Below are 72,089 nucleotides of genomic sequence, written 5' to 3'. Positions count from 1 at the left end.
CAGAAGTCTCACCAAATCTTATAAAACCATTAGACTCTTAACAAAAATATTTACATCTATAGTAACTTAAAAAAAAAAAAAACCTTTGGATATACATCCAAACCAAAGATTTAGTATGAATAGGTTCTTGGGAGATAATGAAAGACACTTAATGCATTACCATTAATTTTTACTAAAGTTTGATAGGTTACCAATTGTTCATAGTAAACACCAATAATAGAATCTAGAAAAAGTAATCAATTACTTATAGGATCCATTACTTTTAAATATTGAGATTTCAAGAAAGATTATTCAAACAGCTAACACTACAAGAGGACCTAAAGCACACAACATGATAGCCATGTATGTGCCTTTGGAATCTCCACCAAGGGGAAAGAAGACCCGGCATCTTTCCACCAGTCTTCTTGTGCTTCTGTGGGATTACTAGCTGTTGTTATAACTGTTACACCATTCTAGTCCCATATAACCCATCATGTTTGGTCATGTCCTGCAGGTATTAGTCTCTTGGCAGATGGTGTTGGATTACTGCTACTCTCTGAGTAATAAACAATGCTTTGTGTTGTGTGTGAGATTTTGAAGCTCTCAGAAGCTCTTATATTTGTTACCACTTCAGAGAAAAAGACAAAAGAAGGCTCGTTGTTTCCATTACAGGAAATCATAGTGTGTTGGAGAACATGGGGCTTAGCTTGAGGCAGGAAAAAATAAAAGTAAAAGTTCATTTGCGGTTCAATTATGTCTGAACTTATTAACAGTAAGTATAATTTGTGAACTCTTACTATTTCCTACCTCAGGCAGGTTTTATGATTTTCCACTATTATCTGAAACATATTTTATAAACTTTTGACAACAATAATAATATAAAGGTCTAGAATTTAGGTGGGTAAAGACAAGTTCTGTAGTAAAACAATTTGATGAGTTTCCTTGCCAACACAGAGAAGGAATTTACAACACAGCAACGGGGAATAAACAAAGTGATTTTAGACCCGGGGAGACTGCTTCATAGTTTCCCCTTAATTAGAAGTTGAATCCCTTTTTAAGTGGAGATTCATATTTCTATCATATCCTTTCCTTTTCCCCCAAGAGAGAATTTATATTATTTTTAACACACTATCAAATTTACTATAAAAAAATGTAGACACAAAATTTTTCTATCTACTGGCTGCAAATCTCAGATTATAAAATCAATGATAACAACTCAGAATTTGTAGCAATGCATTTAGTAAATGGCCCTCTTTGCTATCACTAGTTATGAAAATATGTGATTTTGGAAATTACTAAGAGTAAATGTGCCCCCTTAAATCTCCAATTTTGTCACAGGCTTTTATACAAAATTACTTTTATTGAATCAAAAAGCCTTATTAAATTGAACAATTCTATAATATTATTAGTTGGAAAGATAGTTATATTGCCTTAATTTTATTTTTCTTTTAAACTGTAAGTACCCCAAAATTTAGTAGCTTCAAACAGTGGTTTATTAGTCCCATGATTCTGTAGGTTGGCTGGGAAATTATTCTTCAGGGCTCCTCTGAGCTCACTCATTTAGCTGCATTCAGCTGCTGAGCCAGCTTGGGGCTGAGCTTAGCTATGACAGGACGGAGGGCCATTCTCTCTGTGTCTGACAGTCGCCTGGAGCTGTCAGCTGGGACACCTCAAATTCCCTTCACATGGCCTCTCACCCTCCAGTAGGTTGGACTGGGCTTCTTTATAGAATGGCAGAAGTGTTCCAAAAGGGCAAAGGCAGAAGCTGCAAGGCTTCTTGAAAGCTACACTCCTAAACTTGACAGCATCACTTCTACCACATTCTATTGGTCAAACCAAGTCAACAAGCCAGCCCATATTCAAGACGCGGAGATATAGACTCCATCCGTTGATTGGAGCAGCTGCAAAATATTCTGGCCATGTTTTCCAATCTACCACAGCCATACAATTGGAGATGCACAAGTTCAGTCCCCACTGCCAGCTATGCAGATTATGAAAAAAGTCACCTCAAGACACTTCACTACTATCTCGCAGAATATTGTAATAACTACACAGATCTATCAGAACTACTAACACGAATGTCTCCTGGAGCCATGCAAAGCACATAAACATAACTGAAAATGGTTTTCCTTTCCAATTTCATATTGATAGGTACTGTATGTAGTAAAAATAATGAGGGCTAGAATATCAGCAGACACATGGAGATGACAGTAAAATAAAAGGGAGTGAGAAGCCAGAAATCTTAGATTCAAGCATTGATTATGATGACAATAGATTGTAATGGTCAACAGCTCAGGCTGTAGTCAGACTGTCTGGAACAAAATCTTGGCTCCATTGTTCATGAGCTGTGCAATCTTAGACAAAGTACTTCTGTGTCTCAGTTTCCTCATCTGTAAAATATGGGTAATAATGATACCCCACGTGAATTTGTGGTAAGAATTAATTGATGTAAACCATTTAGAAAGTGGCTGGCATCTAGTAAGCACTGCACAAGTATTTGCCGTTTTCATCACCATCACTGTCATCATCATCATTGGTAAAAAGGGGAATCCATCTAATTGGGTATACTGTTGAAGAGTTGGGGGGAGATTTCCTTTAAAACCAAAATAATCATATTCCATCAGATCCCATCTTCATATCCAAGCTAAATATTTGGGACAGATAGAGGAAAATGAAAAAAGATGATTTTTGAACATTTCTGAGGTAGAAAGAATTTTAACCAGGCATTTATCTAGAAATCTTCCAAATTTGGAGAACTAGTTCATTTCATCAAACAGTTAAGAATGGCACAATGCTAACAAGGATAGAACTATAAGATAAAAGAGAAGAAATTGTCCAAAGACTTTTGTTTGGATATTTTATTAAAATATTTGACAAGAAGCCGCTGAGTAAACTCTTAGAAATTGAGGGATTCATAATGAATATCAGTGAGTTTCCATGGAAAATACTTTGAATACATATTTACATATTACATATTAGTAACCTTCCTGTTCTCCTCCCCTCAAAGTTCTGTCCCATGAGCACACGTGTATGCATGTGCGTGATGACACTTGGTGAGAGTCCAGGAATCCATGTTTTTAATAAACATCCCAGGGGATTCTTATGATTAATCATGATTGAGGTCCGCTGCTCCCACTGAAACATGGTCTGTGGGCCAGCAGCATTGGCATCACTTGGGAGCTTTATAAAATGCAGAATCTCAGGCCCCGCCCCAGACCTCCTAAATCGGAGTCTGCATTTCAAAAAGATCTTCATTTGATTCTTATGCACATTAAAGTTTGAAAATAACTAGATGACAACTTTCGGTCATAGTGGCACTCTTGTTCCATTATCCAAATCATTCTCAAACATTACAAAGCTTGGCATTTGAGTTACTAGCTGTGTGATTACTAATAGCGTACTCTAGTGTAAACTTCATCATTTCAACAAACTGTCCTCAAGACGATAAGCCAAAGGTTCATTTTTGTCATACCTGGTGTTTATGCCTCAGGGTTATTAAGTCCTATAACGAACGCTTTAAAATAACAATATAAATATAAAATATATATTTGTTATTTTAAAGCGTTCATTATATATAACATATAAAATTGTTCTCTCTATATATAACTGTTCTGCATGTGTACATATATAATTATCTCTCTATATATACCGAATTTTTATTACTAATTCAAAAGAGATAGTCACCACCACCACCACCACAACAGCTACTCTTTGCCAGTGTTTTTGTCCAACAACAGGCTCTACCCCGTGATCTGTGGTTTACAGAAATTATTTTATGTAATCCTCAAACTCCCTAAAATTAAACCATGACATCATTTTATCATTATATGTTAGCAATTTGGTGCTTTTGTTTAAGGTACAGGTAAAACCCTCTCTAGCTGTCCTTTTTCCTTCCTCTACCTTTTAAGGAACTTTACAAACTTCAGTACTTTAAAATTAATTCTCCTTTAATTATGTTGCTCAGTTGTATATTACTTCATTACTAAACAGAGTATTCTAGTGGGTAAGGAATACTGCAATCTCTTTTTATGACTTTTTCTGCATTCATTCATTCATCTAACAAATTATTATCAAGCTCAACAAGTTTCAGTTTTTATACTCATGCAAGAGATACAGAAGAGAACAAAATACAATCCACGTCTTGGAGAAACATCGATCCGAAAGAAAAGACAGACAAGAAAGTCAGCAGTCATAACTAGACTCAATAACCAGTTTAATAGCATTTTGACAGATACAGAGGAAAGGCTCGTTACTGGGGAGGGTTCAGGAAGTACTTAGAATGAAGTGACCCATGAGCTGAGTCCTGATGGATGAGTGGAGTTAGCCAGCCGACATGGTGAGAAAAGGTGCTACAGACAGAGAAGGCAAAGCAAGCAGAGGTGTGAAATAGCCTGATGCATTTGGGGGAGTGTTGCAGTTCAGTGTGGCTGGAGTAAAATATGTGCATGTGTTTGCTATTTATCCTCAGATTGGCCCTGAGCTAATGTCTGTTGCCAATCTTCTCTTTTTCTTCTTCTTCTTCTCCCCAAAGCCCCCCAGTACATAACTGTATGTTATAGTTGTAGGGCCTTCTAGTTCTGCTATGTGGGATGCCACCTCAGCATGGCCTCATGAGGGGTGCTAGGTGAAAGATGACCCTGGCAGATATGTGGAGGGTAGAAATGAGACCGTGGGAGCCGCCCTGAGCCAAAGCAGTGGGCAGAGAGAGGCGAATACAAATTAGAGGAAATGTAAAAGGCAAAATGAACATGGCTTGACGTCCAATTGAACATGAGAGACGCAGAAGGGTGCAGACTCCAGGATGACTCCTGGCTTTCTGGTGGAGGCGCTGGGGGGACGACGGTCAGTCACCTGAGTGGGGAACACCATGGAGGAGCAGGCTGGGGGGAAGAAAAGAAGACATGCAGTATGGAGCAGGTCGAGTTTGAGGAGCCCGTGCCTTAGCCACTGGAAGACTGCGGCGCACAGCTAGTCTAGAGCCTGGAGGGGAGGGACCCATTATTTACGGAGTGTCTGCCATGTGGGACTGACCATGAGTCACTATTAGTCTCATATGTAGCCATTTTACCTATCTAAATAGCTGGGCAGGGATCCCCCCACCCCACCGCATGCTCTTTTTCTTCTTTGAGCAATGCTCTGCAGTAGAAGTTCTCTTAGTTGACCTCTATTTAAACAATATACAAAATTAAGCAAAACTCCCCGTGCTCTCTTGTAAACCATAAACAGTGACCTCACTGAACACTCTCAGGTTGTAGGTTTCTCTCACATATGACCTCCCACATCCTCTCCCTCCAGTTGAGTTGAATACTTACCAAGAATCAGCAGTATTTGTTCCAAACCTATGTATCTCACTTACAGTTGCTATTATAATTATATAATTTAATTAAATATTCTATAAAGCAATGAAATATGTATGTAAGAATAAAGAAAGTTGTGGTTCCTATGAAAACAAAAGTTGACACTTTGAGAAGACAATAAAAATACATTCACTTAAAAAATTGCTGTCAAATCAGTGGTGAGATGAGTATGATTGATTAGGGGAAATACTCCTAGCCTGGAAGTACTCAAGTATTCAGACTGCTTTGCCTGCATATTAATTCTTCACTCCACTTTGAGGAGAGCAAGCTGCAAACTGTGCAGGAAGGATTGTGTGTAGAGTTAATGCAAGAAAGATAGTGAGGAATTCTAACCAGAGCACCCGTTTTCAAAGACAAGGCCTTGGCCCTCCATCCAAAGACTAAACCAGCGAGTTAATGTCCATTTATAATTTTACTTTAAAATAAAATGTTTAATAAGCTATGTATGAATCTTTTTAAAAATGTTTTCCCACTTTAACTGTCTTTTTTGATTAAGTGGCCAGTAGTGGCCCTTATCCCTCTGATGGGAGGGTTTCTAGTATATAGGAAACCCGTGTCAGGTGCGATCTATAACTTGAGCTCTTGAAGAAACAAAGTCACGACAAAGAACCTAACCTCAAGTGCCCACAAAGCGTAGGATTCTATGCCTTTCATTCTAAGGTTGGGCTCAAACAACTTTTTCCTACTCTCTCCCCCAGTTATTTCTCTTGAAAAATGGTCATTTTAAAGCACCTTAACTACATTAAAAAAAATAGTTTGATGTGCCAGAGGCAGTGAAAATTTTGCTTTAACAAAGCAAGGCAACAAATTTTATAATCTCTTGCCCCCACCAGACTGCAAGAGACGTCATCATTGTGTCATTTAGGTTTCTCTGCAGGCATACTGACGTTGGGAGCTAAGGACTACTTAGATCATGACTTTGCTGCCTTATTTGCTTTCACTTTAAAAAAATTTGTGCATACATATGTACATATACACACATACATATGTATGTATACATATATAAACAAATACATATACTATTTGTTCAAGTGAAAGCCATTAAGTGCAATTAAAGTCTGTCAGTCAATGTCTCCTGCCTTATACCACATTACACCTGCCTGAAATGAGGGACTAATGGGGCTTAAGTGACACTCCAATGGTTAATCCATTGGTTAAATTTGGAAACATGGGAAAATACTGCAGTTGAACCTATCTGAAAGTTAAGCATCTCTAGAAAGAATGCTCTCAATGATTACTAAGGAAATCAGCAAAGGAAGTATTTTCTTTTCCTTTTTTTTTTTTGAGGAAAATTAGCCCTGAGCTAAGTGCTGCCAATCCTCCTCATTTCTCTGAGGAAGGCTGGCCCTGAGCTAACATCCGTGCCTATCTTCCTCTACTTTATATGTGGGATGCCTACCACAGCATGGCGTGCCAAGCAGTGCCATGTCCGCACCCGGGATCCGAACCAGTGAACCCCCGGCCGCCGAAGCAGAAAGTGCACACTTAACCGCTGCACCACCGGGCCAGCCTCCCTTTTCCTTTTTTTTAAAAAAAACTTTTATATAATATATAGTAGCCCAAAAAGATTACAAACAAGTGGCTCATGGGTCAAGGATTTTACTCACATTACTCTGTAGGACTGAGTGTTTTTTAATTTTAAAAAGTCGGGAGAGTTCATACAAGAATCCAGAATTTGGGGCCTTTTTCATGAAATCAGAAGGACTGACAAGAACCAGCTAGAGCTGGGCAGAGTTTATGCTTTTCCCAGTCAGGCTCCCACACACTACCTGTTTGTTTGCTGTAGACGTTTAAGCTTTTAACTCTCCCTGATTTTAGAAAGTAACAATTTTAAATTAACATTGATACTAAATTCTGCCTCAAACTTATATTCTTCCACTTCTTTCAATCCACCTCTATCAATAATTGGTCTATGTTTAGCCGTCTATCAACTGCTATCATTTCTAATCTCTATCTTTGTATTAATTACTGTCTATGCTCACCTGTTTAACTGCTACATTGCTGTCTGCTTCTAATACGTCTTGAGGGTTTTTCCTCTTTATTTGTGTAATAGTTTTAGTCTCTAAATATGGTTTGGGAAGGTGGCATTCTATATCAGGGGCAGCAAACCTTTTCTGTAAAGGACCAGACAGTAGATATTTTTGGCTTTGCACATCATACAGTTTCTATCTAACACTCAATTCTGCTGTAGCCCAAAAGCAGCCATAGATGATGTCCGTTTGCTCTGGCTGCCATGGCAAAATATTGTGATGGCTGACTTAAACAACTGGCATTTATTTTCTCACAGTTCTGGAGGCTGGTCATCTGAGATCAGGGTGCCAGCATGGTCAGATTCTGGTGAGGACTCTCTTCCTGGCTTGCAGACAGCTACCTTCTCGCTGTGTCCTCACATGGCTGTTCTGCCATGAATGTTCCTGGAGAGAGAAATCTCTCTCTTCTGTTTCTTATAAGGGCACTAATCCTATCAGATTAGGACCCCACCCTGTGATCTCACTTAACCTTAATTACCTCCTAAAAGCCTTATTTCTAAATACAGTCACATTGGGGGTTTGGGCTTCAGCATATGAATTTGGGCGAGGGGTGGAGGGGAGGTGGACACAATTCTGTCCATAGCAGACAATATGTAAATGAATGATCATAGCAGTATTCCAATAAAACTTTATTTACAAAAACAGGCAGCAGGCTAGATTTGGTCTGTGTGCTGTATTTTGATAACCCCTGTTCTAGATCATTTCTTGCTTTATTTTGAAACTGTACTTTTAGATCGTATCTTTCCATCTCTTCTTGCTATTAAAATTGCTAAAATTTAGCAGGCTAAATGACACATGGGCTATGAAAAATGAAACGTGGTTTTCCAGTTGCAAAGAGAGCTTAATATGTGCAATGCGTATTGATAGCCTTAGGGAGGAGCGGAGAAGGCTAAGAAATGGGGTTGCTCATTAACCAAACTGGCTTAACTCCCTGTTCAGGTAAGTTGCATATTATATCTGAAATGCACCTGAAGGTTACATCAAAATCACTGACATCCAGATGCTTACACTACTGGCAGTCAGTTTAAAAGGGATTGTTCTTGCCCTGAAAGCTTGGTCTTTGAATCAATGACATTGGTACATTTGAAATGAAGACTGGCCAACAAATTAGCTGTACAATGTAACAAAACATATCTTGGCACAATGTTCCAAAATGGGGTCTTTGCCTATGGTGGGATCACTGGGCTGGGAGAAGGAATCATTTCATTTCCAAGAAACCCAGACTGCTTTGCAAATTTCAGGAGATGCCAGGAAGATGAGTTAAGAATATTTTTCAACACTGGGCAGTAGTGCTGCACCCCTGGCAGGGAGGGGAGGGAAGGGGGTGCGTTGAGGTCCACAGCTGAGTGGGTTTCCTTCTCCACAAAGGCCCCATGCCTGACACTATGAGGCGCTGCACAGAGCAGACAACCGCCCTCCCTCCTCTTCCCCTTGTTTACATTCTACCCACACAACCTTGGGCGATCAGCACAAACAGCGTCCCGGCAACATTCGCTGTTGTTTTCATGGAAAGGATGTGTTGACACCAGCTACCTAGCTGTGAATGTAAACACGATGCTGACAGCAGCGAGGGCAGACTGGTTAGCAGGTACTCCGTTTACCACGGGCAGATGTTTAACCTTGACATGAAGAGTAATTAAGCAGAACCTTGGAAACCGGTGCCTCCCCAGGAGCCAATTAATAATTTGGTGGGGGAGATGTTAAATGCAAATTTCCTCCACAAACCACTACAGAGTGACATTCCACCCTTCACCCAGCCGACTGGGCTGGGGAATCATTTCTAACAAAGGCCTGTGGTGCGGGTGTGAACAAATTGTAATTAGGCAAATTAAATGAGGGTTGCATGCACGGCAATTAATTTCTGGTCACAAGATATACAGCAATAGCTCCTACCTTGTTGTATATCAAAGGCTTCATCTTGGCAGCAGTGTTTACAGACTTCTCCCCTGCCTCTCCCTCCTACACTTACTGCCACGGAAGCCTTTGCCCCACTTGATTCTCCTGAAGTTACTTCATCCAAGGTTATTTGTTTCTTTTTAATAGCAATGTAGCAATACACATTCCAGGCAGTCTTCTGACTTTTAAAAGCAAAAAAATCCTTATCCTGCTTAACACGATGTTTATAAAAGGCATGTACCTAGCGTATATTGTATTTTCTGGGCACAACAGCAGTAACATCCATTTCCTCTCCCACTGAGGCAAAGAAAATAAAATAAGGCTTCTATGAAAGAATGGCAGGCACAAGTTGGGGAATGCCCCACAGAGTAAATTGTTTGGGGAAGGCACATGATTCAATGTAATTGTCCCAAGTCGGTTCCCCCTACTGTGAATTTCTGCAGGACTGACTCACCCCACCAAGAATAAAGCCTTCCAGGAAATGGAGTTAAATATTCGGGCCCTCAGGTCTTGCAGCATAGACAGATGGTGCAGCCTCAACCGTCTTCAACGCTATGGTCATTCGGCCCCTGCAGAGCTGTCTAAATTTGCACGTTAAAATTTTAAGGAAGAAAAACAAAATTTCTTTTACTATATAGGGCCCAACAGGAAAAGAATAAATAAAAGCAGAGTTTAGGCCTCTCCTGTAATTTAGCCCTAATGGTTCTTTCATCTTTGACGGAAGCTCCTGGGTGCTAACCATTCATTCATGTACCATTATTTCGTTTTCTGCAGGAACTATTATTCATTTAGTCTGATCAAACTGACCATTCAAGAGTTGAAGAGCAGAGGGTTGTATAGACCATGAGCAAAAGGAACAAGGGCATCCTGTTCAGCGCTCACGGCAGAACCAATGCTCCTCTCAAAATCGAAGCCCCACACTCAGCAAAATGCCCAGGTTCAACTTCGGGGCGCTTTTTATAGCTAACTGCTTTTTATTTCTATTTATTTCATAAATATAATCTAAATAGATTAGAGTGTATGGTTGGATGAGTATTTGTGTCGAAGTCCTTCTCCTGCACCCCATAATGCTTCCCTTCTGTGGGCTCACTTTGTTCTGTCATCCTGCATTAGCCCCTGTTGTCTACCTGTGACCCACAGGCTCTTCAAAAGCAGATGCCGAGCCTCCACTTGCTTCTGCCTCACCTCCCCGGGCCCCACAGCATCTAGGGCAGTGCTGATTGTAAAACAAGAGAAGGTAAAATGCTGGGGAATTTGAGAAGTCTGGAACTTGAGCTACATTCATGGAGGACTTGGGATAATGGCCTAGCTGTTGGGGGTGACCAGTGTGGCATCTGCCAGCATAGCCAGCTGCCTCCCCCTACTCTCTCTGCTCTAGTCACACGGAGATTTTTTCAGTTTTTCAAAACTAAAAAAACCATGCTCTTTCCTAATGCTAGGGCTTTTCTTTCCTGTTACCCTTTATCGTTGAAACACCAACTGATAAACAACTTCTAATTGTTTTTCGTGTCTCAGCTTCAAATTCACCCCCTCTAGAAGGCCTCGTTGCTTTCTTAGGGAGAGGTTTAAATCTTCTGTTTACTCCCTTAGGAGCCTGCTTTCCTCCTTGGTAATCTTCATCCCATATGTAATGTTCAGTAGCTTCCTTACTGAGGTCCTTTAGGTTTGATGAGAGAGAAGGGACCGTGGCTCTCATGTCCACCATTTCATTCCCAAATACCTAACATAGTAGTTGTATTTGTTGGATGCCTGGATACATGGATGGGTAGATGAATGGAAGGATGAGTGGATGAAAGGATGAATGGATGCCTAGGTGGTGGGCTGGATGAGTAGATGGATGGGTGGGGAGATGGGCGGAAGGATTTGTCTGTCTGAACCCCCTTTGGGAGCTGGAGACGCAGGGCTCTGCTGTGGGCTGGGCCCTCTGGAGCTGATCTGAGGAGGGACTTGGGCTGTGGAGGCCATCCACTGCAGGGGGTAAATCAAAGGGCAGAGATGTGGAGGCAAAATGAAAGCCCAGAAGACTGAAGAGAAGACCGAGGAGGAGAGCAAGGAGCGTTCTGAGGATGAGGGGCTACAGCCAGGCTCCCCGAGGAAGAAGGAAGAAGAGAGTCTGAAAACTGCCTTGAGCGGGGGCTATACTCAGTGTTAGGGCCTATTAAATAGAAGTTTCCTGGTGTCTTTTGATGAGGAGGAACTGTTGATCATGCTGAGCTGTTTTAGATAAAGTGAAACTTGGAGAAAGAGTCACCATTTAAAATATTTTCTCCTGGAAATTTACCACAGGGATATGCTCTGTTGTTCCACATTTCTGATTTCATCGTTAGTAGCCTCACGTTGGAATATATAAATCTCTAATTTATCACACCCTAACTCAGTGGTTCTCAAACGAGGCTGGAGATCGGAATCCCTGGAGAGCTTTCAATAAACGTCAATGCCCAGGTACCACCCACACAGATTCTAATAAATCACATTGTAAAATATCCCCAGTGCTTCTTACGTGAGGCCAGAATTGAGAGGCAGCTACTCTTGCTACTCAAGAATGCTACAGTCTTGCTACTCAGAATATGGTCTGTGGACCAGCAGATCAACACCAGCTAGGAACTTGTTAGAAATGCAGAGACTCAGGTCTCTCCTAGACCCACTCTATGAGAATGTGCATTTCAGCAAGATCCCCAGGGGACTCATATGCACATTAAAGTTTGCGGAACACAGCTCTAGTTTATCCAAGAGTTATAAGAATCCAGAGACTCTTCACCAAGGACTGGGCCAAGATACACCGGTGTCTCTACTAGTTTGCGAAGGCTGTTATAACAAAGTACCACAAACTGTGTGGCTTAAACAACAGAAAATGATTGTCTCGCAGTTCTGGAGGCTAGCAGTCCAAAATCAAGGTGTTGGTGGGCTAATTTCTTCTGAGAGCTATGAGTGTAAGATCTCTTCCAGGCCTCTCTCTTCAGCTTGTTGATGGCCATGTTCATGTTCACATGGTGTTCTCCCTGTCTGAATGTCTATGTCCAAATTTCCCTTTTCTCTAAGGATACCAGTCATATTAGATTAGGGGCCCATCCTACTCCAGTATGCCTCATTCTACCTAACCAATTCCGTCTGCAATAAACCTATTTCCTAATAAGGTCATATTCTGAGGTATTGGGGATTTCATATGAATTTTTGGAGGACACAATTCAACCCCTGAGAGTGCCCAAAGCAAGGCTAATAATTTGGCATCTCTTCAAATACTCTTTAAAATTTTTTTTTAGCAAACTAAAGTCTAATCTAAAGCAACTTTTCTAAGTCATGAAAAATAATAAGAAATAAAGGACAAAATAAGAATTTATGTTATCGCACAAGGGGCATGATCTGCTCACCACAAGACGCAAGCCAGTCATCAAGAGGCAAGATGGTGGCAGAGAAAGGGCATTTTATTACAGCTTGCTAGCAAGAGGGAAGATGGCCAACTAATGTCCAAAAGAACCATCTTAAGCGGGGCACAGAGTCCTGAAACAGTTATATAGGCCAGTGGGTTATAGGGGAGGGGGTTAGGAATGTTGACCCTCTGGTGTTACAGACTGGGAGTCACCAAAAAGATCTTTCAGTTTTCATTGATGGTGACTATCAGCATAGACTCTCTGTTTGGGGGGTCATCACATTCCTAAGGAACTCAAAAGAATGAAGTTTATTGTCTTATAGCAGCTGGGAGGTTATATGCATTAGCAGGGGTCATAAAATCTACCGAACAGGTGGATCTCCTGGAGGGTGCAAATCCAGCTGGGTTAGTTAGTCAGAGGTCATTCACAGTTACAATATGGTCTCTTTTCTATAATAGGCTTCCCTTATGTCCATCTTGTGTTGAGCTGGTATCATTTATAGTTCTCCTTCGGCAGGATAAAGTGCACCCCACCCTTTGTTTCCCCTTTCTCTTCCTGGTCTCTTTATTTGCTTCCATCCCCAGCACTAAACAATTGCAAAGTGCTATGCTTATCTCAGCAGAGACTTGAATAAAGCAGCAACAAAATCTAAATTCCTACCTTCTCCAGGTAAAACCCAGGGGCACTCCTGAAAAGGTGTGGCTGCCAGCTTTTGACCTCATTATTTAAAAAATTATCTCCCCAAAAGGCCCTTTAAAATACCCAGGCAGCGTTAGCCCACTAAAGGAACAGCAACCTTTTCAATGAGAAACAGCAAGCAATTTACCTGATGGGGTAAAAGAAATGGTTGTCAATAAATTCAAGTTTTGTAAAACAAATGGCTTTACAGAAAGTGCCTTTCTCTCTCCAGACTTTTCTACAAAAGTTTGAAGGGGATGGGGTGGTGGGACTCCAATGTGCCAAAGTAACACTAACCTCTCCTTTCTGATGGCTTTCTCAGGCAGACTTTAAGATTAAAATCATGGACGAGACCTTTAATCTGAGGGAAGGGTTTTGTATAGTTCCACCAGGGTTTCTCGACTTCAGACATTGACCCTGGGCCAGATCATTCTTTGCTGTGGGGGCTGTCCCGTGCATTGTATAGTGTTGAGCAACACCCCTGGCCTCCACTCACCAGATGCCAGTAGCGCCCCCATTCTCAGTCATAACAGTTCTGTGTCCAGATATTGCCATACGCCCCCTGGGAGCCTATGGGGCAAAATTGCTCCTGGTTGAGAAACACTGAGTTAAACAAACAAAAAAGGACTTATCGATGAGCTCTGACCTTGAAAACCTATTCTTATTCTCCTAATGCACTGTGTTCTTATTTTTTCATTCATGTAATAAATTTCGACTTTGGTTAAAATAAGATTTATGCTGGCAATAGGGTTAAATTTTTTCCTCCTTATATCAACCACAGCTGTTCTGAACTTTAGAGAGATAATAAGACACAAAGGGCAATATGATTGATAATTCCAAAACTGCTGGCAAAAAGATAAAACCATCTTAAATTTGCCACAATACGCCTTAGTCTGATAAAGCCTCTTCTTAAGACTCAGCCAAAAGATGTTCTTAAGCCCAAGTGAATCTCATAGAAAAAAAAAAAAGAGTCAACAGTTTAAGTTTATTAATTTAACATGTTCTAAACTTTATCTAAATATAACAGAGAGAAAGTGCATTTAAAAGCTGTATTAAAAGAAGCATAATTTCCAGATCCATATTTTGGACTCTTTCGTTTAAGTCAGGGTGAACCAGGAAGAATGGAATCAAATGAGTGAAAAAGGAGCAGCCCTTGTTAAGCATGGAAAGGATAAATATTATTAAAAATTCCTTTAAAAGAGCAGTTAATAAAAAGTTTATAGCTTTGCTCCTTTGGAGGTTTCTTAAAACAAAATTTCACACTAAGCCATCATCTCTTATCACAAATGATAGAGGGCATAATTTTTACAGTTCAATATATATACATATATTGTGTGTGTGTGTGTGCGCGTGTGCGCATGCGTGACCGCTCGCACGCACTTGTATATTAAGGAGATCTTTTCCTGATTCAATTTTGTGCTGCCTAAAATCCTGTGGAATGTGATACTATAAAAATAAGTGTGAAATTTTGTCTATATCTCTCAAGATAGACACTTTTCAATTGTATGTCTTCCACATTGCACTGCACATAGTTGGTGCTTAGTAAATGGCCTCAGGAGAATAAAAGGAGGTTGACTTTCTCAGCTGGTAGGACTGATGATTAGATTTAGAAATTAAGGCAACTTAGAGAAAATACAACATGCGATATTCTTGTCCATGTGAATCTATGGGTTGAGATTCATGCTGGCTACATATAGGTAGTCCATGCTGCGATGTGTAACAAACCCACAAAGTATTTGTCACTTTGGGAGCCTCTCACCCACGGATGGCACCACAGTACGGGGGTTGCAGAGATAAGCTGCTCCAGGAAGGACCAGTCCTAACAAGCATGATAGGCAGACATGAGCTGCTTTGTGTGGGCTACAGCATCATCAATGTCAAACCAGCAACACGGACCTGAATGAGCACCCATAAGGTTTGAGATTACAAGTCAGAGATGACTAAGACACAACTGCTGCTCTTGGGGAGCTCATAGTCTTAAAGAGGAGATGGATTTAAAAAGTAACTATTCAGTGGTTGCAAAAGAAATAATAAATCGTTGACAAGGACCAGAGGGAGGTCAAGGATGTCACAAGGGAGAACTTTTATATCAAACCTTGAAAAATGCATTTGTGTTCCCTGGGTGGAAGGAGCATGGGCAAAGGCAGAATGTCAGGCTGAGGAAACAATGTGTGCAAAGACAGAGGGACACAAAGTAGCAGTCAAGTTCAGGAAACAACGAGAAGCTCCGCCTTAGGTGGGGCTCAGGCAAGAGGCAAGAGTTAAGACTAAGGAAATAGCCAGATAAGGAAGGGCTTATAAACCACATGAAGAAGTGTGGATTTTATTCTGAAGGCAGTGGGAAGCCACTAAAGAAGAGAAGAAAAGTAGTAGCATACCAATGTTGATTTTAGAAGACGAGGCAGCAAAGAACCCATGGTCAAGTGCAGCTCTCAGAGACAGTGAGTATCTTCATTTCCATGAAAATTATGGTAACACCATAACAACAATTTCAGACCCCGACAAATAGCACTAAGTGTATCTTCAAATCAGTAAGGGCACAGGTCAGAAAGAAAAGAGGGAGGGGGAGCCCTCCAGGCTGGCGTCTCCCAGCTCTTGACCTTGGATCATTAGCTGCTTTGTGGGCAGTCCTGGGATCAGGGGAGACTGAAGACAAGAGTGGAGTGCAGGGTGGGGATGCTGTAGAGGACATCAGTGAGGTAAGTGCCCAGCTCCAGTGAGCAGCCCCACTCTGGGAAGCTCTGACACACAGGAGGGGGCCCTGTGGTCAGCCTGTGCTGTGTCCCTGGCCACAGCTGACTAACAGAGGAGTGGGCAACTGACCACAGCTGAACCTGGAATGTGGGCATCATCTGAGACACCTGGAAGCTGGAGTGGTTGGCACAAAATCTCATTCACGTCACGTCTCCAGGGAGCAAATCCACAAACTGCTCCCTGCAGCTGGGGGTCCCAGAATCCTGGGAAAGGACGCCCCCACCCCTGGGTTATTATTCCCCAGCTCTTCCATAGATACCACGAGCTTTCCTGATATTTTTTCAATAAACCTCCACCTGTCTAAGAGGAAGGGGAGGAGCAGTGTATTCATTTGCTAGGGCTGCCGTAACAAAGTACCACGGACGGGGTGGCTTAAACCACAGGAATGGACTGTTTGTAACAGCTCTAGAGGCTAGGAGTCCTGGCGTCAGCAGGTTGTTTCTTCAAAAGCTTCGCTCCTTGGCTTGTAAATGGTTGCCTTTTCCATCTTCAAATGTTCTTTCCTCTGTGTCCTAATCTCTTCTTATAAGGAGACCAGTTATACTGGATTCAGGCCCACCCATGTGACCTCACTTACCTTAGTTACCTCTTTAAAGGCCTTGTCTCCAAATAGAGTCACATTCGGAGGACCTGGGGGCTAGGACTTCAACATATGAATTGTGAGGGGGTGTAATTTGGCCCACAGCAAGCAAAGCTGGTTTCAGCTGCTTGCAGGGGGCTTGGGGGGGGAACCAAAAACCTTAACTAGTACAGAGGATCCACATGTTGCAAACTCCTTAATCCTTTTGTTTAAATTGTGGCCCCTTTAAATTGAGGGCCGTGTTTCCTAAGAGTCCTCTCCTGAAGGGAGGAGATCTGGACTTGTGTAGCAACAGCTCCTTCAGGGCCCCCCTGCACCTTGACAAGCCCCATCCAGTGTTTGGCGGACTAGGACCTCTAGGTAAGGGGTGGGGTACGGTCTTCTAGGCGCCCTCTTTTACTGTCATAGGGATCCCCAGTCCCAAGGAGAAAGCTGTGGTCACAGAGCTGCTGTGGATACAAGGCCCTGTTCAGCCAGGCAGATGGGAATCCAGCCGCCAGCACACGGCACGGCTCTCTGCTTGTCTTCTCCTTGTTCAGCTCTTTGCACTAAGATTTCACAGAAACCATCAAGTTGGTTTTCCTGACCAGTTTTTCCATAACTGATACTTGAGCAGCAAAAGAGAAAGACATGAACAGATCGAACTAGAAAAAGGAGAAAATCTGAGATGAATTCCTAACTACATGGGCTTTTCACGTTGACTTGTAGCCTTAATATCCACTATAAAATTTCATATCCGGAAAAGACTGGGAGGCTGGGGTTACCCCAGTCTCTCCATAATAATTTGTTTGAGTTGTGTGGAATTACATTCAAATTCTGAATTTCAGGGGCCAGCCCGGTGGTGCAGTGGTTAAGTTCTCATGTTCTGCTTCAGTGGCCCGGAATTCACCGGTTTGGATCCTGGGTGCGGACCTACTCACTGTTTGTCAAGCCATGCTATGGCAGGTGTCCCACATATAAAGTAGAGGAAGATGGGCACGGATGTTAGCTCAGGGCAAATCTTCCTCAGCAAAAAGAGGAGGATTGGTGGTGGATGTTAGCTCAGGGCTAATCTTTCTAAAAAAAAAAAATTCTGAAGTTTTGATGAATTCTTATTTAATATGTATTTCTATGATTTGTAGAACCTAATTAAAATTCTTAATGTTAGTTAAGGTATCTTAATATACATTTCTATAATGTGTAGGACTACTTAATTTAGTGTAATTATCAAGATGAACCACATGTAACATTACAAGAAAATTGCAACCTGTCATAAAATGAGGGCCATATTATAACAGAGTCCTCAGCCTCTGAGATACCCTGTTAGAAAAACCAAATAATGCAAATAAATCGTCACTCCCCAATTTGATGCTGCTTTGGTGATTTGATTAATTATTGTGAAGTGAAACAGCTAACAAAGAAGGATAAATAAAAATAACTTCTTGCATCCAAAAAAGGGTGTAAATTTTAACTCCAATGCATGACAGCAAATGTAAGCAAGAATTATAAACAATGGGCTGGCTGAATGAATTAATATGCATCAGCCTTTATTGCTAGAAATAGGCGCCTGTCTTGTCCTGGTACACTGTGGTTTCTCTCAAGTGCAAATTTGGCTTTTCTTTCCCACTTCTCCTGGGAATTCAGAAACTGTGTTCTTATTAACAACAATGAGGAAACACCAGGGCAAAGAGGAGTCTGGAAGTGTATCGCGCCTCCCTGGGTGCTCTGCCCTTTTCCTAGACCCTGCTATTTTTATAAGGCATTTCTGGCTTTCATTTTGTTTTTGTTTTCGTTTTTCTTAATTTCTTAACATGAACTAGCTGACTCTGCAGACATTAAAGTCCCACTACAAATTCCTGCCTCCCAATTTCCCCTAGACTCTCATCGGTCCACCTTCTGGTTCATTGTTCATTAAATGTCAAACCTCGACCCCAAAAGCTATTCTAAATATTTTACCTTTCTTTAATCTCTCAACCCAAGCTGACCTCTAAGCACCTATTTTATCAAGTTTAAGAGCAATGCCAAGCACAGACCCAGCACATATTAGGTACTACATAGATGTTTGTGGAATAACAGACCACTCCAATATATATCTATCTGCACATAGATTTCCCTCAATCTTTGGTTCCTGGGAGACCTTCCTCCCACATACTTGCATCTTCTATAGCCTCTCAACTGCTCTCTCTTTCCTTTCAGCCTCCAAACATATTGCCAAAAAAAAACTGATTTGCAAAACAATAACAACAACAAAATCCAACCAACCAACCTATTAAGTAAACCAAAAAGCATTGTAATCTTGCCTTTAGGGCTCTCAATCCCCTGAAAGCCAAGCAGACTCATTCCATCACCAAATCAGCCAGCCCTGCTGGTGGGCGAGTATGTGCACACCCAGGTCCAGATGGGGGTGTACACCTTCCTTTACTGAACCTTGCAGCCCAGAAGAGCCCACTTCCCATGGGTGTCCAAGAGGCCGTCTGTCTCCCTGAGTGTCTCCCCATTGTTCCTGTGTCGCCCATCTGGGTACAGCAAGCATTCCCTCTTTCATGCTTCTTGAGTCCATGCCAGGAATTCCTATTTGTCCTGGACTCTTACTCTTCAGCACAGAGCACCTTCAATACCAACAGCCCTCTCTATTGCTCCTGTGGATCGCCTCTCATCACATAGCGTGGATGTGTGATATTGCTAAAAGGCCTTCATCCCACAAAGATGGATGCCAAGGAAGGATAACCGAGGAGAGGAGGACACTCATCTGACCTGGCTGCTCCTTCCATCTGCCTTTCTATTTCTCTGTATTTCCTTACAAATTTCTCTAAATGGTCTACAGCTGCAGCTCCCATCCTTTGTTATCCAAGACTGGTTCTGGCCCAAACTACCATTTCCTCCTCCCTGTGTGGGGCCACTCTCTAGTGCCCTAGTGCCCTTCTGAGTGTGACTTTCCCTGGCTTCCCCTTTGTCTGACCCCAGGGCATCCCTTCAAATCCGCTCTTGGGCCCTTAGTCACTGCCTCTTCCTCACCCCATAAACACTTCCAGCGCCTGTGACTTTAAAATGTCCCCCGCCATCTCCCCATCGAAACTTCCATTCCCATTTCCTTGGCACAGTAATGGCTGGACTGCAAATTCTAACTATTCATATTTAATAGCTCTGCCTGGTCTGCTAGGTTCAGAGGGCTTATGGACTGTGACTTCACCCAGACTCAAACCAGCTTGTCATGGAATCATCAGATTCAGTCACCTCTCCAAACGAACAAGATGCCAACATTTTTCTTTGGCATTCTGTTTAGTGGGCATCTGGTCTTAGGATTGTTAAGTACCCAATTTCACCAAACCAGTCATGCGTTCCCGCATCATTCACTAAAGCCAGAAGTAGAGTAGGCACACGTGTGTGTACACACAAATACACACTCATACACTCACGGCTACTGTGGGACACTACCCTTCTCAGGTTGGAAGTCTCAGTACAATGTGGAGGAAATGCAGCAAGGTCACATTAAGGTTTCTGAAAACAAGTGCTATGTTTTCATTTTTCCTGCTATAACCACAAAGTGCAAAAGGCACAGCTTCTTTATTTAAATTTACTGACTATCCTGTGTCATTAAATTTCTATTAACATTTTATTCCTGGCACCGAACTTACTTCTGTTAGGGCACATTTAACCATCTCATGCTCAGGTGACAGCTACACCATGAGCCTTGTGCCAGTGAAGGCTTCTGTCATCCTGTGGGCACCATCTACATCACATACATTTGGGAGTGGGATGGCAGGACACTGTTGAGCAGCTTGAGTACCAGTGGGTCTGAGATGAGGCTCTTGCCCTCAAGCAGCTATAAATACATAAAATGATAAGCACACATATCAAATGATAACTAAAAGCTTAAAGTGTTATAGAAGTAAAATGGTAGATGGGATCAAAGCCATAGACCAACACATACGGATCAGAGCAGAGAGAAGGAGAGGCAGAAAGGACATCAGTGTTGCGTATAAAGGGATTAAACCTAGTGGGTTATTACCATATCTAAAGAAATAAGCTGTTGGTCAAAAAGGAGAAAAGTCCACAAAGAGGATATGGCCCATGGAGAGTCCAAAAGATAATGGCTGGCAGTGTCCACTGGAACACTGCCAAGGAGAGAAACCAGTGTGAGTAGCCCATCTCGTGTGAGGGTGAAAGAACAGGCTCGCAGAGCCAGACCCATTGTGCACTAAGAGGTCCTGATTCTTTGCTCACCAAGGAACCTTCTGATAATGTGACCCCACCCCCATCCTGTGCAGCTTATATACATGTCTGAAACAACATGTTTAAGACAAGCCATCTGTCCAGTCTCCTTGGAAGTGATATTTTTTATAGTTATTTTGGTTGCATTCTGATTTTATACACCAGGCTCTTTTGAGCTTTTCAGTGTGAGTCAGCCTCCCTGAGAGTGATCAGCTCCAGGACATTGAAAAGATCAGATCCCTCTGAGCTTTCACAGCTGATGGCCAAATTCTATACCTAGGCCAGAGATTGATATTTGTTTCCTACAGTCAATTCTCCCTTCTGTCAGGAACAAAATTCCTGATTTTTATTTTTTATTTTTTATTTTTGGTGAGGAAGATTGGCCTTGAGCTATCATCTGTTGCCAATCTTCCTTTTTTTTGCTTGAGGAAGATTGTTGCTGAGCTAACATCTGTGGCAATCTTCCTCTATTTTATGTGGGATACAGCCAAGGTGGGGCTTGATGAGCAGGGCTAGGTCTGCACCCAGGATCCAAACCCACAAATCCCAGGCTGGCAAAGCATAGTGCGTGAACTTAACCACTATACAACCCGGCCAGCCCCTGGAATTCCTGAATTTTAGCTGGATACATGGCCTTACAAAATAAAGGCCATATTTCCCAGCTTCCCTGTACCGTGTGGCCATATGACTAAGTTCTGGCAGAAGAAATATAAGTGGAAGTGATGTCTACAACTTCCAGATCATGTCCTTACAAGGGAAGAATGTACCTAGGTACCCCATCCCTGTCTTTTTTCTCCTTTCCACTTGCTGGAAGGTGGACAGGTAGACTCAGATGAGACGGAAATGGCCTAACGGATGGTAAATCCAGGAACCCAGGTACCCAACACCATGGAGTCAACAGTTCATCCCTGAACTTCTTACTCTCAATGATTACATGAGAAAGAATTAACTTCTATGCTGTTTAAGCTAATATTATTTAGTTGGACATTGTTACAGCAAGAGAAACTGTATCTTAACTAATAGTGTACCATAATCAGTTCCTCTCTTGGAGGACAGCCATTAAACCGTCTCCAGGCCATTTGATTCCATTCATCTCATTGGGGGCCTTTCCACTGGAAACGTCTAAGTCAGTCAGCTAATACTGTCATCAAACAAAGTAAAATGGTGAAGATGGAATACCAAAGTGCTAAGGGGACATCTGTATAGGGAAAAGTTAAAAGGGAATAAAATAGCAACCGCCATTATCGAACACTTCTTATCTGTCAAGCACATTAAAGGATTAGAATACTTAACCTTCACAACAACCCAACGTGGTAGCAAGTATTCTCTCTGTGTTTACATATAAGGAAACCAAGGTCCAAGGAGTTTAAAAATTTTCCTAAAGTAACAGCTAGAAAGTGACAAACCTAGGATTCACATCCAATTCTGTTTGAATCCAACACATTATACTGGGCAAGTCAAGCCCCCTAACTGAGCCAAAGTGATGAAACAGCACTGCTCACACCTTAGACGTCAGCATCCTGGGCAGAGGGGATCAGACTGGGAAGAAATCAAGATTATGTACTTCAGGAGGATTTTTAAATATACTTATCAATCCCCAAATACTTATGCAGAGGAAGAGGAGGAATGACTCAGGACAGCAAATATAAAAAATTCACTAGGTCATTAAACTTGCAACACAAATATCCGCTTACTTCAATGTAGAACTTCCTGTGGGATAACTCAGGCATCCCAGCAACCTGGGCTTGAAGTCTGTTGTCAATTGTGTCATTAAATCTCTTTGTGACCACCACATTGGTCAGCTCTAATCATTTTAACAAGTCCCCAGAAAGACTAAATGTTTTTAACCAAATCATTTTATCTAGTGATTATCCTGAAATAACTCCCATATTTAAAGTGCTTTGATTTTTTTAATAACTTTTTTTAAGATGCTAAATTAGAGTCCTCTTTGTTCACCTGTTGCTTCTTGGAACAAATATTAAAATTGAGCGCTCATCAGGCCAGGCATTCTGCTAGCCTTTGGGGTGACGGAGCTGAAAAGAGCATAGTCTTAACACTGGAGGGGCCCAATGAGGTGGAAACCCCTCATTCCTAGACATAAAGAATCACAGTAAGACGCAACAGGTAGACTCAGGGAGCTGAAGAGCAATCACAATATGGCAGTCTTCTTGGCCCTTTCTCAAAGGAGTGAGGTTTTCAGAGTGGCCCCATCTTTTCTCCCCTTATTATCGACTATTCTCTGTTCCATCCCATGAGTCCTTGGGAGAGAACACTTGGAGACGGAGTGACTGCAGTGGCAAGTTATAGTTCCTTATAAAATGTCATATTTGTGCCAAGAAATTTAAAGTTGAAGTACAGGCAAACTGGTCACTGTTGCTTTCTTCTGAACTATTGGCCCATCATTGTTGTAGGAGAGGTAAACTTAGTTTCCTAACAAAAATTTTTGAAGCTCAGTGACCTTGGTAGTTTTTAGAAAATATAATTTGCTTAATTAACTTTAGCATGAGCTTTTTGTATCATGCTGCTTACCTTCATTAACTATATCTATGTGATATTTTGTTAGTGATTTTTTTATGAAGGAAAGAAAAGGCAGCTCAGCAAAATCAACGTTAAATAAAACATTATCTTCAGAATTATTTTAAACTATTTAACTGTAGAAAATTTCCCAAAGCAGTTAGACATGTAGCTACCAAAAAGGATTGCAAATGGAGGAGTACTGTGTGGCCACACGCCCAGTAGTGGAAGCCATGCGGGATAGGGAGCAGGAGACCGAAGCAAAGACCAGGGGATGGTGTAGGAGATATATGGGTTTACTGGAACATATGAACAGGTGTCCAGGGGTGGCCGGCTAGACAGAATTGCATACCGCTACCACGGGCAGGGAGGGGCTTGCTTATATAGGCAGGGGGCACAAAGGCTATGTGCTTGCCAAGAGGGACTGTCCCTGGTACAGCCAGCATTCCCAGGAATAGTAGCTCATGTGGAAGGGCTCTGTGTTCCTTCATGACGTTCTTTGAGTGAGATAAGTTAAGATCAGGGTTGACCAGGCCCTGGATCATTACACATCCCAGCAGCTGGGCTTCCTGCCCAGACAGTTGGTGGCCTGCCCAGAAGGGGGCCAGAAGGACGCATGGTTGTTATAGGGCATGTAGGCCAGTGCTGGGCAAGCGTGACCCCACAAGTACTAAAGCTGGGGGATCCATATTTGGAGAGCCATGGCATCAGTAAAGATTTTTGACATTGTATTTATTTGTGGGCAATATAAATTACACTGATCTTTGACAAGCTCTGTCAAAATCATATTACAATCATGATCACAGATATCATATAGTGGGGAGGCAGAATGAACCATGTGGCTCAAAATGACCAATAACCGATAGAATAGCAAATATTTTAAAAGAAAACCTCTTATTTTCAAAATTTGTATTAAACTGTTGCTTTTACTTCCAGGGAAGGTAATAGCCTCGTTTGTATGGGTATATTTGAATATTGAACCAATTCTGGTTTGTAAGTAATGTGACATTTTATACTAAAAACAATATAATTTCAAGTGCTAATAATAAATAAGTTCCATATATGTTATTACTTTTTGAAAAATCACTGAGAAAATAACACCTCAGAGGCAAAGAATATCTGTTTTAAACCGATATATGAAAATAGCCATGAACCTAACAGGAAAATGGTTCAAGAAGCCATGGTACATTCAAAGAGTAAAATATTATCTAGCCATTAAAAATGTGATTTTCAACAGTTTGCACTTGTGAAATACTGCCAGTAGAATGGGAGTTGAATAGACAGGACACAAGGTTGACTATGCAGTGTGATCTGAACTCTGTAAACGGTGAAACAAAAGAAGTAAGCATAGAAAATGGCTGGAAGATAAAGAGAACAAACCATAAACAAAGGTTATTTTTCAGTGGGATTTTGAGTAATACCTATCTTATCTTTTGTATCTTTCTGTGTTTTCCCAGTCTCTATAATGAGCACATATTATTCCTTCCCTCCCTTCTCTTTCCTCCTCCGCCTCCCCTCCTTTCCCTTCTCCTTTCTCTTTCCTTCTCTCTTTTGATTAATTACCTACTAAATGCCAGGTAATATGCCAGATTCAGAGAATACTCAGATATAAATAATGAATCCTCCAGGGAAGTATTCACAGGAAACTTACAACCCAAAATGTAGCTATAGACAGGTTAAAAGGATACCTTTCCTAGCCTCAGGCTATCAAGAAAGCGGGCAGCGTGTTATTCTGAAACATATGATAGCGTGTTATTCTGAAACATATGATGATAATAATACCTCTTGGATTTTCAGGTGAAATGTAACCAGTGGTTACCCTATTGTAAATTGCAGACACCTTTGGACAAATACAGCCTATGATTCTTCAATAAGGAAATGCATTGAAATGGGTGTTAAGAAGCAAGATTTGTTTTGGGTTCTCCCCAGACGATCTTGGAGAAAAGTCTGCTGCTGTGAAGGCTCAGCAGGGGCGGGAGAATCCAAGAAGGAAGAACTTAGTGTTGGTGCTCCCGCCACATGGTCACACACCCTGTTACTGCCTCCTGCGTGGACTGCTGAGATTCAAGGCAGCCGGAACCTGCTTGGTTCTGTTGACCCTTTGCATCCTGGTGGGCTCTGATGACGGAAAACGCTGCCTGCCTGCCTCTTCTCCTGGACTGACTCCCTAACATCCTAATGTCTGAGGGACAAATCCTCGTGATCTCTCGCCAAGGGAGCCCTCAGCCAGGACCCTGAAGGCCCACTGGTTGGCAAAGACAAAGCGATACATACCTGGTGTCTGAACAGCGGTAGGAGAGAATAAGAGCCTTTCTCTTTCTCAGGACTTGCCATACAGCTTGCTTGCTTTCTTTTTTTTCTTACTGTTCTTTTTTTGTTTCTTTTTCTTTTTTTGGTCTTAGAAGCTGTTTTCAAAGACCAGCTGAATTGTAGCTCAGAAGAAAAAAAATGGAAAAGACAAGTAAGCATCCAGAAATCTGGAAAGAAGAAAGAAAATCTCATGAATGTAACTCTGACCTCAGCTGACTCAAATAAAGGTGTTCATTACCGAACGATTAGAACCACCTACACAGGACAAAGTGAATTTCTGATCAACAGGTAGTAATAGCAAACCCCCCTGAAAAGCTAAGAAGCATTAGAGTGGATTATCCATGAAGAGAGGATTAGAAAAAGAGAGACTTGGAATCCAGCAAACGAAACCCCAGCGGGCCAGCTGGCTAATGTTTGGGATAATAATTCCAAACGTATTAAAATAAATAGTAAAAAAGAAAAGGCCGAAGGCAATAAAAGCAAGCTTCACACGATACTGTATATTGTGGATAAAATCATGCACATTCGCAATAATCACTTCCCCAGAGGCAAGCAATACAGGCACCACCAGCAGAGCTGGGGAGAATTTAAAGACACAAAGCCCGCTGTATGCCAACAAGAGTTGCTGCAAGTGGGAGGACTTACAACAGAGTCTGCCTAATAGCCACCGTTCTGGTCCGTTTTTTCCCTGTGGCCTGAGCACTGTCTCATGCACGATGTTGAAATGGGAACACAGTAGCAGGATAGGCAACTTCAGTCCTTCACAGTCTTAAATGCGGTATTGCTCAAGGATCTTATTCCCCTAAGCAGGGAGAGAAATGCCTTTTCTTTTTTCTCACTTAGGGAGTTTCTCCAGCGACACAGATCAGCTCTTGTTGGTCTTGTTCACCTCAGCGACTAGAATTAAGAAGCTGACAGGAGCGTCGAGCCATCCATTTTTGTTTTTACCATATCCAGAGCCTGCCACCATTTTTTTATCTCGAGTATCTGCTATTTTCTTGCCCGTTTGAGGTGGCCTTGTTACTTCTAGGAAATCTGTAAATGCTATTTATTGAAATGCTCCCCATAATTTTTCCATTTTTAGTTTAGGCCAATGAAATATAACAACTGGCTTAAGCTAGGGGAAAATCGTAGGGCTAAATGTTTCTGTAATTATAGGCTCCTTCTTAAACGTTTTTTTGTGAAGTCTGAAATTCCTTTATCCTTAATTTTTGAGTAACTGATGGTGTCCTTACTGAGGACTTTCCTTCCTGCGTTGATTTGAGAGTGTGTGATGAGTCCTTGGTTCAAGTTAGTACCGTTCATCCATCCATCCATCCATTCCATCTAATTAAGTACCTAACCCACAGTGGGCACTGTTCAAGGTGAAATGAGTACCAGATGCATAAAACATGGTTCTAGTCTTCCAGCTTTTATGGTTTATCAGGGAAACAGACATGCGATGAGTAGTTAGAGCAATGGTTTAAGAAAAAGAATACAGGCTTTCAGAGAGTTCTACAGGAAATCCAAAGAGAAAGCTCCTGATTCTTTTTAACGAGGACTCAAAGAAATCTCTGGAGACGATTTGAACATGAATTAACCTCAAAGAAAGAGTAAGAAGCTAGAGGTCAAAGCTATGCGGGGAAAGGACATGCCAGGGAAAGAAGGAGAAGAAACGCATGCGCAAGAGCTGGGAGGTAAAAAAGAGCATGGCTTGTTTAGGGAGCTGCAAGAACTTTTGTGGCTGGATCACTACGGGGGGTGGGGGGGTGGGGGGGTGGGGTTGGAGTTTTTGAGACTGGGGGAGGGAGTGGAATGGGGGAAGTTGCAGCAGACGACAGAAGGGAGGGAGTCTGGGGCTAGGTCTTCCCCACTATTACGTCTCATGAGAGAATTTAGCCAAAGCAGTCTGCTGGGCACCGAATGTTGCGCCAATCATATTCTGCCTTGCAGCTAGTTACATCTTGCTAGATATTCCAGCATCCCCTTTTTTGGATAGCTATTCATCTGGTTGGTCTTGATTCACGTTGATATAAGAGAATGTCATGAGGGCTTTAAGAAACTTTCTTTTTGTAGATTTCTCAAGGAATCAGACCAAGGTTAAATCTGTTTTTCTATAACCTGGTGTGGCCTTGTACAATCTTCCAAGCGAAATGCTGCAAATCTGTCAAACAGGGTTTAAAATGGAAAACTGGGGCTCTGGATACACCAAATCAATTCAAAGCTGAATGGTCCTTCCGCAAGTTTACGAGCTTGTGCTGTCCATGTGAAACTACGCAAGAGACACGTGTACCTTTGTAAGAATTAGGAAAAGGTGAGGCAATAGGTGCAGCCTATTAACGTAATAGTTAAGAGTAAGAACTTTTGTTTTTTAATAAAAGCTGTTTATTTATGGAATAATGCTTGTTGAAAGAAGTGAGACAGAAAATACAGACATGCATGAAGGCAAAATTATAATTCAGATTAATCTACGCCAAACACAATAAAACAGAGAAGAGTGAGGCAGTCTGAGATAGTGGTGAATGGCCTGGGGGTATTGGTCAGACAGACCAGGTTTAAATCCTGGGAACACTGCTTACTAGCTGGATGACCTTGGACCACTCTCTAATTTTCTCAAAGCCTCAGTTTTCTCATCTGTAAAATGGAAATAATGGTACCCTCCCTAGAGAACTGTAGTGAGGATTAAATGAGGTAACGTGTCTTAGGCACGTGCCTTACACTGACCAGGTAATAAGCATGTGCTAGAAGGTGCTATTTCAAACCCAATGGGATAAGTAAGGTCTTAGCTCAGCTATCAGTTCCTCCAGGAAAAATTTTTGATGTGCCCCACCCACCATTTACCCCCCAAGACTGGGCTGGTGCCCCTCAGAAGAAATATATCTCCATAGCGTCTTTCTTATTCTACCATTACTTAGGAACACTCTCCACCATGTACTGCTACTTCCCATGAGTGATCTGAATGCCCCCTCCCCCAGCTGGTAAGCAATTTGGACTCAGGGACTGTGTCTTGTTTGCCATTGGCTCTCCACGCCCTGGCACAGTGTCTGGCACTGGGTCAACTCGAATACTCAAAGAACAACATATCTTAAAATAAGCTATTGTTTAAAAAGAAAGTTGAGGCGCATCACAATCAGAAATGCATCTTTTGAACTATGACCCAAACTGTTGTTATTATATCAGATAAACAATGTAAGGAGGTTACTTCATTTAGCGTGTTGTCTAGCTTGATGACGTGGCTGGAATGACAGCAGGCTTTAGCAGTGGAGAAACCTGGATTTTAAGTGAGGCTTTGCTAATTGGTGGCTGTGTGACCTTAGGAAAGTTACTTAATTTCTCTGAGACTCCAGTCTGTCACCTCTAAAATTGGAATAAAACAACAAATAAGAGAAAATATGTAAGGTGCCTGGCATATAATAGGCACCCATCAAATGGAAATTGCTGATTTTATTAATGTCATTTAAATTGTGTTAATACCTTTGCTGATGGTTTTGAGTGCTTGCAATAACTATTAGTATATGATTCTGTTGACCATTTAGACAATAGTTGCTAATATTTATTGAGGAATTTTCATCTGCCTGACACTATTCTAAATGCTCTATTAATTTATTTAATCATCATAACAACTCTATGAAATAATGTACCATTATCATCATCCCATTTTACAGATAAGAATACTTAGTAAAGAAAGATCAACAACTTGCTTAATGCATGGTTAGGCAAAGTACAGAGCCTACAGCCCAGTAGCAGAGTGATTAAGTTCAGTGCGCTCTGCTTAGGTGGTTGGGTTCATGGGTTTAGATCCTGGGCACGGACCTACACCACTCATCAAGCCATGCTGTGGTGGCGACCCATATACAAAATATAGGAAGGTGGGCACAGATGTTAGCTCAGGGCCACTCTTCTTCAAGCAAAAAAGAGGAAGATTGGCAAAAGGCATTAGCTCAAAAAACACCAAAAAAAAAAAAGGACAAAGTACAGAGCCTAGACTCGAACCTAGGCATCCAGATTATACTTTGACTATTCCCCTGGGCCAAGACAGGTCAAGAATACAACTTAAGAAAAATGCACTGTGGAAGGAAAACTGAGATGCTAACCTCTGCTTTGCTCCTTATGAGGCGAAGTGTCTCAAGCTCTGAGATGTCGTTTCCCTTCTGTAATACAGAAGAAATCACGTTTGTCCTCACAGAACTCCAAGGTCAAGTGCAGACCTACTACTTTTATTTCCACAACCGTCTCCTGGAAACCACATCGTAAAGTAAATCATTGCCAAGCGTTGCATATTTTCCCATAGGAATGATGTTCTAATTAGGGGTTGTATTCCTGAACAAGGCCTCAGAATCAAGTAAATCATTAATATGAGCCAAAACGTGTCAAAGAAGTAGACATAAAACAACCATAAACCTACAGCAGGCTTTGAAAAATAAAAGTATCTTCCAGGTTCTACAAAACAGGCACATGCACGCTGCACCGGAAAAGGCACCGCTGACAAATCGAACCCACGTGAGTGAGTTGAGTGTCCTTGCTACTAATAAACCCTAATCTGTAATAATATTGCTCTTGTTAGAATTTAGAATAATTCTGGAGGGAATCGTTTGATGGCTTGTGGCTTACAAATTTCTCTATGAGAAGCAGAGGCATTCAAAATCACTCCCATGGCCTCCACGTTCTTCTTAAAACCAGGGCTCGTCTTTTCCAATTCAGTCACTATAGCTTCTAAATATTCAAGGGACCGCTGAGGACTCGTGGTTCAGGAGTCTTTGAAACTGGTCTTTTAATTTATTTTCTGTTTTGTGATTCAGCCTCACCAACAGCTCACTTCCTCTCTTGTGTGTGAAGGACAGTCTGAAAGAGGGGGAAACCTAAGAGCGGGGAAATATCTGGCTTCTTGTTCCTTTGCCTTCTTATTAATAGAAGGTGTCTTAGCGCCGATGGAACAGATAAACCACCACAAGAGAGCCAAATCCCTGCATGGGTATGTCCTAAGACCCTGGCGTCCAAATGAAACTGAAATGAAATAGTGATTTCACTGACCTGCACCACGAGGATTACAATTTTCGGAACAATCGTGATTATATATAATATATAATATTTTAAAGATTTAAATTTTTTTTATTCTTCCTTTTTCTCCCCAAAGACCCCTGGTAAGAAGTTGGATATTTTTAGTTGTGGATCCTTCTAGTTGTGGCATGTGGGACACCACCTCATCATGGCTTGATGAGTGGTAACATGTCCGCACCCAGGAACAAGCGAAACCCTGGGCTGCCCAAGCAGAGCGCGTGGACTTAACTACTCGGCCACGGGGCTGGCCCCCTATATAATATTATATATTATGCATATATATGTATATATATATGCATAGTATATAATATGCATACATAAAATAAATATACATACATAAAAATATACATACACAAAATAATACATAAAATATTCAGAACAAGGATGATTATATATAATAATGATTACATCATTATTACTAAATGGAAGATAGAGTTTATAGGACGATAGATATAATACAGTTCCACAACTGTAAATAATAAAAGCATAAAGAACTCTAAAGGATGGCTACTTTTTAGCAGGAGAATTATGGTGATTGTATTCCCCTTTGGTCTTTCTAAATGTTCTTATCTTTCTACAATGTCTTTGCAATAATTTTTTTCAGTTTCAAAAGAGAAAGAAACTTGGACAGCCCAGATGTGCATCTGTTTCTGTTTGTTCCAGGATGAAATACTTGAGCAATATTTGTAGGCTGTTGTGTGGTTTTAGTGCACCCCCAGGAATCAGCCAAGTCTCTGCCCTATAAAAATATGTTTATTAATAAAACAGAGCAGTTAATAACAGTAACTGAGAATGGAGAGCTTTTTTTTTTTTTTTAAGCTGGTCTTAAAAGTAAGTGAAGCAGAAGACAAAATTTCTAGAGTGTCCTGTAATTCTGAGTTATTCCAGTAGATGGCACTATTGTATAAGAACAACCCATCCATTAGGGCTAAGGGACTAAAAGATTTTTCCTGTTTTTCTAGAAGAACCCTCCCTCCCACAGTGAACAAATCACAGGAGAGAGAGAGAGTATTTTCTTCTGTGGTACGATATGGATGACGCTAATAGGAAAGTCGTTTTATTTGAGCACGTATGCATTTGGTAGTTCCAGGGCCATATGCTTTTATCTGTGATACTAGTGGTGCTTGCAAGGTTAACTCTCTCTCTCCCTGTGACCCACCCCCAAGTTCAACAAACCTTTGGTTTAAAAAAACAAGGGCCAAGAAACTCGAGCTGTATTTTTATTATTTCTCTCCCCATGATTACCGCTCTGAGATACAGCTGTGGAGAGAAGGATTGAGCCCATTTTTTAATTGTTGTTAATATTTTCCTCAGCTTGTTTATGTCTAAAGACCCGGAGTTGTGTGGTAGAAAGATCATATGCTTTGTACTCAAGAGTTCACAGCCTGAGTTTTCCACTTGCTGGGCCCAGTGTTCCTTGTCTGGAAGACATGGGGTCAATAACTAGTTCTGACTGTGTGCCTCTAACGGATTCGAGGTCTCCATGTACAGTCTGGCCACATACCCTGCACAGAGCAGGTCCACAATGAATGATAGCTATTGATGTTAACACTGACATTGCCTTAGGATCTGAGTAATTGATTAATTGTTCAGTGATTAATTTCTGGTCTTATTCAATCTCCCAGTGTTGACTTAAGCTGAGATGAGAAAATGGCCAGCCTTTAGGTGGGATCTGGTTCATTTCTTAAAGAAATACGGACCCCAGCAACTCCTTCAGAGTAATGTACACTGGAGTGCTATCATCATCAGAAGCAAGATGCTGTTTGAGTAAATCTCAAGCACGTGTTGATGACAGAGGGTTCTGTTTGTCCAGCATGACACTTGGTGACTCATGATTTCATATCCAAATTGGATCTTATAAAATATATGGTGCAAACCATTCACTTTTCAGATATGGAACTTAGGTCCAACAAAAAGTTTTCTCCAAAAAAATGAGCCTTTTTTCTTTTGAAATAGTTTTGAACTTAGAGAAAATTTCCAAAATTGTGCAGGGAATTCCTGTATAGCCTTCACTCAGCCTCCCCTAATGAAACGTCGTACATAAGCGTAGTAGTTTATAGAAGGAAATTAAACATTGGTACAATGCTATTAACGGAATCTACTAACCTTATCTGAATTTCCACGAATGTCCTTTTCTGTTCCAGCACCCAGTCTAGGATGCCACACTGGGTTTAGTTGTTGTGTCTCTAAGTCTCCTCCAGGCTGTGACAGTTTCTCCGTCTTTCCTTTTCTTCTGTGACCTTGTCAATTTTGAAGAGTACTAATCAGTTATTTTGTAGAATTTGCCTCATTCTACAAATTTGGGTTTGTCTGATGTTTTCTCATGGATAAGATGAGGTTAAGGATTTTTAGCAGGAATACCGTGGAGGTGATGTTGTGCCCTCTCTGTGTGTCATGTCAGGGAGTACGCGAGGTGCACGTGTCTTACTACTGGAGATGTTAACCCTGATTACTGGTTAAAGTGGTATCTACTAGTTTCTCCACAGTAAAATTACTATTTTCCCATTTGTAATTAATAAATATCTTTAGGGAGAAATTTTAAGACTATGTAAAATCTTGTTTCTTCTTAAACTTTCACCCACTGATTTTAGCATCCATTGATGCCTACAATGATTGTTAGTACTGTGGAGGGTTTTTTTTCCCCCTATTTCCCCATTCCTTCTACACTTATTAATGGATTTCTTCTGTAAATAAGATTTGTCTCTTCTCCCTCATTTATTTATTTACTAAATTATTTATTTATATCGGCACAGACTGATTGCTTTTATTTTATTCTATAAGTTATAATCTGATGCTATCATTCTTTCTTTTCTTGCTTTATTTGAGCTTTGGCTATTGGGAGCTCTTTCAGGTGTGTTCCATGTTCTTTGGCATGGCCCTATTCTTTTGTGAGCATTTTTGTTTATTCTGGTACAATTGGACGTTCGAGGCTCATCTTGTGTTATACCTGCTCTGGTCCTGGAATCAGCCACTTCTCCGAGGAACTTAGTTCCTTTTATTTGAGAATAGTGTTTAGAAAACAGCCTCTGAGCATTCAATGTTCTCATTGCTACTAGGACATCATTTCTTCTAGGCTGTCCCAGCAGATGGGGAACGATGTGTATATATGCTAATCCATACATACACATACATCTATATTTATTTCTATGTCTATTTATCTACACACACACAAGTTTATACTGATACCTCTGACTTTAATCCAATACCACAGGGTTCGTTCTTGTTGAAGTTGTCTTCCCTCTTTCCTTATTTGTAACATCTTTCTCTGACAGTGTGAAATCTGACTCTTTATCAGTATTTACTTATTTGTTTACCTCTACTGCTACGTAAAATCGCTTCACGTAAAATCGCTAGCGCACATCCTGTTAGAAACAAATGTAGTAGCTATGGCATTTGTATACAGTGTCTTTAGCCTTTAGCCTTACAGTATCAGGTCAAAACCATGTTTTCCAAATGTAGTTAGGTTAGCTCCTTTTTCCCCCACCCCCTTCAGTGTGGTCATGTTATTCATTTGTTATATAGTTAGATTCGTTTGTTACTGTTTGTATTCCATTTTGGATTCCCTCCATGTTCTGATTGATTTTAATTAGGTTTTGAGGTATGTGAAATGTTACTGCGGTTCTAAGACTCAGAACTATTTAAAAATATATGCAGAGAAATGTCACTTTCTCCTCATTCCTGCTACCCTGTTCCCATTCTCCCATCCTTTCCAGCCCATTCCCACCCATTCTCCGCAGTAACCTACAAAGTTTAATTTCTGGTTTTATCATTCCTGTTTCTCTTTCATGAGTAAGGGGATACGTGCATATTTTCTTATATCCTTTTTTCTCGTGTGAAAAGTAACATGCTATAGATAGACTTTTGCACTTTGCATTTTACACTTAACAATATATTCTGGAAATTACTCCATATCAGTTTATAGAGGTCTTCCTCTTTTTTGTTTTTGTGGGGAAGATTGTTGCTGAGCTACCATCTGTGCCAATCTTCCTCTATTTTATGTGGAATGCCGCCACAGCGTGGCTTGACGAATGGTGCTAGGTCCACGCCTGGAATCCAAACCTGTGAACCCTGGGCCGCTGAAGCAGAGCACACAAACTTAACCACTACGCCACGGCACTGGCCCCTCCTCATTCTTTTTTGTAGCTGCATATTATTCCATTGGGTGGATTACTATAGTTTCTTCAACTGACTCTCCCACACATGGGCATTGAAACTATTTCTCATATTGTCAATTATAAACAATACTATAGCAATAACCTTGTGCGTATATATTTTTGTATTGTTGGATGTGTGTCTTCAAGGTAGACTCCTAAAAGTAGGATCAAAAGATAAGTATAGCTGTGGGAAATAGTTTGGCACTTCCTCAAAAAGTTGAACATACAATTACCATAGACCTAGCAATTCCTCTCTAAAAGAGTTGAAAACAGAACCCAAACAGATACTTATACACCTATTTTCATAGCAGCATTATTCACAACAGCCAAAAGGTGGAAGCAACCCAAATGTCCACGAACAGACAAATGGAGAAGCAAAATGTGCTATAAACAAACAATGGAATAGTATTCAGCCACAGAAATGCATGAGATTCTGCTCCATGCCACAACATGTATCAGAAACATGCTCAGTGAAATAAGCCACACACAAAATGAAAAGTATTGTGTGATTCCACTTATATGAGGTACTTAGAATATTCAAATGCATAGAGACAAAACATAGAATAAAGGTTATCAGGGGCCAAGGAGAAAGGGACTGGGGAGTTATTGTTTCAAGGTACAGAGTTTCTATTTGGGATGATGAAGAAGTTCTGAAAATGGATAGTGGTGGTGGTTGCACAATGTGAATGTACTTACGCCACTGAATTGTACACTTAAAAGTGGTTAAAGTGGTAAATTTTGTCATGCATATTTTATTGCAATAAAAAAAAAACTTAAAAAAAGAAAGTACACATGTAATTTTGTTAGGTATTGTCAAATTCCCCCCTGCAGGATTGTATCAGTTTTTGGTCCTATCAGTTATGTGGGAGAATGCCTGTTTCCCCACAGCCTCACCAGCAGAATGTGTTATCGTACTTTTCAATTATTATGAATCTCATAGGTGAGAGATGGTATCTCAGTATTGTTTTTATTTGCCTTTCTCTAAATATGACTGAATTTGGATATATTTTCGTATAGCTGAGGGCTATTTTTACTTTTTTCCCTGAGGAAGATTTGCCTTTAGCTAACATCTGTGCCCGTCTTCCTCTATTTTGTATGTGGAACGCCACCACAACATAGCCACTGACAAGTGATGTGGGTCTGCACCCAGGAACTGAACCCAGGCTGCCAAAGCAGAGCACGCCGAGCTCACCACTGGGCCACAGGGCAAGCCCCCTGAAGGCTATTTTTATACCTTTGTTTTGTGAATTATCTGTTCATATCTTTCCCTCATTTTTCTAGTGAATTTTTTGTCCTTTGCTCCTCAATTTTTAAGAGCTTTTTAAAAAAACATATACAATGGGGATATTAGCCCTTCAAAGTACAAGTAACAAATATTTTCTTGCCGTTCACCATTTCACTTTGATTATAATGCTTTTGCCATGCAGATTTTTAAAATTTTGATACAGTAAAATTTATTGATTTTTTCCTATATTGTCTCTGTTTGAGTCATAGTTGAAAAGCTTTTCCCTACACTGAGGTTGAAGGGGAATTCACCATGTCTTCTTGTATTTGTAAGGTTTTATTTTTTTTAGACTCAAATCCCCTAAGTTTATTTTTCTGTATTTTTGTGAGATGTGAATCTAATTTTATCTTTTTATCCAAATAGTTTCCCAGTTTTTACTACACCATTTATTAAAATGTCCATCATGGGGCTGGTGCGGTGACATAGTGGTTAAGTTTGCGTGCTCCACTTTGGTGGCCCAGGGTTTGTGGGTTCAGATCCTGGGTGCGCACCCTTACAACGCTCATCAAGCCATGCAGAGGTGGTGTCCCATATACAAAATAGAGGAAGATTGACACAGATGTTAGCTCAGGACCACTCTTCCTCACCAAAAAAAAAAAAAAATCCATCATTTCAGCAATAATTTGAGATGCTACCCTTATCCAATACTAAGATACTACATTTCCGTTTGTACTTAGGTCTTTTTCTGGGCTTCCATTCTATTCCTCTTGCCTGTATATGCAGGTGCTATTATCACACTGTTCATTAATGGGTATTAAGATTTTTAGTGGGATTGTATTAAAGTTTATATATTAACTTATGAGAGAAGTCATGTATCGTTATAATGTCTAATTGTTCTATCTAATAATAGGGGGTGTCTTTCTGTTTGTTCAAGTCTACTTTTGTATCTTTGAGAAGTGGTTTGAATTTTTTCTTGTACAGGTTTGCACATTTCTTCTTAAATTTTTCCTGAGTATTTAATTTTCTTGCTGGTTTTATAAATCAGTTTTTTCCTACCATAATGTAAATTACAGCTATTCATTTATTTTGTTATTTAGCAATACTTTTTAATAATACTTTAAAAAGTTTTTCAGTTAAACCGTTTTAGTAACAATAAGCTCAAAAAATAGAAGTGCATGTTTAATTTAAAAGATTTTAGGGACCGGCCCAGTGGTGCAGCAGGTAAGTGCACACATTCTGCTTCTTGGTGGCCTGGGGTTTGCCGGTTTGGATTCTGGGTGTGGACATGGCACCACTTGGCAAGCCATGCTGTGGCAGGCATGCCACATATAAAGTAGAGGAAGATGGGCATGGATGTTAGCTCAGGGCCAGTCTTCCTCAGCAAAAAGAGGAGGATTGGCAGCAGTTAGCTCAGGGCTAATCTTCCTCAAAAAAAAAAATAAATAAAATAGATAAAATAAAGATTTTATTTATTTTTTTCTTTATTCTCCCCAAAGCCTCCTGGTACGTAGTTGTGTATTTTTAGTTGTGGGTCCTTCTAGTTGTGGAATGTGGGATGCTGCCCCAGCATGGCCTAGATGAGCGATGCCATGTCCACGCCGAGGACCCGAACCAGCGAAACCCTGGGCCGTCAAAGAGGAGCATGCGAACTCAACCACTTGGCCACAGGGCCAGCCCCTGCATGTTTAATTTAATAATTAAAATTTATCGAGATGTCAGCATCATGGCAGAGTGAGCTTTGCTGGTAATCTCTTCCCTCCACCATACAAGAAAAAGACATTCATATTCCAAAAGAGGACATCCAAAGACAATACAAAAGACATCTGAGAGACCCCTGCAGCCATATGGTGGAGGGCGGAGAGGCTGGAGCCCCCCTTGGAGGAGGTGGAACTGGGTAAGAGAAAACTTCACTCCTTCCCCTAAGGACTGGGATCTGGGACTGCAGGTGGCCTCTGAGAGGGAGGAACAGGCGAGGGGACGTTTGTTCGTGGGAACATCGAAGATCCCCAAGGGCCCTTGCAGCCTCGGGGAAAGCCCCTACTTGGGTGAAAGCTAAAGTGAGAGTGGCCTCATCAAGCCAACGCCTTAGGAGAGCAGATAGTGAGGGCAGAGCAAGAAAACCCCAAGAACACGAAGAAAGCACCCATCTGCCACCCGCCCAGCACCAGCTCCAGTGCCTGAGATCTCAGTGGAATACAGAGGGCTCAGAATATGCAGCTCTTGACCCCCACCCAGTGGTGATAGGCATAACTGCGATCAAATAATACTGCGATGCACAAAAACAGAGCCATGCCCTCTAGCAGTATCAAAAATTACATTAAATCTCTACACCAGAGAAAAAATGACAAGTACTCAGAAATCAGTCCTGAGGACACAGAAATATGTAATCTAAATGACAGAGAATTCAAAATAGCTATCATCATAAAACTCAATGAGTTAAAAGAGAATGTAGAGAAACAATTCAATGGGTTCAGGAGCTACTTCACAAAAGATGTTTAAACTATAAAGAAGAATCAATCAGAAATATTGGAGATGAAAGACACAATGGAAGAGATAAAAGAAAATATAGATTCCCTGAATGCTCGAGCGGACATCACAGAGGAGCAAATCAGCATAATCGAGGATAGACATGTTGAAAGACTCCAGAGAGAGGAGGAGAGAGAACTAAGATGAAAAAGAAATGAAGAAGGTCTCTGAGAATTATCTGACTCAATTAGGAAATGCAACATAAGAATTATAGGTATTCCAGAGGGAGACGAGAAGGAGAATGCAGCAGAAAGCTTGTTCAAAGAAATAATAGCAGAGAACTTCCCAAAGCTTTGGAAGGAGATGGAAATCCATGTGGATGAGGCTATCAGATCTCCTAAATATGTCAATGTAAAAAGACCTAGTGCAAGGCATATAGTAGTGAAATTGGCAAAAGTGAATGAAAAAGAAAAAAATGCTAAGGGCAGCAAGGCAGAAGAAAATAACCTGTAAAGGAACCCCATCGGGCTTTCAGTGGATTTCTCTGCAGAAATCTTACAGGATAGGAGAGATTAGAATGACGTATTCAAATAATTGAAAGACACAAACTTTCAGCCAAAAATATGCTATCCAGTGAAAATATCCTTCAGATATGATGGAGAAATAAAAACTTTCCCAGATAAACAAAATGTAAGGGAATTCTTAGCCACCCGCCCCCCCCCCCCCCCCCAACACACATGAGAAATCCTCAAGAAGGCCCTCATACCTGGAAAAAAAAGGTATAAGGTGTTACAAAGCATGGAGTAAGGAGATAAATAGGTAGACAAAATCAGAAAATTGTAGCTATACATCAGAATAGGTTAGCAAATACTCAAGAATGGCATTAAAGATAAAAGGAAGGAAAACACCAAAACCAAAGATAATCTCATCACTTTAATCACAAACTCACAACAGAAGATGGAATAAGATGTGAGAAAAACAACTTAGGAGGGGAAGAGGAAAGGGACTGAATCAGTTTCGTGTAAGGAAATAGGCCATCACAAAATGGACTATCTTATCTATGAGATTTTGAATACAAACCTCATGGTAATCACTAAAAAATAATGCAGAACAGAGACACAAATAATAAATAAGGAGAAAACAAAGAATCACAACATAAAAAACTACATAACTCAATTGGTAGACCAAAATACACAGGACGAGAAACAAAGGAAATGCAGGAGAACTGAAAAACAAGTGATAAAATGGCAGCATTAAGCTTTCATATATCAATAATCACCCTAAACGTAAGCAGATTGAATTCTCCAATAAAATGACACAGAGTGGCAAGGTGGATTAAAGAACAAGACCCAACAATATGCTGCCTCCAGGAAACCCATCTCAGCTCCAATGACAAACACAGGCTCAGAATGAAGGGATGGAAGACAATAATCCAAGCTAATGGCAAACAGAAGAAAGCAAGTGTCTCAATACTTACATCATACAAAGTAGACTTCAAGATAAGACAGGTAAAGAGAGACAAAGGGGGAAGTATATAATGATCAAAGGGACACTCCACCAAGAAGATATAACACTTATAAACATCTATGCACCCAACACAGGAGCACCAAAGTACTTAGAGTAACTATTAACAAACCTAAAAGAAGATATTAATAATAACACAATATTAGTAGGGGGCCTCAACACTCCACTCACATCAATGGATAGATCATCCAGACAGAGAATCAAGGAAACAGTGGAATTAAATGAAAAGCTACACCAATTGGACTTAATAGACATATATGGAACACTCCATCCAAAAACAGCAGAATACACATCCTTCGCAAGTGTGCACAGAACATTCTCAAGGATAGACCATATGTTGGGAAACAAGGCAAGCCTCAATAAATTTAGGAAGATGGAAATAATAATAAGCATCTTTTCCAATCACAGTGCTATGAAACTAGAAATTAATTGCAAGAAAAAAGCTGAGAAAGGGACAAAGATGTGGAGACTAAACAACATGCTATGTAACAACCAATGGATCATTGAAGAAATTAAAGGAGAAATCAAAAAATATCTGGAGACAAATGAAAATTAAAACATACCATACTGACTCATAGATGCAGCAAAAGCCACATTAAGAGGAAATTCATTGTAATACAGGCTCACCTTAACAAACAAGAAAAATCCCATATTACCAATCTGAAACTACCCTTAACTGAATTAGAAAAAGAAGAACAAACAAAGCCTAAAGTCAGCAGAAGGAGAGAAATAATAAAAATCAGAGCAGAAATAAATGCTACTGAAACAAAAGAGGCAGTAGAAAGGATCAACGAAACAAAGAGCTGGGTCTTTGAGAAGATGAACAAAACTGACAAACCCACAGCCAGACTTAGAGAGAAAAAGAGGGAAAGCTCAGATAAATACAATTAGAAACGAAAGAGGAGAAATAACAATGGATACCACAAAAATACAAAGGATTATAAGAGAATACTACCAAAAGCTATATGCCAACAAAATGGACAATCTAGAGGAAATGGATAAATTCTTAGACTCTTACAACTTCCCAAAGCTGAATCAAGAAGAAATATATGATCTGAATAGACCAGTCACAAGTAAAGAGATTGAAACAATAATCAAAAGCATGCCAAAAAATAAAAGCCCAGGACCAGACAGCTTCCCTGGAGAATTCTACTAAACTTTCAGAGAGGATTTAATACCTATCATTCTGAAGCTATTCCAAAAAATTAGGGAAGATGGAACACTTCCTAACACATTCTACGAGGCCAAAATCACCCTGATACCAAAGCCTGACAAGGACAACACAAAAAAGGAGAACTACAGGCCAATATCGCTGATGAACGTAGATGCAAAAATCCTCAACAAAATATTGGCCACCTGAATACACCAATACATCAAAAAGATCATACATCATTATCAAGTGGGATTTATACCAGGGACACAGAGATGGTTCAACATCCGCAAATCAATCAACGTGATACACCACATTAACCAAATGAGGAATAAAAACTACAAGATCATCTCAATAGTTGCAGAGAAAGCATTTGACAAGATCTGACAGCCATTTATGATAAAAACTCTTAAAAAAATGGGGATAGAAGGAAATTACCTGAACATAACAAAGGCCATATATGACAAATCCACAGCCAATATCATACTCTATGGGGAAAAACTGAACGCCATCCCTCTGAGAACAGGAACAAGACAAGGATGCCCACTATCACCAGTCTTATTCAACATAGTACTGGAGATTTTGGCCAGAGAAATTAGGCAAGAGAAGGGAATAAAAGGAGTCCAAATAGGGACTGAAGAAGTGAAACTCTAGCTGTTTGCAGATGACATGATCTTATATATAGAAAACCCTAAAGAATCCATCAGAAAACTATTAGAAATAATTAACAACTACAGTAAAGTTGCAGGGTATAAAATCAACTTGCAAAAATCAGTTGCATTTCTATACTCTAATAACAAACTTACAGAAAGAGAACTCAAGAATACAGTTCCATTTACAATCACAACAAAAATAATAAAGAATCTAGGAATAAATTTAACCAAGGAGGTGAAGGATTTATACAATGAAAACTATAAGACATTATTGAAAGAAATAGATGATGATGGAAAGAGATTCCATTCACATGGATTGGAAGAATAAACATAGTTAAAATGTCCATACTACCCAAAGCAATCTTCAGATTCAATGCAATCCCAGTCAGAATCCCAATGACATTATTCACAGAAATAGAACAAAGAATCCTAAAATTCACATGGGGCAACAAAAGACCCTCGAGTTGCTAAAGCAATCCTGAGAAATAAGAACAAAGTTGGAGGCATCACAATCTCTATCTTCAAAATGTACTACAAAACCACAGTAATCAAAACAGCATGGTACTGGTGCAAAAACAGGCACACACACACATCAGTGGAACAGACTGAAAGCCCAGAAATAAAACCGCACATCTACAGACAGCTAATCTTCGACAGTGTTGCCAAGAACATACAATGGACAAAAGATAGTCTCTTCAATAAATGGTGTTGAGAAAACTGGACAGCCACATGCAAAAGAATGAAGGTACACCATTATCTTGTGCCATACACAAAAATAAACTCAAAATGGATCAAAGACTTGAAGGTAAGTCCTGAAACCATAAAACTCCTGGAAGATAATATATAGGTAGTACACTCTTTGACATCGAACTTAAAAGGATCTTTTCGAATACCATGTCTTCTCAGACAAGGGAAACAAAAGAAAAAATAAACAAGTGGGACTTCATCAGACTAAGGAGCTTCTGCAAAGCAAAGGAAACTAGGATCAAAACAAAAAGACAACCCACAAACTGGGAGAAAATATTTGCAAGTCACCTATCTGACAAGGGGTTAATCTCTATGATATATAAGGAACTCACACAACTGAACAACAACAAAAAAACAGCACAATCAAAAAATGGGCAGAGGCTGTGAACAGTCATTTTCCCAAAGAAGATATGCAGATGGGCAATAAACACATGAAAAGATATTCAACATCACTAATCATCAGGGAAATGTAAATCAAAACCACACTAAGATACCACCTTATGCCTGTTAAAATGGCTATTATCACTAAGACTAAAAATAACAAATGTTGGAGAGGGTTTGGAGAAAAGGGAACTCTCATACACTGCTGGTGAGAATGCAAACTGGTGCAGCCACTATGGAAAACAGTATAGAGATTCCTCAAAAAACTAAGACTAGAACTACCATACGACCCAGCTATCCCAGTACTACCACTACGAGGTATTTATGCAAACAACTTGAAATCAACAATCCAAAGTAACATAAGTACCCCTATGTTCTTTGCAGCACTATTCACAATAACCAAGACATGGAAACAATCCAAGTGCCCATCGATGGATGAATGGATAAAGAAGATGTGGTATATATATACAATGGAATACTACTCAGCCAAAATAAAAGACGAAATCATCCCAGTTGCAACAACATGGATGGACATGGAGGGAATTATACTAAGTGAAATAAGCCAGACTGAGAAAGACTAAAACCATATGATTTCACTCATATGTGGAATATAAACAAACACATGGACAAAGAAAACAGTTCAGTGGTTACCAGGGGAAGGGATGTGGGGAGTGGGCACAGTGGGTGAAGGGGAGCACTTGTGTGGTAACAGACAAGAAATAACGTACAATTGAAATTTCACAATTATGTAAACTATTATGAACTCAATTAAAAAATAATTTAAAAAACTGAAATTTCTATTTTTCAAAAAAGTTGCTGACAAACTGGTACCTTGCCCAAATTGTCAATATTTACCATCTACAATTGGTGTCATAGTGATACCTTGGAGCACATGAAAAACAGAGGACATGAATCTCCTTAAAAAGGAGTCATTTATTTCAAAATTTGTATTATAGGAAGACTTTGCCTGAAGATGATGATGGAACGTGCAGCTTGAGAAGTGCGTATACATACCACTCTGTGGAGCTTGGCATTTCGGTGAGATCAAGGTTGCTGTTCTACGTCAGGGGTTTGCAAGCTTTCTCTCTAAAAGTTCTGATAGGAAATGTTGCAGGCTTTGAAGCCCCCATATGGTCTCTGTCACATATTCTCCTTTGGCTTCGGTTTTGATTTTTATTTTCAACCCACTAAAAAGGTAAAACACAATTTTTAGCTGTGGTCTGTAGTTTGCCTACCTGTTCTAAATTAATTTCACTCATTCTCAATTCCAGATTTTTTTGTGCATGTTCAAAAACAAAGCAATAGCTCTTAATGTGTTGGTTACACTATCAAAATAAGAACTTTGCAAATAATTAAATGATGCCATTTTCATATCAGTGCGGGTTTTTTAAAATCGAGTTAATTTTAATCGCTGTCCAGTTTTTTTCACCCAATTCATGGGTTCAACATAGAGTGTTTGGAAATTCATTCTGTCGAGGAACATCTGATGTTATTTGATTGCTACAATCCTAAAATTGCTACAATTCTAAAAATAGTTTACAAAATTGTATAAATTCCATTATAAAGTTTAACATAAAAGATAAACCAATAAGTTTTTTAAATTGATAATATGAATACAAATATGGGCAAAGCATAGTATGATAATATCGTGGAAAAACAATACTCTGTTTTGTTTACATGTATTTATTCAATAATCTTTCTTACAGAAAAATTAGCAATTGGATAATGTCAATTGCTGTTGCACCTGTAATAAAGTTCATTGCAGTTTTCAATTTATTAATTATCCTTCTTGTACTTATTCTAGTCTGCTATTAGAGTATTAAAAGCTATTAGAAACATGAAATTGCTATTTATATCTTACACCAAAAGACTCGGAATTTACAGCAAAAACTAGTTCATTGTTCTTAAATGGATGAATCATACACTTCTGAAAACCTGGAGTGCTTTATTTATTTTTCGCAGTGGAGAATTGCTGCTTCTCCAGATGCCCAAAATGGGGCATTAATTCAGGCAGTTCAGATAACACTGTCTCTTTCGACTGAACAAAAGTTCAGAGTAGGGCTTCTTCAGAGTGGGGCTTTTCCCTCTAATGCCATGAGAAACTCAAGATAAAATTTTCGTAAAACTTCGCTGAACTCATTTTACTATGAGCCTACCACAGCAGGCTTCCCACCACATCCAATACTCCTCTTTTCATGCCTCTTAAATAACAGTAAAGTCAGTGTGAACGGAGAGTGGGGGACAAAGCTTTCCAACACAATTGCTGGTGCTGCCTAAATCGCATATTGGAGCCGCTGTCTTCTGTTTCCTTAAATGATGCTGAAAAGGTGGAGGATGTGCTTGCAAGGTTGAGCCATTATGCTTCCTTGTGTATATTTAAGTCTGAAATCTGAAACTGTATTATTGTTAATGTGAAACTGTAGCCATGAAAAGTTCAATATTTGTGGTCATTGTGTAAAAACACAATCTGCCTTAGCGTAAACTCATAAATAGTTGAAAGCGGTAAGGAACCTCACATGAAGTTTGCCTCCAAAGAGTATCATGTGTCTTACTTAGAGATTGCCTCACAAACTCTTGAGGGCCTCAGAATCATGTCGTAAAATTTCCTTTTTCCCCTAGCTCTTTTGAGGTATAATTGACAAATACTGTGTGATCTCACTTATACAGGGAATCTAAAAAAGTCAAACACAGAACCAGAGAATGGCAGTTACCGGGGGCTGGGGCATCAGGAGCATGGGGAGATGTTAGTCAAAGGGTACAAAGTTTCACTTATAAGAGGAATAAATTCTGGGAATCTAATGCACAGCAAACTGACTCTAGTTAATAATACTGTATTCTATACTTGAAATAGGCTAAGAGAGTAGATCTGAAGTGTTTTCACCAAACCTAAAAAAAGGTAACTTTGTGAGGTGATGGATGTGCTAATTAACTTGATTATGGTAATCATTTCATGATTTATACATGTATTAACCCATCACGTTGTGCACCTTAAAACAATATTCTTATTTAAAAAACTAAAGGAGCAGAAATGTACTTGAAATTGGTGTGTTACATATATAATTTATAATTTCATTCAAATAAATTGCAATATTCTACTAATCAAAATGGAAGCAGTAGTTGTTGAATATATGGTTTTTTACATGTACGTGGAGTAGCTGAAACTCAGAATTTTTGTGATGAAGCTATTAATTGAAAGTAAAAAATGCAGCATGGAAGTATTCACTCTCTCCTGCCTGCTGTCAGGTGACTTTTAGAAACTTTTAGCTATTGAAGAACTACTTTGTAAATCAGCTTAGGTGTTCTTAGGATGCTGTAGAACTTTTTGGTAAGTTAATCCTCTACATTTTAGTTGGATTTTGTCAAAATCAGTTGGAAATCTTTAATGTACAATCTTCAGTACACAAAAATAGGGCATCGAAAAGCTTCAGCTTTTGAAGTGTTTAGCAAATCGCAATTACTAAAAACAAAGCTTGCAAGCCAGAAGAGATTGAAATGCATTCCTACACAAGCAATAAACTAATAAACACTCAAACAGTGTGTAAGATACAATTTTTACATTCTCCATTTTTTTTGGAATATCTCCACATGTAGAAAGAATTTTTTGATGATGCTTCTAATTTTGATTGGATAAATTTATATTCTTTGCTAGAATGGAACATCTAGTAGCATCTTAGTTTGGCCGAATATTCAATAGAATCATAAATAGACACAACTTATTTGATGTGTTATCTTGTAAAAACATTTGTTTAAGCAAGACATTCTAAACAGAAATGAAACAGGACCCAGGAGGCTCTTCGGGCTGAGGTATTTTCACAATTTAATATGAAAAAATCAGAACTGTGGAAAACTTCCGTTTGGCAGCTTTTGCACTTGACCTTACCAGGTACGTAAACACTTGTAGAGAGAGTGTTTTCTCAGTGAAAGGTATTTTAGCCTACAGAGAAAGGGCAGTTTCAAATACATCAACCATAAAATGTAAATGTGAAGAGGATTGATGGTAATTTTATGAAAAAGTTAAAAAATAGGACCACATATACTCTTTAGAAAGATGCTAATGACTGTGCAGAGACCAACATAGCTAAGAAATGGATTAAAATTAGGAAATGATTTTTTTAAATGCTTATGCTATTTATTTATTTATTTTTCAGGAAGATTACCCCTAAGCTAACATCTGCCACCAATCCTCCTCTTTTTGCTAAGGAAGACTGGCCCTGAGCTAACATCCATGCCCATCTTCCTCTACTTTATTTGTGGGACACCTGCCACAGCATGGCTTGACAAGTGGTGCATAGGTCCACACCTGGGATCCAAACTGGTGAACGCTGGGCCGCTGAAGCGGAACACGCGACTTAACCGCTGAGCCAACAGGCTGGCCCCTTATGTTATTTTTAATATTGTTCTGGGTACAATCTAGAGGATTATTTTGATAATCAGTATAAAATGTTTTTTGTTTCAATGTACACAGATATGTGCTATTTTTATTTTTAGAAAGAATTTTATTTTTCAATAAAATTTGCATAGAACTATTATGTATGTCTACCAGTTAAATAAGAACAATTTCTTGATCAACAAATATATATTCTTTAAAATTATATTTTTACTATACTAGTAGCCTCTTTCAAGCTCCAAAGTGTCCTGGATGGTAAAATATGTTGTTATATATGGTTATCCTACCTACTTAAAGATCATCTCGCCTATAAAAGAGAAAATGCACCAGACAATTAAGAGGATGATTTTATTTAGGCTATTACAATAGGAAGAGTGTTGATTAAGAGGGATGTCTCAAAGGAAAGGGAGAAAGCCTAGATTTTATCATCTAATTTGGTAATATTCTGAGGTAGAAAAATATGCTTTGACACAATGAGAGGTAACAGCTTTTCTGAATTCTGTAAACACAGATAGACACAGATTCCTCTGGCTTCCGTTCTACAATTTCAGCCATGGATAAAGCGTGAACACAGAATTACACAACTCATTGAACCATACCAAAGAGCTGTTCTTTTCCTAGTAGCTGTGACTTCTTTATTGATTTCAGCTCAAAACAGACAAATACACAAATCAACAGAAGAGACTCATGTACCAGATTCTCTCTTGTCTTTTGGCCAATGGAGGCAAGATCTCTGTGAACCATCAGTCCACTTACAGAGATCACCAAATGGTCAGACCATAATATCAAAAGAAGCAGGCACCAGAAGAGCAGCCAGTACTCAAAGAGAATCCAGATCAAATCTTTACCAGGCTACCAGTGGTTGAATCTGTAGCACAAGCTCAGGAGTTGGACTCACCACTGGGCCCTGGGTCACCAGTCAGGTGCCCAGTGCAGAGGGCTCCGAGAGGTGTCGCTATTTAGGTAAGTTAACGGGGACCTGACAGTGAGGTCCGATCCCACCCAAGTCACAGAACCAAAACTGAACGGGACAGAATGCACCCAAAATTAAAGAGATGATTTTATTTAGACTATAGCATTAGGGAGAACTTTCATGACTATAGGATGTCTCAAAGAAGAGGAAGGGGTCTGGGGTTTTATAGAAACAAGTGCTTTTCTGAAGAATTCCAAACAAGCACTTTTCTGAAGAATTCCTTCTATAACATCCAGATAAGCAGCTTTGCAGACTATTCTTGAAGACCTGTTTTGCTGGGGAACTCCCCTCGAGACAGCTCATTTCATATTTAAACAGCATTCTTATAGAAAGTTTGAGTTGAAATCTGTATCTCTGGAGCTTCCACCCAGCTCATATTCCATTTTGGGAGGCAACTGGGCCGGATCTGATCCCTCCTTCACAAGACAGCTCTTCAGCTATTCGAGGAAATCAATCACCTCCAAAGCAAATCCTCTCCCTCCGGGCCAGACCTCTCCAGTTCCCTTCACTATTCCTCCACACTGTGCTTTCACTTGCTGTGATATAGTCTGTTTCATCCATACATTCATCTGTGTGGCAACCACCATCCCATGTGCTCGTCTAAGCACAAAGTAAAAACTGAATTACATTTTTTGGGCAAACACTTCAAATAACTTGTGAATTGGGAATTAGGTTGATTTTGATATTATTTTTTACTTCTAAATTTAATTGTGGTAAAACACCCTGTCTTAATCATGTTTAAGAGTACAGTTCGATCGTGTTAAGTTTATTCACGTTGTTGTGCAACCAATCTCTAGAACTTTTCCATCTTTCCAAACTGAAACTCTATACTCGTTGAACAGCTCCCTACCTCCCCCTCCTCCAACCCCTGGCAACCACTAGTTCTCTTTCTGTTTGTCCATATTTGACTGCTCTATGTACCTTATATAAGTGGAGTCATACAGTAATTGTCTTTTCGTGACTGGCTTATTTCACTTAGGATAATCTTCTCAAGGTTCATCTATGCTGTAGCATGTGTTAGAATTTCCTTCCTTTTTAGGGCTGAGTAATAGTCCATTGTATGTATACATCACATTTTATTTATCCATTCATCTGTCGAGGGACACTTGGGTTGCTTGCACCTTTTGGTTATTATGAATAATGCCACTAAATCTTGATATTTTAAAGAGTAATTAAAAGCCTGATTGGCTGGAAAATACCAGGAGCTTCAAGTCATACATTATGCATCATTGATTCACTTATTCAATATTTGTTGCATACTTGCTGTGGGTAAGACACTATTCAAAGCACTGTAGGAGATACAAAGACGAATTCAATGGTAAATTTTACTCTCAATGGGGTCTGTGTCTAATAAACTTGATCATATACTCTTATCCTTATTAAATTATGCTCTCCTCTAAATAAAACCTGGCCATTTTTAAGTCTTAGTGAAAGAAAGAGAAAAAAAAAAGAGAGATCAAGGGAAGCAGCTGAGATCAAAGAGAAAAGAGGAATTTCCCAAAATGACATTTGGGAGACTTCTGAGCATGCACTTTTCCCCAGATGTGTGAATCCTTGTGCTCTGCTGTCTCAGGGTGCCTTGTGGGTTTCTCAGAAAGTCCTGGCACTTTCTGAACTAGCAAATTTGAACTTGTGGATACCCTAAGCTGGAGGATGTTGATGTTATCTGTTATTAGATAATATTGATCATGTAATTGATAATAGATAACCTAAAGTCATGGCAGTGTTCTGGGGGAGTGGGAGTAATGCTAAGAAGCAGATGTCCAAGAATGCTTCTGGAAAAGTAATTTATTGAGGAACAAGCACACGTGTATGTTTGGAGTTTCCCATTTTGCACAGGCTGCTTTAAAAATCAGAGGAGACAGGGATTGCAGACATATATTTTGAAATGTTGCGTTGGTGATGACCCACTGATTCTACTGATAAATAAAGTTCCTCAATTCCAGAATCTCAGGCACATTACAGATTTTATGCATAGAGACTTGGTATTATTTTGCCTGTTTCACATTTTAAAATTGATTTTGATAATGATATGCTGCTTATTATTTACTCTTGTACTTTTGCACCAGCCCTTGGCCAGATGTGTGTCAAGTCCTGCCCCTTGGCTCAAATCCTTTTGGAAGAAGGCAGAATATAAAGGATAAACAGAAGCAAGCATTCTGTCCTGGTAACCCAAGGTCTTTCTCCAGAGTGTAGCCATGTGGCAGAGTGAGCTGCATCAGGAAAGCCACAGGACAGTGCCCAGGACATCTAACAACAAGACTCTCAGGCACAAAGCACCTTGGGGTCAACTCAGCATCCCCCTGAGTGTCTGCAAGCGCTAGGTGTGGTCTCTGCCCTCAGGGACCTTCCTGTCCAATTGGGAAAGCAGCTTTTGAAAGAACGTGAAACAATAACAAGCAATAGAGAAAAAAATTAAATGAAAAATTTTCTAATATGGGACATGACAGTTATCTTACTGGAACTGTGCTAATTTGTGGATCTTAAATTTATTCCTTCCATTGACCGACTCCACTCAGGAATCAAAATATCACGTAATTAAAATAAAGTAGCCAGGCCTGAGCACTCTTATGCAGCGCTCAAGCCAGGCTGGCCTGTGTGGAATGACATTTTATATTCTTGATAAATGATAATACTAGGTAGCACTTGTTATGAGCCCATTACAATTCTAAGGGCTTGACATGTAGTTCATTTAATCTTCACAACAACTCTAATACTGTTTTTAGCCCCAATTAAAAATGAGGAAACTGAGGCATGGAAAGTTTGAGTGACTCCACTAGGTTATTCACCGAATGAGTAGAAGAGTCCACGACTCTAAGGCCCACTCTGATAGCCGCCTCCCCGCCATTGTTACTCACAGGTGGGAGAAGCTTCCATTGCAGAGTCTTGTCTCTTAGTAATTAGCGTCTGGATTGTAAGATTTACTTATCCAGGGTGACTGGCACTCCTCGGTGCTCCTAAGACCTATGGCTCTGAGCAGTGAGAGATAACAGTGGCCCAAGAGGGCATGGGGAAGACCAACTTGGAGGCGACATTATAACATTATAAAGCAGAAGGTAATTTTGATATCAGGACATAGAAATTTAATAGATATTGGTCAATATTCAGGCAATTGTAAAATCAAAGCCAATGATCCTTTTTTCTATTTCTCAGAATATTCTTGCCTGAGATCCAGAGCAGAATCTCGGAGAAGCAGAAGAAACGGTCTCCCAGGCCAAGTTGGGGACCTGCGGACAAGCCCTTATTTAGTAACTCTCCTTCGATGCACACTCTCACTTAGGTCTCACACTGGCTGCATTTTGGCTTTATCTCCCAGCGACACACAGGAGAGGAAAACACAAATTTGCTGTTTGTGTTCCCATTAGCCTCAGGCCAAGCTCCTTGACTCCTGCTTCCCTTTTCCCAAGGCCATTGCTCTCCTCGTCTCCCTCCCCTGAGGTGTTACTGGAAAACTTTAGCTCGCCTCCTACTCTTACAGGCACTTTGAAGATAATTTATTAAAGCTAATTAAACTGAAAAGATTTACAATTCAACTCAACAAACATCAAGTTCCCACTGTATGCCAGATACTCTTCTAAACACTGGTAATGAGGGCAGAAAGATCTAGTACAGTGATGTACACTGAATATCAGCTTGATAAATATGTGTGTCATGAAGAGCACAGTCTTCGCTCTCACGAGGCTCAGCATCTGATGGGAAAGGTAGACAGTGAAGAAGACCCCTCCTGCCCAGAGTGGGAATGACTGTGGAGAGAGGGAACCGCTCTTTGCTCAGGGACAAGGCTGTGTCTGGACAAATGCCTGAATTCAGGACAAGCAGGAGCCAAGTCCGATGAACAGTTGGGGGTGAGTGTGCCTGGAATGGGGAGGCACAGAACACGTGTTGCACTCAATTTTTTCAGCAGGACTAGAGGAAAGAAAGGTCTGTGAGGGGCAGAGGGGAGAGATGAGGTGGCAGAGTCAGGCAGGGGCCAGCTAGGGTGGTCTCATTTGCAATTTATCCTGGGGAGGCTTTGAAGGCATTTAAAATAGGGGAATGAATGATCAGATTTGTGATTTGGAGCTCTCTGGTAGCTGTTCAGAAGATGGAGAAGGTGGATGCCATAGGCTGAATGTTTGTGCCCGCCCAAAATTCTTATGTTAAATCCTAATGCCAAATGTGATGGCATTAGGGGGTGGGGCCTGTGGGATTCCTGCCTGTATAAAAGAGGCCCAAGAAAGACCCCTCACCCCCGCTTCCTCCTTGTGAGGTTACGGTAAAAAGATGGCCGATTATGAACCAGAAAGTGGGCCCTCACCAGACACAGAATCTGCTGGAAACTGGATCTTGGATTTCCCAGCCTCCAGAACTGTGAGAAATAAATTTCTGTTTACAGACCACTCAATCTCTGGTGTTCTGTTATAGCAGCCAGAACACACTAAGACAGTGGATTACGAACGTGGGGGCACAGGGCAGAAAACTGGTGGTAGAGACACATTGTCAAATTGCCCAGACAAGGAGAGGGTGTGACCAAGACAGTGCTGGTGGAGACAGGGTCAGAACCCAGAGACACTGAAGTGGTAGACTTGTTGAATGATGCAAAGTGGAGGCGTGTGGGCAGAACAGAGGGCATTAGGATCACTCTGAGGTTTTTTGCTTGAACACTTGGGAAGAGAGTGACAAACATCGCTTAGACAAATTGAGTAGATAGAGGAGTAGGTTTGAGAAAATCAGATAAGTCTTATCATGCTGTGCTGAAGCATCTATGACACTTTCAAAGGAGGTGTCCTGGAGGTAATTGGATCTGCTATTTGATGATAATGAAGGTGATGAGCATGGTGATGACGATGTCATCAGGAAGTGGAAAGGCGGAGTAATCAAGTGTACTCTATTCTTTTTTTTATTGTGGTAAAATATGCATTACATAAAATTTGCTATCTTAATCACTCTCAAGTGTATATTTCCCTAATAATTAGTGATGTTGCGCATCTTTTCATATACTTCTTGGTCATTTGTATATCATCTTTGGAAAACTGTCTATCCAAATCCTTTGCCCATTTTGTTGTTGAGTTGTAGAAGTTTTTTATACATTCTGAATATTAACCCCTTATCAGATATATGAGTTGCAAATATTTTTCTCTCAATCCATCGGTTGCCTTTTCACTGTGTTGAATATATCCTTTGATGCATAGGAGTTTTTAGTTTTGATGTTGTCCAGTTTGTCCATTTTTACTTTTGTTGCCTGTGCTTTTGGTGTCATATCCAGGAAACTCTTGCCATATCCAATATAATGAAGCTTTTCCCCTATGTTTTCTCCTAAGAGTCTTATGGTTTCATATACACTTTTCTTTCTTTTTTTTTTTTAAGATTTTATTTTTTCCTTTTTCTCCCCAAAGCCCCCCCGGTACATAGTTGTATATTCTTGGTTGTGGGTCCTTCTAGTTGTGGTATGTGGGACGCCGCCTCAGCGTGGTTTGATGAGCAGTGTCATGTCCGCGCCCAGGATTCGAACCAACGAAACACTGGGCCGCCTGCAGCGGAGCGCGCGAACTTAACCACTCGGCCACGGAGCCAGCCCCTCATATACACTTTTCTTTAAGAAACTTGACTGTGTAGGAAAGGAGAAAGGAGAATCTAAAGCAAAGGGTGGATTATTTTGAGAAGAGCAGAGGAGATTCATACTTATAAGCTAAGAGGAAAGTGCCAGAATTTAGGTAGAACTTGAAATATACAACAAAGGGATTGATGAGTGGATCAAGATCTCAGAGATCATGGAGGTGTGTGTGTGGTGTGGGGGTGTGGGGGGACTGTATCCAGAGACCAGAGGAAAGGAGTCATGCAAGATATCCTGTCAGATGGCTTCCGTTTTCTCTGTGAAGCAGTCCCCATGTCATTTAACGAGAGTAAGGAAAAGCGCAATGGTGAATGGTGAAGGCTTGGAAAAAGTGCTGAGCAGACAGGAGAGGGAGCTGACCACGGGCTTGTTAGAAGAACTGTAAAGCACATTCAGTTGATGCATGTGAAGTGATGCTGATACCAACCCTATAGCTTATCATACGGTCTCTAGCAGCTCAGGTGGAGACTGGCAGCTCAGGCTGTTTGGATTGAATTCGTGTAATGGTTTTTATCTCAAACATATTTTTCATTTTTAGAAGTTTAATTTGGGTCATTTAAAATACGATTCATGTCTCCGTTTAATATGCGCATACTTTTGTCTACCTTCTTAAACATAATGTTTGAATATCCTTGTCTATTAATTCTATCATAAATGTCATTTCTGGGTCAGTTTCTGTTAACTGATTTTTTTCTCCTCATTATGGGCCGTGTTTTCCCACTTCTTTGCCTGCCTGGTAATTTTTTTATTTGATGCTAGGCATGGTGGATTTTAATTTGTTAGCGCTAGATATTTTTGAAAATTTAAAAAAATACTCTTGACTCGTGTTCTGAGATGCAGCTTAGTTACTTGGTGATACTTTGAGCTTTTGGGGCTTGCTTTTAAGCTTTACTAGGTGGAACTGAACAGCCTTTAGGGCTAATTTTTCACCACTACTGAGACAAGACCAGTCAGAGAACTCTATCCAATGCCTACGTATTACAAAGCTTTTCTACTCTAGATGGTAGGATTATGAATTATTCCTGGCCCAATATGAGTTACAAGGACTGTTCTGTCTGCTCATTTTGGTTAGTTCTCTCCCCGGCTTTGGGTAGTATCATCACATGCATGCACTGATTAATACTCAGCCGAAGACAAGGGGAACCCTCTGCTGATTTCTGGAGCACTCTTTCTTTGCGGCTGTCTCTTCTCTGCCCTGCAGACTCAAGCTTCTTGGCGTCCTAGACTCGCAACCCCATCTCCGCGATTCAAGGAGACTTCCAGATTCTGCCTGGGTTCTCCTTTCCTGAATTATAGCTGCCAGGGGGAGAGCTGGGATGATCACAGGGTCCATGCCGCTATTATCCGTTCTCTCAGGGACCATTATCCTGCATGCCTGATGTCCAATGTTTAAAAACTGTTATTTTTATATATTTTGTCTGATTGTTTAGTTGTTTAAGGTGGGAGAGTAAATCTGGATCTGGGGTCTGTCACTCCATCTGGTCTGGAAGTAGAAATTCAGTATAAGGATATTACAGAGTAACAGTTTCAAAGGGAGAAGGAGACAGCCTGGTACAAGGCACCAGTAGGTATGGAGTTTGGGCTGGTTGGGAAAAGTGATAAAGAAACAAGGGGCCCATACAAAACAACATAATTCTTCAGTGAGACGGGAGAAGAGATGTGGTAATGGAACAGGAGAACCGGAGAACTGGGATATACTTTCCAAAAATATAGGAATGGTACCTGTTTTGTTAACTGATGTATCTCCAGCATGTAGAACAATGCCTGGCACATAGCACACATCAATAAATATTTGTGGAATGAATGAATGAATGGAGAAGAGGTAATGGCCGGAGAGTAAATGTTATTAATTTAAGAGTTCAGAGTGGAGCATTTCTAGGTGATGACAAGGAGCGATATTTGGTTATGAGGATGAGTAGAAGACGTGGTGTGGAGATAAAGTTGACTGTATTGAGGACAAAGGATTATGAGGACATGGACATCTCTGAAGGAGAGAGAAGGTTTAGAAGGGGTGATGGAGAAAATGATTCTGAACATAGTGATAAAGTACTTCATTAATGTGAGCTGGTGATCCAATATCAGTAAGGAGATTTAGATAGAAAGGAAGTTACATCCCATAAAGTAGGATTCCAGAGGGAATAGTGAAGAGGTTTAGAAGTATGGATCAGGGGTGAAAAGACTCAGAGCAGTAACAGAACGGAGAGAAAACAGTTGATTGTAGGGGCTTACATTAGGAGTGGTGACCGAAGATGTTAGGGATAAAAAGTGTGATGAGATTAAATAGTTTTAAATATATTGACACAGAAAAATTAAGCATAAAAGAATGGAAAACAATATACCACATAAACGTAAGTCTAAGAAAGCTGGTGTGGCTATATTAATATCAAAGTCAACTTCAAGACAAGGAGTATTATCAGAGATAAAGAAGGTGACTTCATAAGGATAAAACAAATTTAATTTAGATATTTAAGTTTCTTCTCTTGTGACTTACATAGAGTTGAGTCTTGCTTTTCTATCACTCTGCCAATCTCTGCCTTTTCTTTGGTTTGGTTCATTTACATTTAATGTATATTGGTATAGTTGGATTTAACTCTACTATCTTGATACATGTCCAGACAAACACAGCCTCAAGTGTTAGTTTTACCAGTTCCTAGTCGCCTAACCTTGGGTAATTGACTTAACCTTTCTGACCGCTAATGTCTTCATCTGTGCAGTATAGAAAAGTGTTGCTGTGATAACTATAGACACTGAATGTAAAGCACAAGCCACATGGTAGGAGTCCGACAAATTATGGCTATTACATTAAAGTACCATTTCAGTAACTCTCTATTCTCATTTTTTATGATAAAGATCTTTAACTCTAGCCTGAAAACATAGTACAGCAGCATTCTAGACATAATTTGTAAAAAAATTTATTGAAGTGAAATTCATATAATGTAAAATTAGCCATTTTTAAATGGACAATTCAGTGGCATTTAGTACATTCATGATGTTGTGTAACCACCACCTCCATCTAACTCCAAAAACATTTTCATCACCCCAAGAGGAAAGCCTGTACCCATTAAGCAGTTGCTCCTCCTCTCTTTAGCCCCTGCCAACCACCAATCTGCATTCTATTTCTATAGATTTACCTACTCTGAATATTTCAACTAAATGGCATCATACAATATTGACTTTTTGTGTCTGGCTTCTTTCACATAGCATAAGGCTTTCAAGGTTCATCCATGTTGTAGCATGTACCAGTACTTCATTCTTTTTTATGACTGAATAATGTTCCATTGCATGGATATACCACAATTTGTTTACCCATTCATCTGTTGATGGATATTTGGGTTATTTATGGTCTTCTATAATGTGAAAGATGGGAAAACTCTCAAGAGGAAAAAATAAACAAAAAACCTAGGAAAACCACAGACTTATAAATCCTTAGAGCTTTAAGGTACTTAGAAGAACACCTAGTCTAACCACATCATTTTTCAGATGAATGAGGCCCAAGCTCACCCAGATAGTTTTCAGCAGAGCTAAGATTAGAACTTGGGGTCTATGCTCCTGGTCTTTCCACAAAGTAAATAACAGAATAAAATTATCTTAGGAAAAGCCCCTTGAATGAGTCCTATCATTCAAGGAAAACACACTAAGAGGGAAATGTCTGAATAACGGTCCTGCCAAATGTGGAAGCAACAGCAAATTCATTTCTATTTTGGACTTTGTATATCAAGACATCAAAGAATTACAATCTTGAAAATGCTTAGTTTACCCTCTTATGACTCAACTTTGTAGTTTTCCCAGAGGCAGATCCTGAGACAAAGAATTGGGTGCGAGGAGTTTATTTGAGAAAGTGTAGAGAATACTCGTAGAATAGTAGAGAAGTAATACAAAGATGGGAAGGTGGACAAAAAAGGCTCCACTGTTAAGTCTGCTGCCATAGTGGGAACTGGAGCTGAATCTTACAGGAAATGTAAAATGCAAAACACACAGAGAATTATCCCACCCAAGGGGCAAGGGAACCAGGGTATTTACACCAATTATCCAAGCATCATTAGTTGATGGCTGCTCCCAGAGGGGTTCCCTGGCACTCTACTTGGCCATGGCAGTGGGTAGAATGTCTTTTGCACTTTTGGAAAAATAATCCTAAGGCACAGAGGTGCAGATCCTGGCAATTGGAGGTCAGCCAGGACACACCACAAGGTCTGAGGGCTACAGGTAGGGCACTGACAGCATCTGCTAGAGACTTCTGCCAAGACCAAAAATGAGTAAACACAAGAATATTTGGTTACTCAGTACATCCTAGATAATTATCAAAATAGTGGGATTAGAGAAAACATTTCTCATTTTAAGATTTGTTAAATCAAACTCCATGGAAAGCTGTACCTTAACTTCTAAATTTCTTCAAAATCCCTTCAATCCTGGATCAATCTTAGAAAATATAAGTTAGTGAGTAAAAAAGACGAGGGAGCTGAAATGTTGATATTAAGAAAGAAAAAGAAAATCTATTTCAAAAGCATTTTTGCAAAAAAAAAAAAGAATTTTGCAGGTGAAATGGGTTTATTACCATTTAAATTTTTCAAAGAGCAAATAACAGGAAAAGGAAAGTTTTAATGTAGACTCCATAATGTAGCTAGGAAGAGTGTCATCAGATAAAATGAGAACCCCTGGGACCAACTGTAGGGTCTATTAAGTCTTGACCATGTTGAGAAAGATCAAGATTTCAAGGTCAAGAAAGGAAAAGAATATTCTTAATGGTTTTATTGATTGTTTTCCCTTACAGCTAGTCTTTTGTTATGCATACATCTGACAATAGGAAGCCATTATTTTCTCATAGAGTGATTTTGTGAGCTGATAAAATTAGAGGATTTTGCAGGCTGGTTACTGAACACAGGTCAGTAAGCTCAGAAATGCACACAAACCAAATGACTCTTGGCTCCGGAGGGAATCTAGAAAGTCACATGTTAGAAAGTAGGACCAAAAAATAAAAATAATTGTTACCTATGTCAGAAAAAAACCTGGTAATTTGCTGATGCACAAACACTCCTAAGGCTGGAGTGAAATTTCTCCTTCCCTTTATGAGCTTACTTCACCACAAATAAGAAATATCTGTGGTTACCAGGTGCAGGAGCTGTCAACACTAAAGTGTGTGGCATTTAGAATAGATTTGGAAAGTGACAGGAAAATTCACTGCAGGGTAGCAAGAGAGAAAAGGGCAGAGCTCACTGCCTTAGTACTTAACAGAGTATGACCTTGTCCATTGGTGCCAAAAAATGATGACAATACAAATAGGGCTTTAGGAGGAAGCAGAATGCAGTGGGGAAAGCACTAGAATAGAAATCAGGAGAATGTGTTTCGAGGTCTGGCACTGCTGGATGAGTCAATTCTCTAGGCCTCAGTTTTCTCAACTCTAAATTGATACGTATGACAGGGAGTTCCGAAGATGTATCTTCCCCATGAAGCTATGTGATTCTCAGTTGGTTCTGAAAGCTCAGACAAGCTGTTTCTGAAAAAGAGAGAGAGATTTGGTTGATTAGTTTATTAATGCATTTAAACTATCACTTACTGGAGAAGGAGGAGTTTAAAGGGCAATGTTAGTGCATATGTTAAAAGATGGAGCCATGGGGCTGGCCCTGTGGCTGAGTGGTTAAGTTCGTGTGCTCCACTGCAGGCGGCCCAGTGTTTCGTTGGTTTGAATCCTGGGCGTGGACATGGCACTGTTCATCAAAGCCATGCTGAGGCAGCGTCCCACATACCACAACTAGAAGGACCCACAATGAAGAATATACAGCTATGTACTGGGGGCTTTGGGGAGAAAAAAGGAAATAAAATAAAATCTTAAAAAAAAAAAAAAGATGGAGGCAAGAGATTCAAGGGAGATGGTGGCATAGGAGGACTCTGAACTCACCTCCTCCTATGGACATAACAATATATAACTACTATTGGAACAATTACCCCTGAAAGAGAACTGAAAACTGGATGAAAAGAACCCCCACAACAAGGGACAGTGCCGAATGAGGTGGAAGAGGCAGAAATTCCTTTCTGGAGAGGAAAAAGCCACAGATGTGCCATGGTGCTTCACAACCAGGAGCAATCTTAAGATACAAAGCTTTTCCTGGAGGAGTAGGGGATCAGTGGGAGAGCTTTGCCACAATAAGCAGCTTTTGGACTCAACACAACCAAGATGAGTGTCATAATATCTGTCTTTGCTAGTAATTAACAACAATGGAGAATACCCCCCAGAAAAGCTATCAGACATAAGAGAAAGAAAAGCCTGCTCTTGAAGGGCTCATGCACAAATTCATCTGTTTCAGAAAGCAACCTAAAATCACCAGAAAGAAAGGTACATAGTCCTTTGGTGAAAAGAGACTCACTTAATAAGCTCTGGGCACATCTTGGCAAGAGATGACACCTCCTCAGGCTAGAACCACTTCCCCATGGACCGAGACATTCATGGCAACCATTATTGTGACCTAGTACAGGTGTGCTGACACAGATGCTGGCAGATGCCATTAGAGTTCTCCCCTGACCTGTTGGTGCAGGAGTCTGCCCCACCCACTTGAGCACCTATTTAATCCAGCTCAGCCAGGGCAGGCAGCCCACCCTAGGGACTGGCTGCATCCAACAGCAAGCCCTTGGGCAACATGTGGGTCCACATAGGCAGGGTGTGTGGGACCTCTGCAGTGGGGTGAGTGGGTCTGCCTCTCCGGGGCAGGGCGAACACAAGGGGCAGGGTGTGTGCAAGGGGTGTGCCTGCATTGGTGGATTGTGTAGGGCCTCTTCAGTGGGGTAAGTGTGTCCACTTCAGTGTATTAGGACATGAGCATGGGGCAGGACTGTACTGACAGTGTGTGGGCCTACGGATGGTGGGGCTTTTCAGCTGCAGCAGACTTGTGCTTCTCAAAAAACCACATAGGAGATCGGCCCCACCTTCTAAAACCCGAAACAATTGTGTGCTGCCATGCCTGGGGCATGCCTCCACTCAGAGCAGGGTGAGTGAGGGAGCATGACTGCAAGGGCCAAGCTGAGGAGGCAGCAAAGTGGGGTCAGTTGTTCCAGAAGGAAGTTCTAAGGATGTGGAGCTGATGTCCTGTAACTGAAAAAGAAGGTTCAGGTGAGCACCATGAGTCCTCAGCACATCTAAGAAAAGGTGTTAATTCCTTTTCTTTAAAGAAAAGTTAATATTCTCTGCAGTTTGAGGATGCCAGAAATATAAAAGATTATAAGAGAATACTACAAAAAACTATATGCCAACAAACTGGATAATCTAGAAGAAATGTATAAATTCTTATAAGCATACAACCTTCCAAAACTGGACCAAGAAGAAGTAGAGAATTTGAATAGACCAGTAAGGCAATCACCAGCAAGGTGATCCAAACTGTGATCAAAAACCCCTCAAAAAATAAAAGTCCAGGACCAGATGGCTTCTCTGGTGAATTCTACCAAACATTCAAAGAAGACCTAATACCTATCCTTCTCAAACTCTTCCAAAAAATTGAAGAGGAGGGGAAGCTTCCTAACTCTTTCTACGAGGCCAAAATTACCCTGATACCAAAACCAGACAAGGACAACACAAAAAAAGAAAATTACAGGCCAATATTACTGATGAACATCAGTGCAAAAATCCTCAACAAAATACTAGCAAATCGAACACAACAATACATTAAAAAGATCATAAACCATCATCAAGTGGGATTTATTCCAGGGATACAGGGGTGGTTCAACATCTGCAAATCAATCAACGTGATACACCACATTAACAAAATGAAGAATAAAAATCACATGATCATAACAATAGATGCAGAGAAAGCATCTGACAAGATACAGCATCCATTTATGATAAAAACTGTGAAAAAAATGGGTATAGAAGGCAAGTACCTCAACATAATAAAGGCCATGTATGACAAATCTTCAGCTAATATTATACGCAAAGGAGAAAAACTGAAAGCTTTCCCTCTAAGAACAGGAACCAGACAAGGATGCCCACTTTCACCACTCCTATTTAACATAGTATTGGAAGTCCTAGCCAGAGCAATCAGGCAAGAAAAAGAAATAAAAGGGATCCAAAATGGAAAGGAAGAAGTGAAATTATCATTATTTGTAGATGACATGATTTTATATATAGATGACCCTAAAGAATCCACCAAAAAACTTTAAGAAATAATAAATGGATGTACGAAAGTTGCAGGATAAAAAATCAACATACAAAAATCAGTTGCATTTTGGTGGCAGCCCTCTGGCCTAGTGGTTAAGTTTGGCACGCTCTGCCTCAGTGGCTGAGGTTTGGCTCCCAGATGCGGACCTACCCCACTCATCAGCGGCCATGCTCTGGTGGCCACCCACATACAAAACAGAAGAAGACTGGCACAGATGTTAGCTCAGGGCAACTATTCCTCATCAAAAAAACCCAAAAAACAAACAAACAAAAAACCAGTTGTGTTTCTATACACTAACAATGAAGTAGCAGAAAGAGAAATTAAGAATGCCATCCCATTTACAATTGCAACAAAAAGATTAAAATACCTAAGAATAAATATTACCAAAGAAGTGAAAGACTGGTACTCTGAAAACTATAAAACATTACTGAAAGAAATTGAAGACACAAGGAAATGGAAAGATAGTCCAAGCTCCTGGATTGGAAGAATTAACATAGTTAAAATGCCTGTACTTCCTAAAGCAATCCACAGATTCAATGCAATCCCATCAAATTTCCTGTGATATTTTTCATAGAAATAGAACAAAGAATCCTAAAATTTATGTAGAACAACAAAAGACCCTGAAAAGTCAAAGGAATCCTGAGAAAAAAGAACACAGCTGGAGGTATCACACTCCCTGATTTCAAAATATACTACAAAGCTATAGTAACCAAAACAGCATGGTACTGGTACAAAAACAGACACACAGATCAATGGAATAGGATTGAGAGCCCAGAAATAAACTCATACATCTATGGACAGCTACTTTTTGAGAAGGGAGCCAAGAACATACAATAGAGAAAGGAAAGTTTCTTCAATAAATGGTGTTTATCGAATAATAAATGGGAAAACTGGACAGCCACATGCAAAAGAATGAAAATAGACCATTATCTTTCACCATACACAAAAATTAATTCAAAATGGATTAAAGACTTGAATATAAGACCTGAAACCATAAAACTTCTAGAGGAAAACATAAGCAGCATGCTTTTTAACATCAGTCTCAGCAGCACATTTTTAAATACCATGTCTGACAGGCAAGGGAAACAAGAAAAAACAAACAAATGGGACTACATCAAACTGAAAAGCTTGTGCACGGCAAAGGAAACCATCAACAAAATGAAAATACAATCTAATAATTGAGGGAAATATTTGCAAATCATATATCTGCTATGGGGTTAATATCCAAAATATATAAAGAACTCATACATCTCAACAACAGAAAAACCAAATAACCTGTTAAAAAATGGGCAAAAGATCTGAACAGACATTTTTCCAAAGAATATATACAGATGGCCAACAGCACATAAAAAGATGTTCAACATCACTAATTATTAGAAAAATGCAAATCAAAACTACAATGAGATATCGCCTCATGCCCGTCAGAATGGCCCTAATTAACAAGACAGGAAATACCAGGTGTTGGAGAGGATGTGGAGAAAAGGGAACATACACTCCTGGTGGGCGTGCAAACTGGTGCAGCCACCATGAAAAACAGTAGGCAGATTCCTCAAAAAGTTAAGAATAGAACTACTATAGAATCCAGCTATTTCACTGCTGGGTATTTATCCAAAGATCATGAAAACACAAATCCATAAAGATACATGCACCCCTATGTTCATTGCGGCATTATTCACAATAGCCAAGACTTGGAAGCAACTTAGGTGCCTATCAAAGGATGAATGAGAAGATGTGGTATATATACACAATGGAATACTATTCAACCATTAAAAAAAGATGAAATCTTGCCATTTGCAACAACATGGGTGGACCTTGAGGGTATTGTGCTAAGTGAAATAAGTCAGAGGGAGAAAGTCAAATACCATATGATCTCACTCATAAATAGAAGATAAAAACAATGACAAACAAACACGTAGAGACAGAGGTTGGGTTCGTGGTTACCAGAGGGGAAGGGGGGAGGGAGGAGGATGAAAAGGGTGACTGGGCACATGTGTGTAGTGATGGATGGTAATTAGTCTTCGGATGGTGAACATGATGTCATCTACATAGAAATTGAAATATAATGATGTACACCTGAAATTTATATAATGTTATAAACCAATGTTACCTTAACAAAAACAAAACAAAATAAAAAAAAATTGATGAAAGAAATTGAAGATGACATAAATGAGAAAAAAATAAAAAGATGGAGCCAGACTACCTGGGTTTAGATCCTGGCTCTAACACTGACTTACTTTATAATTCTAGGCAAATCACTCAAGTGTTCTGTGCCCAGCTTCCCTATGTATAAAAAAGGTTTAATAGTAGTCCCTACTCCAAAAGATTGTTATGAGCAACAAATGAATTAGTACATTATGACAGAAAATAATTATTACATTATGTGCTCACCAGAATGGATTGATTCTCTCTTTTTCCTGGGAACCACAGCTAGGCTACATTTCCCAGTATCCTTTGCAGTTTCTAAAGGCCATGTGACTGGGTTCTGGTCAATGGTATATGGGGAATAACTAATGTATGCTATTTTTAAATCTGGCCCATAAAGACCTCCTGTGTGGTTCTCTACGGCTCTCTTTTCTCCTGCAGAAGAACCAGCAGAGGATTCCAAGGTTCTAAGAGGTGATGGGACCACAAGACGGAAGGACCCTTTCCAGACACCTATCAGACTTCACATGAGAAAGAAAGAAACTTCTGTTGAGGTAAGTCATTGAGATTTGGAATTTACAGGCTACAGCGGCTAGTGAGTCCTCTAACATAACATGTCAAACAATTAGCAGAGTGTCTGGCACAGAATTGAGGTGTGAGTGTCAAGTAGTGTTTAGACTTACCAGAGAAGGGACCTGCTAGTGGATAGAACCACCAGGGTGTGTTTTGAAAACAGACAGTAACCTGGTGTGGCTGGAGGACAGGTTGCCTGGAGGATATTGGGCATAAATTGTGAGAAGGAAGATTGTGGTCACATCATAGAGGGCTCTGAATACCAGGCTAACGAACTTGGAGGTTATCCAATAAACAATAATGAGCTAGTAAAGGAATGAGAACTGTGCTAATGTTGCCTAGAAAAGGATGTTCAGAGCTGTAATTTTGGATTGTTTTAGTTTGGATTCCCCCAAAGCAGGCTCTGATGGAAGACTCAAAAGCAAGTACTTTACTTGGGAGGTGATCCCAGGAAGCCCACTGATGAAATGGGGAAGTGACAGTGGAAGAGAGGAACACCAATGAACGGTATGTTAATGAACTGATCACTGCTGTGGACAATGGGGGCTCAGTCCCACTGGGCACCCTTGGAGGACCATGTGGACTATGACTCAGAATTGCCTCCCATGAAGAGGGAGAAAAGGAGGGAGGTATATATCTAGAAGCAAATAAGGTCTGTCTACAAGGCATGAACTCCCTAGCACTTTCAGCCTACTCACATGCTGACAGAGCTCTCTCCCTACCCCAGACATGCCCTCCCCTGAGAGAGACAAGAGTCAGATTGGCTCATAGGGGAAGCTGGACAATGAACTTGGGATTGAATGGAGAGGATATGGGGCGGGCACTGACAATATCTGTCACAATTCAACCACACCCTCTTCTTCACCCCTCTATGTCTAGGTCCCTCCTTTCCTATGATCTATTAGCAGTTGATTGTGGGAGGAGTGTGATGATACAAGGCACAGACAAAGGCTTGGGAATCCAGTAAACCTGGCTTCTAATCATGCCTCCACCTCTAATTGACCTTGGGCAAGTTACTCACCCTCTCTAAGCCCCAGTTTCCCCATCTGTAAAATAGAGTTAAAAATATCTAACAATAAAAACTCACTAGTGGCATATATAAAGAATTAGCAATGCTAGCTCTCTTCTCCCCCCTCTACGTTCTGGAAGCTACCTTCTGTGACATAAAGGGGGAGCCTTGATGTAGAGAGGATGGGATGAGGAGATGAGGAGCGGAGAGTGCTACATGGTAGTGTGGTAACCAGATCTATTATTCTTACTTCTGGAAAGGCTGCTACTGTACAACATTCATTTATTTATTCATTCATGTGTTTGGTTTTACCATTTTTAGGGAAGGCCACGAAGCTGGGACAGGATGAAGGAGAAAGCATAGGACTAGATTAGACTTCCCAGGAGTCTGTGCGTAGACGTCAACTGCCAAGAGCTAAGCAGACCTGAATAGAGCAAGAGGTCCTGGGGCTGAAACCATTGAAATGGCTGAGACATGCTCCCTGTGATGTGACTTCACGCCCTGTGACCCACAGTATTCAATAAGACCCCAAAACTCATGCTATGCTGAGTGTAATTAGGTTTCCTGTAGAAGCCAGCAGTGAGGTGTTCAAGTCAGCTTAAGGCTGAACCAAAGTGGCCCATAAGGACTTAATTCGTGAGACAGAGGAGATTAGGGAAAAAATAAGGTCTGGGTTTGCAAAAATTATGAGGAGGATGGAAATGCAGTTACAGCTTGTGACTGTGATATTTGAATTCGTTCTCACACAGTAGATAAGTAGAGAAGTAAAACCACCTAGATGTGTGTTAGTTGGCATCCTCTGAGAAGGAGATGCCAAGACACAATGAAACATGTGAGAAATTTGTTAGAAGAAACATCAGCGACAGAAAATGAGGAGGGAGCCAGGAGAGGCTGGGAGAATCATCAGACCTGGATGCCCCAAGTGCAGGAGAGAGAGAAGGAAGGAAGACTGTGTGGGTGGAAGTGTCTTAGACAGCAGTGCAAGGAAAGTTTGGCACTGCCACCAGGAATTTCTCCAGCCAAAGTCACCTGATAGAGGATTCCCATGTCTCCTACAAATGTGCCTGCCTTGTTATCTCTGTCACAAAAAAAGGGGAGAAGAAGGTGACTATGCTTTTTACTAGTGTCACCAGATTAACACAAAAAACATCACCTAGCTGAAAATAGTGACCCAAGGAGGAATATAAAATACACATAAATGCACACAGCAACACCCCCCCCACATCTTCTTTATTTTACCCCAGTTTACACCTTCTCTGTGGTTCTGTCACACCATTGTCCCAGGCTTGTGTAATTTTCTTGATGAAAATGTTTAATAACATGCCCATGTCAATTTCCTGCTTTTGATACTGTACTATAGTTACGTAAGATGTTGTCACCGGGGGAAGCTGAGTGAAGGTATGCCTACTATTTTTGCAACTTCTTGTTATCTATAATTATTTTGAAATTAAAAGTTAAAAAAATGTTTAATACAGAACCCCAAATATGAGTAAGCCTACTGGTTTTAAGAACCCACATAATAAACAAGAAACGAAAGCCCTAATTATGCAGGAGGATGTTGAAATAAACGATTTTGAAGGAAATGATGAAAAGTGAATGCGATGCCACAAGAACAACAGGCCTAAGGGAATATGCTTTTCACCTTCAGAGACAAGACTGCAAACCTAGCAGAGCGGAGAGCTTAACATATCCTGGTTTTCCTGCTGCACGTGGGGTTGAAAAGCACGCGCAGTGGATTGAAAATCACAACTATCCTGCCAAGCGCAGCAGGCTAGCGTTTCCTGGAATCTGGTCTTATTTGGAGCCATACAAGCTGCTGCTTTCTGAAAGGAGGAAACTGAAAACAACAACAAAAGCAGAATTTCTCTTTTATTCCCGACTGGAAGAAAGAAAATCAGGACCATGAGCTATCCACCGCTGATGTCACGTTTGTCTTTATACGTGACGATTCCATTCACCACACCTCTTCTCCGTTGTGTGGAAGCTCCATCTTACCTCGTCTGCTTCCACCAAGCCAACTCCATGCCTTTTATTCAGGCAAAGGCCTATGTTTACTCAATTATTAGGAATTAAAGAGGTTTAGAACTGTGAGAACATTTTTATTGGGTCAGTTTTTTATTTTAATTAATTTTTTAAGCGTATTTCTCTTGAGACTTTGTTTTTAATGTTGTGCCTGTACCCCCGTTTCCCCCCAGGCCTGTTACTTAAATTGTACATGATCCTATAGCATGGCGATTTTTAGTAACACCTCTGCCAGGTTACTGTTTCTTGTTGTAAATTAGCATTTCCTTGGTTACTAAAATCATTCTTTCTTTTGTTTTCTGGCCACTTGTATATCTCTCTTTATATCCCTGTTGTTGTGACACGCATGTCATAACTTTCACCCATTTTTCTCTTGGCTTATTTGTCTTTTTCTAATGTGTATGAGGTTTTAAAAAATATATTCTCAACATGTTAACATATCTTACAACTGCTGCCTCTTTCCACGCCTGCTTGCTTTCACGTCGCGTGGTGCTGGGGTTATTGGGATCTGGCCAAGGGGATATTGAAGTGGGGACATATTTCATTTGGATTTAGTGGGTTGTGTTTATGTGGTTTGCAGTCACTTCCACATAGTACAGTAAAGTTATTGTGGGGACATCCTGGTGTAGGAGTGGCTTTCAGGAATACTTCTGTTTGTTGTGTCGACTGACCTACTATTGTGACACAGAGGTTTGGGGCCAGAGGTCGTACCGCGATACGAATGTGTTCTAGTTTCCCAGCACTAGAAGTATGTAAGAGAGGAGAAATAAACTTTGAAATTCACAGAGCCAGAACCTAGTCTGTGGAAAATCCTTCCAATGACCGGACAGGTAAATTATAAACGGAGGATTGGGTTCTCATTTACGCCTGGAAGTTCTTATTTGTCATAATAAATCACTAGGTCAATACACAGTCAATCACTACAAGAACTTGGATGACAAATTGGTTTATGAGTTTCTCCAGTTTAAAGAGTATTTAAGAGTAGTCACTGCAGAAGAAAATTTTACGTGTTTTGAAACTTTACTGTTCATATATTAAAGAAAGTGTATAGAGCTTTTCCTAAATTTGTCATAAATTTTACTAATTTGTGACATTATCAATATCAAATTGTAAAACAAACTTTTCTAAACTGTTAATAATAAAGAAAAATTTCAATCACCCATGCTAAAGACTGAATTATCTTTTCGCTCCCTAAAAGGAAATTACATTATTTTCATATTACAAATGAAGAGGTAATCAAAAAGTATGTATCCAAAAAGTATCAGAAAATATATTATAGGGCTATATCAGGCAGTTAATAAAAATATTGGTTTTTTTCTGTATTTTATGATGTCTATGTATTTGCATTTTTCTTAAATTTGTAATTTTTGTGGGATTTTTTACTCTAAATATTTACTTTTATAACTAATTTTTATTTATAAATTTTATTCTTTTGCTTAAAAGGGACACATCCCCCCCACCCCCAGCCCAGGTGAACTTCAAGTGCCACACAACCTAGGCCTGCCCTTGGTAATATTTTCAAAAGCTTGTAATGAAAATAAGAAGTCTCTTCTCCTATTTCCTTTCTTCTCAATCCCCAGATTTACCCATATTTTACTTATTCTGTTTCTTTAGCTGTGATTCTATTGGCGATTTTCATATTCCTAAATAATATATTAAATTGCTACTTCTTGATTTATTCAATTTTATGTATTATCTAATGGTTTCTTCCTTGACAGATGGAAATGTACTTCTCTTTACCTTACTTTTACTTCTCCTCTTTCACCTTCAGAGTACACTTTTATCACTATTTTTAGTCAAATAACCAGTATTTATGTCATAAGTCTACAAACACATACATTGCAAAGCCAAGACGTATACCATAATTACAGTTTCTTTATAGGACAGCCTTGTGTTTTTGTTGAAGTTTCAAGCTGCCTCTTCCCTTGTATAATATGCTGTCCTATATTTTCCCCAAGGCTCCACCTGGTCGTATATTTTTACATTTCCACTTTTTCCTGGTGGCCTTCCCTTTAGAGCCCTCTACCCTGCTCCAGTCTGAGTTATTGCTTCCTTGGGCCGCTTTATAGTTCGTGTCAGCACTTCCCGTCCACACTCCTCTTACTGGATGCACTTCTCCTGGGTCTCTCTCTAATTTTACTCCCTAGTTTTGCCTGAGTCCATCCTCTAGTAGCTGGGAAGTACGCTTTGTTTGTAGAAAATAATGGCTTTATTTTATACTTACAGGTTTCTCTGGGTGTTTAATTGTAGTTAGAAATAATTTTCTCTCTGTATTTTGGAAATATTTCTCCATTTTCTTATAGATCCAGACAACCTGAGAAGTCTGATGTTATTTGATACTTGTGATCTGTTCTTTCTTTAAACTTTTAGGCCTCTCCTTGTTATACCTGGCGTTGTGAAATTTCGTGATGATTTGGAATTGCATGATGAGGATATGTTATCACTGTTATGTTAGCTACTCACTGGATTCTTCCCATCTGGACATTCATGCTCTTCATTTCTGGATCTTTCTCTCTTTTATTTTCCACTCTATTTTCTCTGTTCTCTCATTCCGAAACTCACCTTCATCAGATATTGGAACTCCTGCATTCGTTCTATGTGTCTCTTAGCTTCTCTCTAATACTTTCCATTTCTTCTTCTTTCAACTTTAGTTTTCAGGGGATTTCCTAGATCTTATCTTCAAAACCTTTCACTGAAGGTTTTATTTTGATGACTGTATTTTTAATTTCTAAGAACTCTTTATTGTTCTATTATTGTTTCTTTCTCTGGCTTCCTGTTCTTATATATGGGTATAATATCTTCTAGTATCTCTTTGAGGATAGAAAAAAGATTTAAAAAATATTTCTTCTAATGTATGAATTATCTCCTTTTTGACAGGTTTATTTTTCCTCTTGGCTTATTTGAATTTCTTTCATGTTGGATCATTTCCTAAAATGTCTGACGTTCCTTGTTTTGTTGTTTGTTTCTAAGAGGAGCCCATACAATGTTGAGCGGAAGCTCTGGTGGCCTGGACCTGACTTGTTGGCTAGTGGGCTTCACTTTCAGACAACAGAGCAGAGCATTGGAGATTTCATTTGGGGCCTCTCAGAGGGCAGTATGTAGGGTTTTCCTCCTAGGCTGCCCAGTGTCTCTGAAGAAGAAACTGCTGACTTTCTGCCTGCAGGTTGGATTCCAGAGTATACAAGGAGTAAGGGAAGAACTCTGGGGGTCCATCCAGCCACACGCTATGCAGACTTTGAACCAATCTCCATGTTTTCGGTATCACATCTCACCCTGCCATTGGCCATACTCAGCACCCCCGAGTCCTAAGCCTCTTCAGGTTGTTGAAGCAAGTTAGCTCCCTTCTCTTCCCCATCCACCTGTGGATTTTGGCTTCAAATTATTCCACTCTGCTAAATCGGTTACCAGTCATCCACTTGCTGTGTTTCTCCCCAAAATGGATAGAAATCTCTCATCCATTGGTATCTCTTCTTCCATTCTCTTTGCCCTTGTGGGTTTATATATGGAGCCTTGAGAAGGAGGAGAGATAAAATGGTCAATCTAGCATCTATAACTGAAAGGTTGCTTATCTTTTAACTTTGTTATGGTGATTTATGGCATAGAATTAAAAAAAACTTTTTTGATGTAGTTAAACTTGTCAATTTAATGTAAAAAATTTCCTCCCAAGACTTACCAACTATCCCAACAATATTTACTGATAGTCTTTCCTTTCCCCACTGATTTTAAATATTGATTTTATTGTATACTAAAGTCTCATATGTACATGGATCGCCCCCTCAACTTTCTATTTTATTATTTTTCTGTACTAACACCATAACAATTATTCTATCTTCATAATATGTTTTTCTGTCTGGTAAGGCATGTCTCCTCTTTGTTCTTCTTTTACAGAATTATCTTTACTATTCTTGAAGTTTCTTCTTACATATAAATTTTAGAATTTGAAGTTTCTCAAATTGCACAGAAATTTTGTTGACCTTTTGATTATGATTCCTTTAATTGATGTATTACATTATGGAGAATGGAGTGTTTTCCTGAATCAACATAGTATATCTGTCCCTTTATTCAGATCTTCTTTCATGTCCTTCAGTAATATGTTATCATTTCCTTCATAGACTTCATATATTTATAATCATTTCATCAGGTGGAACTATCTAATCCCTCATTCCAATTTTGCAACAACTCTTTTGACTTTGAATATAGTCTATGGGATGTAACCACTTGCCATTTTGGAGGGCCATGTTTTATGCTGTTGACT

The 72,089-nt window shown here is 40.0% G+C and overlaps 1 long non-coding RNA gene across 1 annotated transcript; it reads left to right on the top strand.

Moving 5' to 3' along the window:
* The first annotated feature begins 30,021 nt into the window (after window positions 1–30,021).
* On the top strand, window positions 30,022–68,280 carry LOC124244245 (uncharacterized). Its single transcript, XR_006889920.1, has 4 exons — window positions 30,022–30,136; window positions 64,672–64,784; window positions 65,204–65,310; window positions 67,461–68,280. It is a non-coding gene; the product is annotated as an uncharacterized LOC124244245 (long non-coding RNA).
* Window positions 68,281–72,089: the final 3,809 nt, after the last annotated feature.

This window comes from Equus quagga, chromosome 8 (assembly GCF_021613505.1).
Source record: "Equus quagga isolate Etosha38 chromosome 8, UCLA_HA_Equagga_1.0, whole genome shotgun sequence".
Classification (NCBI taxonomy): Eukaryota; Metazoa; Chordata; class Mammalia; order Perissodactyla; family Equidae; genus Equus; species Equus quagga.
The sequence above is the reverse complement of the archived record's forward strand: the minus strand, read 5'-3'. Positions and strand labels throughout refer to the sequence as shown.